The sequence below is a fragment of the Sciurus vulgaris genome (genome assembly GCF_902686455.1).
Source record: "Sciurus vulgaris genome assembly, chromosome: 6".
Classification (NCBI taxonomy): domain Eukaryota; kingdom Metazoa; phylum Chordata; class Mammalia; order Rodentia; family Sciuridae; genus Sciurus; species Sciurus vulgaris.
The window spans coordinates 136,961,054-137,033,142 of record NC_136466.1 but is presented as its reverse complement, the minus strand read 5'-3'; the positions used below and the strand labels follow the sequence as shown (position 1 = coordinate 137,033,142).

Genomic DNA, 72,089 nt, shown 5'->3' with positions numbered 1-72,089 from the left:
CTGCTGCCATCTTCTGGATCTTTAGAATCCTACACGTTTAACATCCATCTAGATACTGCACACCAGATCTCTTTCTAACCTGGGGTGGACATATTCAACTTTGTGCTTAATGTTTTTCTTTAAAGGGAAAATACAGTGAAAATATTTCATTAGTCAACTGGAAAAGTTCTTTTCAATATATCAGACTTGGAGGCTAAAAGTAAGTATATTTGGCAGTTGGTTATTTTTGTTTGTAAAGGGTGGAGAAAAACATGGTGTTAAGCTTTATAAGTTATTCAGTAGTCTTAATTTCAACCTCTTGCAATTCATTTTTAAGATTAATAATGAAGGTGTTGGGTAAAAATGCACTTGTACTGCTGGTAAGGTTATAAACTATTATAGCTCTTTTGTAAGGCCATTGGTTGCATCTATTAAAAAATTAAAAATAAAATGCATGTAACTTTTGGCCTAGCAAATTTATTCTATGAATTTGTCTTACATATATTATTATTAGTGTTTACATAGGTAAAGGATGTACATTCTTACATTTTTTATAAAATACTAGAAAAACCCAGAATACTTAAGTAAATGATATTACCACCTATGCAATATAATTCTACACAATTAGTTAAAAAATATGCTAGTAATAATAACTCTGATTTTAAGATGTTTGTAATATGTTTAAAATATTTTCACCTAGAAATTGAATTATTATTGAATTATTATGCAAAGTAAGTGCTAAAACTACTTATTAAAATACATATATGTATGAAAAAATATATACAGTGTGTGTGAGTGTGTGTGGTGTTACTGGGCATCAAACTCAGGAACTTGCAAATACCAGGCAAGTACTCTATCCCTGAGCCACACCCTCAGCCTCACAATATTTTTTCATAGCTGATATTTATGCAGCAAAAAACAGCATTTGAGTTTTTGCCAGTTAAAAGTGTGATACACTCAGATTTAAAAAAATGAGGGAATAGAATATAACCTTAGCTTTATAATCTATGATATAGTGAATGGTTTTAAAATAATTTAAATACAAGTGGTTGAGTAATTTCTACTCAAGAATAATGTCAACTATCAGAAATAAATACTTAGTGCTCTGCGAAATCCACACCATTTGACTAAATTTATAATGCAATGTCTTTTTGCTTACATCTAATATTTAATTTTAGCAATAGTTATAATAATGATGACTGTTATTTCACGAGTCTTTTCCATTTGCCAAGCGTTGCCCTATATGCTGAACTCGTAGTAAGTTGTTTGATCCTGTCTGTGATTCTGGAAAACCATGCTGAGAGGGTATTTTCAGTTAACAGAATTGAAAGTGAGAGAAATTCCTTGAATTGCACAGCCAGCAAATGGTCATGTCAGGACTTAAGCCCAAATATTCTAAATTCATACACAACATGCATTCTGATGTACCTAAAGGAGTGAAAAGGGAACAAATCCTGGTGTGAATGCCTATATCAGAATATCAGGTAATGTTTATGAAAGTGCTTGGCATGTCTCTAGCACTCATTAAATGCTGACCGTAACTCTTGTTATTATTGAGAGTGAATAAGGGTTGGTTAATTTCTTCTTTTTTTTCCTGATTGACACTGACAAGTACCTTATGTTTCAACTCTTCCACTGAAAGCTCTGAAGTGCATTTTCATGCTTTCACACTAATATGAAGCCTAATCCCTATGAGGGCAAAGCTTTGTTCAGTTCACTGCTATATTCCTGAGGGACCTTGCTCATATCAGGTACTCAGCAAATATTTAGCAGCTAGATTGAGAAACCAGAAGATTTTCTTGCTCCTTTTTTTTTTTTCTTTTTGATCATGATGTTGTTCCACTATTGCTGTATGATTTGTTTGCTTTGATTACTGCCTCTCAAGTTTCAGTGATACAAGCCTCCTGGATACTTGTTAAATATGTAGATTCCAGAAGAAAAATAGATACCTTGGAAGTTTCATCATGTATTTCTATAGCTGCTTGCATGAACCTTCACACAAAATTTGATTTGGGAAAGACTGGTGATGCCACACACTCATCAAAGGGTATTAAAGTACATAATGAAGCTTTCTGGGGGTGGAATACCCTTTGAACATGCTTCCCAGATGGTCCAAAAACAGCTTGAGAGAGCAGAGAACGAGACCGACTTGTGGTTTAGGGGTATGACTGGGGTGAAATCCCTTCCAGAAAGCTTAATGCACCACTTTTGCTAAAGTTCCTTGAACAAGAAGTTAGCATTATGGCCACACCTAAATCCAAGGAAGTTATAAAATATTGTTTTTATTTCAAGTCTTCTTGTGCCCAGCTTAGTAGGGGAGTTCTGTTACTATATAACAAGAGGAAAATGAACATTAGAACATATAAAATAGTCTCTGATAGAGTTATGAAATAGTAATTGGATAGAATAATGTCAATTAGTTCAGGTCATTTGTGTATGGTTTATTATTCTTATAATTTCTAGTCCAATATTCCAAAGATTGCTAATTTTATAATTCATTTATGAGTCTTAATATGTTCCATAGCACCCTAGGGGGCACAGGGAGGTGAAACTTAATGGGAAAGAAAAGAAAGCTCACACTTATTTCTGGCTATGTTTCACTTATATTTCCTCATTTGCAAGAGGCAAGAGAGATAAGAGTTCTCTTAAACAAGGTCAAACAAAGACCAGAGGGTAAAGAAGGTAGATTTTCATTTGTAACTTCTGATTTTTCATTTCAATTGATCTTTTCTAAAGTGTTACATGTATTTATTGTTTTACATGGGAATGTCCAACATAAAACATAACCTGCAAATATTCAGGATGTAAAGGAGATGTAAGACTTAAAGACAAGTGAAATAGTCAATATATAGGCCAAAAGTCAAGCGTTGTTACAATTGATTCCTTTTTTTAGAGTTCATCCTTAGTATCCTACAACAAAAACCTGCTTTGAATAAAAAAGTCACCCGAAATTACTCAAAGGCCACTGGTTCTTATATGAAGGATGGTAAGTATTCTACATGATTCTCTTGTTTCCCGTTTTTAGATAGACCATATCTAGATGATTTTCTTCAATGTCTCATTCAAAAACAAAACAAAACAAAGACTCCACTAAACCTCTGACAATTTTGGATCACACACCCAGAAAAAAGTTTTTCTACCTGCATCTTTGCTATGGTATGAATATGGTCTGTCCCCATCAAAACTCATGTTGAGCTGGGTGTGCTGGTACGCACATATAATCCCAGATACTTGGGGGACTGAGACAGGAGGATAGTAAGTTTGAAACCAGCTTGGGCAACTTAGCAAGACCCTCTCTTAAAACAAAAGTGATAGGGATGAAGCTTTCTAGTAGAGGGCTTGCCTAGCACACACAAGACCCTGGGTTCAATCCCCGGTAATGCAGAGACACACATACACACACAAACAAAAAACAAACAAAAAGGTCACCTCATCTTGAAGTTAAATTCCTTGGTGAAATGGTGTTAGAGGTGGTGTGATCTTTAAGAGGTAGTTAGGTCATGGGGGGGATCCAACCTCATTAAGGCTTTTTTTTATGGGATCGGGTTATTTATCATAGGAATTCAGTCCCTTTTTCTTCCATGTGCTCCTTCTGCTTCTTTCTGCTTTTCTACCATGTATGGAGCAGCATACAGTCCTCACTGGAAGTTGAACAGATAGTAACACAATGATCTTGGACTTCCAGAATTGTGAGATAAATCTCTCTCTCTCTCTCTTTCTCTCTCTCTCTCTCCCTCTCTCTCTGTCTCTTTAATAAATTACCCAGTCTCAGGTGTTCTATTTCCACCTCAGATGGAATAAGACAATTTAAAAGATTTTCCTTCCTTATTTAAGGGTTCTAGTGTACACAGCATCAGCTCCTTTGTGTCCATATTGTAACATAGACCACTTGCTCACAGTTTCAGGGGGACCACTCCAGTCATGTCCTTAGCCATGGTCATAACTCTGTGGGAGTTCATCTAGTCCTCTTTAGTCTGAGAACTTATTTGCTGTTTCTTACAGTAGGTAACTTACCAATAATAATATCTGGGACTCAAATACTGCCACTTCTGGTGATCTTTCACCAAACAGTCTTCTAGGCTTTTAAGTTCTATTAATTTGGCAGATTTGTCAACATCAGATGGCCAATAGGCTGTGGGAAAACCTGATTGGTAGATGAGGAGAGAAAAGTTGCTACTGCAGCTCCATAGAACAGATTGCCAGCAAGATGATTCTGGAACTGCGTATGCTTGCCTAGTCCTCTTAAGAACAGTTTCTTATCCCTGAAGTCAAAGTGAAGGGCCGAAGCAGGGAAATTTCTCTTGACACATGTCACAGTGTTCCTCCAGGAGAACATCCCTTGTGTCTTGGGAAAACAGACTGTATGCCTTTGGACAAGGGGCAAGCAGCAATCTGTTTGCTCCTATGTTGTATCTGCACTGCAGCTTAACCCAGGTGCCTGAGCCACTGCGATCTTGGAGATAGTAGTGGTGATGTTGTAGCCAAGAGCCCCTCTGTAAAGTTGGATGATCTGTTCAGTGATGGCAGCAGAGTGGCCTACAGGAGAGGGGAGGCCAGAATGGGAGTCTTGAGCAGTAGTGTCGGCATCACTAGTTTAGCCCTGCCGTGGCTCACACGGAAAGGCTAATATACTGCTTAATTTCTTTCTTATACTTTTCCCTTACCTCTCTTTTCTCTTTTATTACACATAATAAATACTCTTTTCAAGTGAAATACCTTTATGTTTCCTAGCTTGGAGATAGATTGTTTGAAGCAAAGAATAAATTTTTAAGGCTACAATTTCAAGTCTCATGAGAGAAATAGCTGGGTTAGGAGTATCTGGAAAATTGCATGAAAATTGGTATGGGAGAATTTTTGTTTGTTTTGAAAAAGAATTGAAAAAAGAAAAGGCAGAAGACAGAGGCTGGGGCACATGAAAAACTCTTAACAATAAATTAGTGTTGCCACTAACTCACGAGGACTGCTTCAATGTATCCTGAAAGAACCAGGCTCAATAGCACCTTTCAGTGTCTGGCAGCTTAATTCATCTGTGGCATTTTGTCCATACATATTTTTTGAAAGCTTCTCTCAGATGGAACATAAAATATTTTAGAGCCCCAATTTTAGTTATGCGTAGCATAATTTTTTATATTCCTGCTGAAAGGATTTAGGGTGAAGAGAGGGTCAATTTTATCTTTTTGTATTAGAAAGGCACATAGGCAATCACTCACTGGAGTATTTACTGGTTATGAGAGTGAAAAAAACTTCCCCATAAGAAAGTATGGGAAACCTATTGGATTAGAAAGTATACTAAGTGCTTTTCTTGGAATGGGGCTCATCAATATACTTTATATGTATATATTTATTTTTTTTTACTGGGAACATTCATCAGTAATGGATTGAACACTAGGGAAGATTTTTCTGAGTTAGACACTCTCTAGCTGGAGTTTTAGCCCTGAGATGTGGGATTGTGTCTACAGATATTAGTCATTCTACAAAAATGCTCTGAGCATCTACTATGGGCCCAAATGCAGAGCAGCATTAAGTGTTGGAAATGCAGCCTGTTTAGAGAAACATTTACGTATATGTGCTAGAACAAGGGCCACATAATCTTTTATCAGACAAAGTGTAATTGCAAAACAAGTCGGGATGTGATCTCAGTGAGTGCAAGGTTCCTTGTAAGCAGACTTAATGAGGGTGGGCTTCCCAGGCTACAACTGTGTGTGGACAAGATGGGATTTAGTAGATGAAGGGAGGAATTTGCACCATCTAGGCACATGCAGCATGTCCCCGTGGTAACAAAAGTTAAGGCCAAGTTTCTAGGCACAGATGCTGGAGGGTGGGTGGGGGATAGGAGTGCACACAAATGCAGTGGGTTCCATTTCATTGATGAAATGAGGTCACTGGTAGAGAAAAATATGAGACAGAAGATACTAGGTATATGAATGGAAAAGCAAACTATGTAATAGTTATCCACTGTCTTTCAGTGTAAGAATTCTTGGATTCTTTCAGTCTAAGTTACACTCACTAACTTTTCCCTGTTTCACTGGTACCATCCTCAGCATCACAATTATCAATATTAAAGAGAAACCAGTGAAGAAAGGTTCATGGCAAGATGAATGAGAGAAGTGTCACCGGGGCAGATGCCCAGTACTGACTCTACTATGCCCCATGGAGCTGAAAGAGGGCTCTGCTCCTTCACTTAAAGTCTTGGAAGCATCAGCTCACCCATCTTCACGTCCATTCCAGTGCCTGGATTTTTGTAGGGGGTGGGTGTAGGGCAGAGGCTCCTGCCCTGTCTGAAATGCCTGGCTGAGAGTATTCTGAACAAATTTGCTTTGATAGGTATCCCAGGGATACTGGAAATAAAAAAAAACCCTCACTGCATCCAGAGTTATCTTCCTTCTCTTCAGGACCTCTATCTGAGAAATGTGAGGTAGAAGTTCTAGCGACCGAGTTAGGAGCACAAAACAGTAATCCACTGTCACAGGAGGGAAAGGGAAGTGCAGGAGTTCAGGGGCAGCGTGTGAAAGTTCTCAGTTTGCTTTGCCTAGTGAATGGAGGGGAAAGGTTATTACCAGAGAGAACTTGTGGGAAGAGAGTGAGAAAAGGAAGTGTGAAATAGTCATAGTTGATGACTGCATGGATTAGGCAATGCAGTGTGATTGTCATTTAAAGGCCCACTTGAGGTTCATGGTCATGAGTTTCAAGTAAGACCAGTTATAGGGTACAGGCAAAGAATAGGTGGGTTGGGTTTAACATGCATGCTAGAGATAAGGGGTGGGATGAGGATAATTATCAAGGATGGAAAGAATCCAATCATTCTTAAGCCAAAATACTTGTGGATACTATTTAATACTTCTCTTCTCATACCTCCAATCTCTCTCTTCTCAGGTCCCCCACCCAAGAAAGTTTGCATATGTAAATTATGTGTAAGAGGAAAGATAAGAACATGTATTTGTGTTTTATTACATTTTCAGAAAAGAAATGTTTGAATGGTAGCCCAAAACTAACACAAATGGTTATAACTGGAGTTTGGGGAGAAGTAGACAGAGATGGAGTCCTTCTGATTATTCAAAATCTTCAAAACAAACAAACAGACAAAGGGAGGAGACATATTCCAACTCATCATATGAGGTAGTATTATCTTGATAGCAAAACTAGAGACAGACGTCACAAGAAATATATAGACTAATATCCTCTGTTAGTATAAACACAAAATTCCTCAAGACCATTTTAGAAAATTGAATCTAATAGCATGGCCAAATGAGCACTTATCCTAGGAATGCAAGGCTTTTTCAACATGAACATCAATCAATGTCATGCACCATGATAGAAGAATAAAGGACAAAAAGCATGTAATTTATCTTCATAGATAAAGAAAAAGTTTGGATAAAAAACCAACTGCCTTTCATGGCATGAACACACAACAAAAGAGAAATAGAAGGATAAAGGACATCTATAAACCTATGAAAAATATACATAACATACTTAATGTAGGTTCCCCCTCACTGTAGTCCATTCAGCTATCAGTGGATTAATCTACTGACAAGGTCAGAGCCCTCATGATATAACCATTGCCCTCAAACCCCACCTCTGAATCCTGTTATATTGGGGACCATGATTTCAACACATGAGCTTTTGGGAGGACATTACAAGTCCAAACTGTAACAACTCCCCATTTTGATGTTTCTGCATTTTAGACCTGATGAGAGAACCTCTAATCCATATTGACTCTCTGTGAAGTATTAAATGTTTGTAGAGTTCTTCCCGACTTTTTTTTCCAATAAATGTGGTACTCTTCTCTTCGCCTTGCATTTGACTATATGTTTCACAGATTTATTTGATGATTAATGTACTTATTAATATAATTAGTCTCACTTGTTGCTTAATCAAAATTAATAATATATGCAATTGTCCCTGGGCCTTCAGATTAGCCCCACAATGATAGTTGATAGAATTTCAATATAAAGAAAATAATCTTGACTTTTTTTCTTTTCTTCCCTTGTTTCTTTTTCTCCTTTTTATAAGATGACATCAGGCTAGTCCTGAACTGGTGGTCCTTCTACCTCAGCTTCCCAAGTAGCTGTGATTACATTCATGAACCAGCGTACTCAGCAAGGATCTTCATACTTTAATAAATAGATCATTCAAATTTTGAGGTAGCCCTGGGTACCCAATGACTCTCTTCATATACCCACAAGAATCAAATTGCATATAATTGGTGGTCATTTTGTTAACTATTAAACAGATTCCCTCTGGACTTCTGGATTGAGGGTTTGCAAGTTGATTTGATTGTTCTCAGGGAGTCTGGAACTCAAACTGTGTAGGAATATCTTTATTTTTTTCAATTCCAATTTTCATTTTTCAACAATTTTATTGTTTTTTATTTGTTATTTTTAGATATACATGACAGTAGAGTGTATTATGACATATTATACATACATGGAGTACAACTTTCTTTAATTAGTATTCTATTCTTGTAGTTGTGCATGTTGTGGAGTTTCATTAGTCATGGAAGGAATATCTTCAGATAAATTACTTTCTTAAAAATTTTTCTTTGGCTCACATTTGCTTATGCATATTTTAAAAAAAATGCTTGTATTTTTAATAGATGTAGTTACTATGTGCTTAGGACACAGCAATGTACATATTATATATCTTGAATCTCATCATTTCTATACATAAGGTTTTATCATTTTTATGTAAGAAAATTGATGCTTAAGAGGATAATATAGATAGAAATAATAAAGCCTAAATTTGAGACAAGATTTGTCTGATCCTCTTTCTTGTTTTCTTCCAAAAAACAAGCCCATACCAGAAGAAGTTGAAGAAAGAGCAAGATTGAAACTAATCCCCTGTGAATCTGGTTAAAGTATTGCAACTCCATGTATGTTTAAATCTATAGTTACAGTGGCATTTGCTCATATACTGTGAAAGAGCACAGCTTTGGAAATAAAATCAAGGGAATATATCTTACGTGCACTAAAGACCCATATGGATTCCTAGATCTACCTTCCAAACCATTTTGGCTCTGGCACTCCTAAAGCATTTCAATAAGTTTTTGGTTTCTGTTAGCAATATGTGTGTCCTTACAGGGCACCACAGTCTCTCCAAACAATGGGGGGCGGGGGGAACAAGCAAATGATAAAAGGAAAAATCTATCAGGATGCCTGTTCTATTACACTATGAATAATATAATAACAGCTAACAAAATAAAACTAAAGAATTTAAAAATTTTTTGGGTAATACATGAATACGTTAAAAATACAAAATTGTACAAAGTAAAAAGTCTTAGCATTATTGCTTTTTCTATTCATCCTGTTCCCGTTTATTCACTTAGTTCCAGTCCCATGTGTACTCCCAGTTAATAATTTCAATTGTTCCTTATGCATCCTTCCAGAATTTCTTCATGAAAATACAATATATGTATACATATATGTATATTTCTCCCTCCTTTTAACCCCCAAATGGTACACTGTATGTATCTTTCTTTTTTCTCCCTTAACAGTATTTTTATAGAACTTTTCATATCAATGTGCAGAGAGCTTTTTTTAGCTCCATAACATTCCATTTAATGTCTGTACAATTTAAGTAATTCACTATCAATGAATATTTGGATTGTGTCCAATCTTTTGCATACTAGTTCACATTTTTTTTAGATAAAATTTGCTATATTCCAGGAAAGATGATTATTGCTTTACTTTGATTATTTCACTTAATATAACAACCCTGTGAATTATATTATATTATTACCACTTTTCAGATAAGGAAATAGGACCAGAAAGGCTCAGCAACTTGCCCAAGATTTAAATACTTTGGTGTTTGTCTTCAGAGCACACACTTGCAGTAATGAAATACAAATTATTTAGCCCCCACCTTCACTTTTTTTTTTTTTTTTGCCTTCAGGAAAATTCCTATTGTTAAGGAGAAATTTCTAGGTATGTGTTTATTATTGTTCTTCACTGGTTTTACAGTTTTTTTTTTTAAACAAACATTTAAAGACGTTGCATAATTCAGTATTTCACTCCTTTCTACTATTTTCTTTCTTTCTTTTCTTATGGTACTAGATGCTTTACCACTGAACTACATTCCAGTCCTTTACAATTTTATTTTGAGACAGCATCTCACTAAGTTGCTGAGGCTGGCCTCAAATGTACAGTCCTGCCTCAGCATCTCCAGTTGCTGGAATTACAGGCATGTGCCACCATGCCCAGCTATATTCATTCTTTATTCTTTCTTGGCCTGTGGAATATATAATATAATGTGGAATAATATAATGGTGAATCTCACATTAAAACATGCTTGTTTGAAGACAGTTTAAAGATATATACCTTAATATTTTGGGGCAGTCTGACATTTTCTGAAAGTTGATGATTTTTATTTTATGGACATTGCATGCTGAACTTTTGGTTGGGGAAAAAAAAGCAAAAGTTTCTCTTAAGCAGCACAAGTTTGAAGTGTAGATCAAATAAATGACCTTGTCCTTTGATCTTCACCCTTCCTTTTACAGGACTTTATATAGTACGGTGACAGAACTACTGAAATCTTTGCATTTTACATCTTCCTTCTCAGAGCTGCTTGGCAATTCAAATTTAAACCAAATGAAATGTATCTTGGACTTGCAGGCTACTGCCACAATGTACAGTGCAGATAACTGAAAAACCCAAATGACAGTCAGAAACCCAAACAAATCCAGACCTTCTCCTAAATTTAGCAAGTGCCTGCCACTGTGAAAAATCCTAATGACAAAACATTATCACCTACTGATTGTAATTTGATCTGTTCCATCTGCAGCCATCAGGGCAACCAGGGTAAAGGTTGGTCTAGTGTTGTAAAGGGGAATGACATCTATCAAAAAGGCAAGTGTGAAACCCTGTGAATTTTTCTTAAAACATTTAAACCTTAAACAATATTTTTATAAAAAACAGGAAGTATTCATCCAGTGACCTCAATTTAAGTTATTGCACAGATCATAGTGTTTAGTGCAGTGCTATCAGCAGCGAAGGACAGCATCTTATTAGGCATAATGATAAAGCATTTTACAACCATCATTCCTTTGGATAAAGCATTATCTGGCAGCCATTTTTCATTCTCAAACTATTCAGACTGTGACACTTTAATGGAAAAAAGATACCACCTGGAGTACTTATTAGTTTAAAAGCACTGGCCTGGGAGCCTAGGAAGAGTCACTGTGTCTCTTGAGCTCCTGCGTGATTTAACTCCAGAGCCTAATGCTGTTCTTTTTCTTGAGGGCCTGGAGTAGCCTGCCACTAGGGGATGCTGTTGCTTCTTTGCTCCAATCCCTGACAGGTTCAATTCTGACCATATCTGTCTCAAGCAAGAGAGAAAAGAGGCTTTACCCTTCCTAAGTGAGTTTGTTTCTCTTAAATCTCCAGGGTCAGCTGAATCTGTTGGAATAATTCAGAACAAAATGAAATAACTAGGAAATAAAATAGCCTTGTAAAAATGTTTTTGAATATCTTCTGTGATGGACCAGAACAGCATCCTGATAGCATAAAAGTTTCATTAGGGGCTGTGGATGTTAGCAGTTTTTGAGGTGCTCCTGAGGGAAGCGAGTTCAAGTGGGGAAAAGTCGATGGGTTATAGAGATGAGGAGAAGTTTGTGCCCACACTGACCCGTCCCCCAGTCTGGCAGAGGTCTGCTTTGCCCCTTTGCTGATTCAGTTTTGACTCAGACACCATTTGCCAAGGCATGTCAGTGTATGCATTTTGTCAGATATGCAAGTCCTGGGGTTGTATGAACTTGGAAAATTCTGGGTTGGAAAGTTAAAAAGAGCTACTTGGTGTGAAACATTTGGAACATTTACTTTTTACTGTGCACTGTGAATTTAGGCTGGGCATTCACTAGGGGTAGACTCTATTAACAGTGACTGTCCATTGAGAGTGGGGTGATTTGCCTCCATTTGGCAAAGTCTGGAGACAGTTTTGATTTTCCTATTGTCATCTTGTGGGTAGAAACCAAGGAGGATTGAACCTAGCGGTGCTTAACCACTGAGCTACATCCCCAGCTCTTTGTCAAAGGGCTGTGTGTGTTTAATTACACACAGGATCTCGCCGAGTTGCTTATGGCCTTATTGAGTTGCTTAAGGCCTTGCTAAGTTGTTGAGGTTGGCTTCGAACTTGCAAATTCTCTTTCCTCAGTCTCCTGAGTTGCTGGGATTACAGGTGTGTGCCACCATGCCTGGTGAGACCAATGATTCTGAGCATCCTCCAAAGCATAGGATGGCCCCTCTACCCAAAAAAAGAATCATCAGACTCTAAAGGTCAGCTGTTTACAAGTTGAAAAACCCTACTCTGTTTTACACACATTCCCTTACTTAACCACACACATTTTTTTTTTTTTTTTTTTTTTTTGGCACTGTCTTGCAGTACTAGAATCCTGTGGAAGATAAATTGGAAAACTGCCCTAAGCTTACTCACAAAGGTCTAATTGCAGAGTGGTGTGGTCTTCTTTTCATACTAATTTTCTTTGACTTCCATTTGTCATTGTTGCCTGGTGTCTCTTTGAAATTCTCCTGGATTGACTTGATGCTGCATGGTTTCTTTTGTAATCTCTTTTTCTCTTTTTTTGACTTTTCTTCTTATTCCCTGAATGGGGCGTTTCTTGTAGTTTCATGCTTCATTGTGATCCATCTCTGGAAGACTCATCTAGTTCCATGATTTCTGTTATGTGAATCTGGGCCAGTGACTCCATCTACATCCTGTGGAACCTACATCTTTCCAAAGAGGTCACATTTTCAATGATATGTTGGATGATTTCCCCAAGGGAAAAAAATGTTCCTACTCCAAAACTTTCTTTTCCTCCTTGACCTTCAGTTTTCTTTCTCCTTTGACTTGTTCTTAAATTTTTCCAATCTTATTAGTTACTGAGATCTGAAAATCAGACTTGAAACCATGTTTAATCACTAAGCCTTGTGAATTCTTCTGACTTTTTAAAAAAAATTTTTGCTGTCAGGTCAGAGGTTGAATCCAGGGACACTTAACAACTGAGCAACACCCCCCTGCCTTTTTTTTTTTTTTTTTTTTTTTGAGACAGAATCTCACTAAGTTGTTTAGGGCCTCAATTAGTTGCTAAGGCTGTCTCTGAACTTGTGATCCTCCTGACTCCCAGATCCACTGGGATTATAGGGGTACACCACCATGCCTGGCCCCTTCTGGTCTTTTTGTCTATCTATTCTTAAGTGAGCTTTGATTGCTCCTTCTCTGAATTATTGAAATGAATTCCAAGCCACATATCCTGTTGCCTCTCTTGACTCCTCCCTTGCACCTGCATATTACCACTGTTTCAATCATTCTAAAACACAGCTTTGATTCTTTTTTAAAAATGTACAGTGGGCGAGTTCCCATTGACCATTGAATAAAGTCCATATCTCTTATGCTGAAAATCAATCCAGAACATTTCAGTTTAATTTCCCACAGTGTGGCCCCCACCTAGATTTAAAACCCCTGTTCTAATGGCTCCTTGGTTGGAGTTCCAGACAGGAGAATTGCTCATGTAAGGTCAAAGCTGTAGAGAATGGAATGCGCAAGGTGCAGGAAGAAAGGAAGTTTTTACAAACCTTTTAGAATTAAATAATCTCTGATATACCAGAGGTGAATAATTGAAGTCCTAAATTATCACAGATATATCTGAATCATTCTCTAGATTAAGCATAATCTATACATGGGAGGATATGATCCTTTATAGCAAATAAAGAATGAAAGTAAAGAAGGATATAGCCCAAGGCTTCGATTGTTCAAAGCTCATAGCCTATCACACAACTTCAGTAAACACTTGTTGAACTGAGAATGAACAAATTAATGTATAAGTGCATGGATGAATGAAAAGCAACTGTAGCAGATGCTGGTAGTGTCCTGCCTATCCCTCAGACTCACTTCTACATGACAAAGGCAAAATGCAAATCCTTGCAGCTCTCTACTTCAGGGTCTTTTTTTGGTTTGTTTTGAGTTGCGTGCTAGACTCGGCCCTGGGTCAAGCTGGAAGTGCCAGAGAGCCTATGAGTTGAGAAGTAGAGAAGCCACCTTCACCAATAATAGACAAAATATTGGTGGACAAATGTCCCAGGTTCCTTATCCTTTAATTAGGCTAACTCTGTGACATACTCTGCAACTTCTCCCAGAACTCCTCATTGGGACTGAGCTCCAGTTGACCTCACTGGTCTCTTGCTTGAGGAAGTACACTTTATTGACTTCCTTTCTTTTCCAGTCTCACTTCCCCAGCCCCAGCAGTGCTTTCTAGGATCACCTTTCAAAACGAAAACAAAAAAACCCACTGGCTATTGACTTCTTGTCTCTGAATTTACTTTTGGTGAAACCTAAACTAAAACAGTCACTGAATGTGGAATTGGACACTGAGGAGTCCATAGCTTTTGACATAGTGGAATAAAAATTGCAGTTGAATAAAAGATATTTCTTTCAGAAGTCAGGGACTATCTTCTCTGTGGCAAAATTTCCTCCACACTAATCATTAACTTGAGATTATTCCATACAAGATGAAAAAGTCATTAAAACTGGAAAATATTCATTAATGGAATGTTATTATGATATAACATTTTAGTGAATATTTTAATACTTATGATATTGCTCAACTCAAATTTTCTTTTCTACTTAAGTCTATCTTACCTATAATGCTCACGTGGTTTGCATATTTGGCCACATATATTTGGCTAAGCAATACAAAGCTACAGTTTAATAAAAATCTGAAATAAGAAATCTGAAATCTTGCAAAAAGTCTTTCATAAAATTTACGAAAGGAAACTTGGAGAAAGCTAGAATCAATGCAACAACAAGATGAAGAAGATCTTCATGAAGAAATGAAGATCTTGCAAGAAGACCGGGCACCAACCAAAGAGGAGAAAATGGCCAAGGATGACAACCTTGATAAGAACCTTCACATCGAGGGAATCTGAATGCCAAAAAATTGAGAGTAGTTCTTGAGAAGTGACAACTTCAAATATGTTTACAAAAACTTATCCTCTTTGTGATTATTCCATGAACGTTAAACATGAAAGGATGAAAGGATGGATATTGTGCAATGTTAAGCTACATTGTATTTTGGGAAAAATATTATTCCAGAGCATTTCATTTACTTTTTTTTTTTTTTTTTTTTTTTTTTTTTATTGCAGTGCTGGGGATTGAACCCAGGGCCTTGTGCTTGCAAGGTGAGCACTCTACCAACTGAGCTATCTCCCCAGCCTTCACTTACATTTTGAGTGACAGGAATACATCTAAATTTACTGTAGTTTGCATGTGTTCCCAGAAGTTCATATGTTGGATACTCAATTCCCAAAAGTATATGTCAATGATATTTGGAGGTGAGGCCTTGGGGAGGTAATTAGGATTAGATGAGGTCTTGAGGGTGAGGCCCTCATGATAGCATTCACGGTTTTATGAGATGAGGAAGAAAGACTAGCTAGCATGATTGTTTTGTTTTACTGTATGATGCCCTCTGTCAAGTTATCATACTGGTGCCATGCTCTTGGTCTTCTCAGCCTCCAGAACTGTAGGCCAAATAAACTTCTATTTTTCACAAATGACCCAATCTCAGGTATTGTGTTATAGTAACAGAAAATGAACTAAGACCTGATATTTTCTCTTACAACGTGTTTAATCTCAAAGTCTGATTTATAACACCCTTTGAGAGAATCATGAAAACATCTGCTCAGTTCAGTAGATTGAAACAGAAAGGAGGCTTATCCCTTGCCTTATTTAGAATCTCCTTTGGTTGAAATTCATTTAAATATTTAACTGAGAACATTTACTATCTTTCCTGATTTACAGATATGTTTCTCAGAAACTTATCTCTAACTTCCAAATAGTCCCAGCTGGCTGTAGCTAAGGTCATGAAACTGATGCATCTGGCTTCAAGTCACAGATTAAGTACAGAAGCAGGCTCTTCATGTCCCTGGAGAATCCAGCTGGAGTAGGAACTATGTCTAAGAAGCACTTGGTTTATAAATAAGTGCCAAGATGATCCAGAACAGGGAGAAACAGAGGGAGGACTGTCTGCTGGGCTCTTCCTGCTGTTGAAAACTCATTCGACCCTTAGAGAGGAAAACTTCCTCCTCTCTTCTGCTTTGAATGTTTTCCCAAACATGAAGGTAAGATAATAACTTTATTACTTTTACAAATGAAGCTATCTCAAAAGAAAGGTAATCCTTAACTTAAAGAAACCAAAGTTAGAGAAAGACATGGAAAAATACAGAAGAAAAAGATCTGAGAGTGACTTAAAATCCTCATTTAAATATGTTTTTAATAGTTTGGCTAAAATGAATTAATTTCCTTCTTTTGCAGTTAATTATGGGTTCAGAGGGCTGATAAGAGGGAATTGGAGACACTGTTTATGAAAGACCTGCAAAAGTCAACATGTAATACAATAGTACTATTGTATAGGGAAAATTTTTCTGCAGTTTATCTGCCTGTTTTAATTTGGAGTCATGTAATGGGGACCTGATTTGACTTATCTAAGAGGTTTATAGAAAAGTGAATTTGCATATTTGGAACATTAGAATTTGGAATCCTGGATGAAAGGGTCAGGATTGTGAGAGTAGAAGACATGAATGGAAGATGGAATGAAACTTAAGGTTTGTCAAATACACATGTTGGACCAATGAGGAATAGACCAAAGATAGAAATGTCTATTATAGACTGAATTTCTGGGATGCAAAATAAGTTGAAATTGTTAGTTCATTTTTTTAAAAAATATTTTTTAGTTGTCAATGAATATTTATTTATTTATATGAGAATTGAACCCAGTTCCTTACACATGTAAGGCAAGCACTCTACCACTGAGCTACAACACCAGCCCAGCTAGTTCAATTTGATTAGTGCAAATTTGGCATTTAAACTTGTGATAAGTTGTTGCCTTATCACACTGGAGAAGTACTTTTGCATTCCTGGATTGCTTCTGTGATAACTATGCTGTCCTCTGTACTGAATCCATGCTCACTAAAACATACAGGTCTTTTACAACCTTTGCCTCATGTACAATTAAATAATTAAAAATTAAACACAAATCACAAAGTGAATTTGTTTAATGTTTTGATGCTACAACACCAAGTAATCTAACAAACTTCGAATTGTGATATAATTTAATCTCTATTACTGCCTTGTATTTTTACTTAAAATTAGAGCATCTGTTAGCTCGAAAAAATATCATGCTTTTGCTAAAGTCATCTTTTGCTAAAGTTTTTTCCTATTTGTATTAATTATCAATCAATTCCCTTATTTTTCCTATGATGAGACATCTTAATGATTGTTTTATGCTAAAAATGCATTTCACAGTCATTGATTATTCCAGCATTTTAATGTTGTGATAATAAACATTCTATTTTTTAATTGGTTGATAGAATGTCAATAATTAATGCAATGGTTTTACTCCAAGTTGCATGCAAAGTTTCTATCTGTATTTGAAAGCAAATATTCCTATTTTTATAGTAAACCTGAAGGGAAACTTGGGAGAGTCTAAACTATTAAGACATTAGAAATGGTTTCCATGTCTGACCTTTTAATAAAGAGTAATCTTTTATCTCCTTCCCCATTTATGTGAACTAAATTCAGAGAGATGGTCCCAGAATCCCCTTTTGTTCTCTTGGTGTCTCTTGGATGGAGACAACTGGGTCTATCTGAGATGTTTGAGGTCTTTAGAGCCAAAAGGGCATCTCTCTAAGCTGGCACCCATGATGAAAGGATATTCCCTGAAACTTGGTAGAAATTCTTTTAAAACCCATCTAACGGGGTATTAATTTTTTTTTTTTTAATTAAGCCTGTTGTGGCTGAGAGTCAAAAGCCAAGAACAATAAGTATTCAGGGCTCCCACATTTTAAAATGAGATGTTGAACATTCTATGCAGTATTGTGAAAGGAGTAACCCCAAATCTGTCTGGCGACCCTCAGGCCATCTCCATCTGCAATAGCATGCAGCATTGTGTTCCTTGAAGTGTGGCAGATATAGGAATGGTATTCTATACACATTTGGGAAATTTAAGGACTAAGGTCTGTGTTTAGCAGAGTCTATCACTGCATTCCTAGAGGCTGCAGCCTGGGTTGGGTATTCAGAGTTTGGCCAGACAAGGATATGAGCAGGTATCCCCTGGATCAGAGGTGATCTTGGGAAGGGAGTCAAGTGTGGATTGTTAGGGACTCAGCTTGAGAGTTTGACCACCTGCAGGGTGAAGCAACCCCAACAATGGCATAGTGTGGAAAGGACTCTAGGAGGCAGGCTATGGTGAGAGTCAGAAACCAGGAACAAAGGGAGTATCAGTCAGGGAAGTGGTTATTAGATGCCTGGCAGGGAGTCCAAAGTGAAGAGGAAGAATCAACATTTAAACATCTGACGCCCGATGATTTACCATCCTGGACTCTAACTGGATCAGTTGAACAAGATCCTTTCTGACTCTTGTCTCTTTCCCTCCTGCTGCTCTGGGCTTGTAGAAGACAGGGGCACCTTGGCAAGTGGGGACGGGGAGGAAGAGGTAGGAATTTTGAAGTGCACCCCACTGTTTCCCCATATGTGCACCTAGGACATGGGAAGGAGTGATAAGTTTTAAACTAATGATAAATTGAAGTTAGAATTTTTAATTTCTGAAAATATGACTATTTGTGAATGCGTAAGAGTGATGAGTAAAACACCAGATCTGCTTTCTTGGGGACAGGAAAGTATAAGTTGACAGCACAGAGAAAAGGCACATTGTTGAAAAAGAAAACAAAACCACATGTAGGTCATAAATTTCCAAAAATTTGTAAACAATTATATGCCTCACATATTTGTTGAAAAATCAGAAAAGTATTCATGACCTCCCCCATCATTGATCACTCTTTCCCAGATTACGCACAGCTCCTTGGTACCTTTCCACCTTCCCGAAGGTGCTCACTGGGATAATAGGCTGAAAGATTTGTAAAGCTATAAAAGCTACAAATAGGCAAGTAGGATTTTTACAACTGAAACGAAGATAGTTAATTAGAGGATGGAAGATCTAGGAAGACTGATGGAAGGTTCTGGAAAATATCTTGGGAAGACACTCTATAGATACAGTGATGAAAAAGAGGTTCTCAGGAAGAACACAAAGGATCTTGACCTCTTGAAATGTGGGATAATTTCAAACTTTTACACTGAGTTATGAGGTGAATGTATTTGATATTCTTAGAGAATCATTAGTAAAAAAAAAATTGAATTATACTTACCACCCCCACCTTTAAATTGTCAGTAAACGGAGGAAAACACATACAAGTGAAAATAAGATAATGGAAATTACCTGTAATTTACAACCAGAAATAAACTTTAGTCATTTGTTCTATTTCTTTCTAGATTAGTTTTTTTTAACGTGCTTGATTTTTCAAATGAAATGTAATCCCATTTTACATATGTTTTTGTAACTGTCAGAGCCTCAATATTTAGGTTTGTAATATCACATGAAGATGATGATAACAGGCCTCAAGGGTATTTTAAACACAGAGGGAGCCACCCACAGAACTAAGGAGTGAAATGAGAGTCACCGCCCCCTGCCTGAGGCTGCACCTCAACTTTTGATTACTCATTCCCAGAGCTCATTTCCCTTTTAACTCCACAGCCATCATCACTGATACTTCTTCCAGATTTTCTCCCCTCGGTGTCCTCAGGGTGCTGAAGTTAGACATGTGGAAGTGGAGAGAGGAATTAGAAAAGGATGGGCCTACGGCAATGCTGGAGGCCCTGTAACTCTTTTCAGTTTATTTTCCTGTGGTAATGGCCCAGGCCCTGACAGTGGGAGGTGTGGCCCTGAGAATGACATCAATTTTTACCCTAAAATGATGTATGTATTTTTAAAATTAACTAACAATTGTATCTATCTGTGCTCATCATCTTTTAAAATATGTACACATTGTGGAATGGCTCAGTTGAGTTAATGAACATCTTAGTATCATCTCACATGCTTAACATTTTGGTGAGAACACTTGAAATCTGTCTAAGCAATTATCAAGAATGCAACACATTGCTATTAACTATAGTCACTGTGTTGTTCACTAGATCTCTTGAACTTTTCCTATCTAACCAAAATTTCATATCCTTTTACCACAGTCTCCCCAACAACTCTTCCCACTCCTACCTTCTCAACCCCGATGATTCTATTTCCATGAGTTCAATATTTTAGGTGCTAATTGTAAGTGTGGCATTTGCCTTATTGTGTTGGCTTATTTCATTTAACATAATGCCCTTAGGATCATCCGTTATCGCAAATGGCAGGTTTTCCTTCTTTTTTTTTTTTTAAGGCTTAATAGTATTCCATTGAGCATTGTTTGAGAGCATCATGTATATATATATGCCACATTTTTTCCCTTTTCTCTCTTTTTTCTCTCTCTCTCTTTTTTCTTTGGGTGCCAGGGATTAAACTCAAGGGGCACTTAGCCATTGAGCCACATCCCCAGCCCTATTTTGGATTTTATTTAGAGACAGGGTCTCACTGAGGTGCTTAGCGCCTTGTTTTTGCTGAGACTGGCTTTGAATTCTCGAACCTCCTGCCTCAGCTTCCTGAGCCCCTGCAATTACAGGTGTGCACCACCGAGCCAGGCTTCCTCTCCTTTCTCTCCCTTCCTTTCTTCCTTCTTTCCTTCCTCCTCTCTCTCTCTTTCTTTCTTTTTCTCTGTAGTGCTGGATAAGGAACCCAGGGCCTCACACTATGAGATAAGTGCTCTACCACTGAGCTATACTCCTACCCCCTCATATCACATTTTCTTTATCCATTCATCCAGTGATGGACCTTAGGTTGCTTTCATCTCTTGTCTATTGTGAATAATGCTGCAGTGAACATGGGAGTACAGGTATCTCTTTGGACATACTGATTTCATTTCTTTCGATATATATCCAACAATGAGATTACTGGATCATATGGTAGTTCTGTTTTTAATTTTTTTTGAAGAAATTACAAATTTCTATTTAAAATGGAACCTTAAAGGAAAAGCAGAGGTGTGGGGAGAGGGTGAAGGGAAGGAAGGATAATAGAATGAGACAAACATCATTACCTTATGTACATGTATGCTTACGTAAATGGTGTGACTCTACTTCGTGTACAACCAGAGAAACAAAAAGTTGTACCCCATTTGTGTACAATGAATAAAAATAAAAATAAAATAAAATAAAATATAAGAAGAAAAAAAAAAAGCAAAAGTAGTTATTAAGCTTTTTACATGTTTCTTTCACTCTTTGTACTCTAAACCCAGAGATCTGGTCTTGTATGAATATCTTGGTTTTAAAGTCATTAATAAAATGAAAGTTAAAGTAATGCTTTATTCTTTTTCTTCTCCAGGCAATAATCTTATTCATTTTTGTGGGATTTATAGGAGAGCTCCAAATTTCTTCAAGGTAAGAATTTTTTGGACCATGTGTGAAAAATCATTAAAAAATATTTTGGAAAATTTTTTAGTGTGGTCTAATTCTTTTCTTGCAGCTTGAGAGTATCTATTCCTACAACATGTTTTTTTCTTGTTCTCTATATTTTTAGAAAAATTGATGATAACAACTGTGCATTTTATTCTTCTTTTACTTTATTTTTTTCCTTGTAAGGAAGAAACTGAAAGACTAAAACACATCAAAAGTTTTGTCCTGGTACCATTTTACCTGTGATTCAGGGAATCACAGAAGATTCATGCATCCTAGAACACTCCTTGAGCTTTACGTTCAATCCTTGCAAAACATTCTATGTGTTTTAAAGGTTGAGAGTTTTCTAAGAAAACAGTTTTATCAGCTCTTAGGACCTGGAAAAAAGTAAACATCATTCACCTCTGACTTCTTATTTTTATTTATTTTTTTACTGTCAGGGTGATGGGAACAGGTCAGGTCATTTATGGAACTATTAGAATATATGTCAGGGTTGTGCAAAGACCTGGGGATACAGAGAGGTGAGAAGGCATCAAATGTCTGCTGGATGACTCAGATCCTGTGACAGTTCTTTGTAATGTGAGTGTACAAAGGGCCCTGCACAGGGTGATGTAGGGAAGTCCAAGGCAGCTTCCGGTCCTAAGTCTCTGTATTTGGGGGAAGTCTCTGCTTTTCACTGGAACATAAAGTATACAAAAGTAAGTTCAGATTGCTTAAGGTAGAAAACATTCAAGTATTAGTGCCATATGAAAACTTATCAAGGTTGGTTCCATAAAAGAACCTGAGAGCACACACTAGAGAATGGGGTTCATTATTTTCAGGGTCATCTAACAGTCTTAAGATATGTAAACATCACCTTGACTCAAGATGTTTCCCAGTCTGGAAATGTGCTAAGAATTCAGAAGTCAAAAATCTGGGTCCCTTTATCTTCTGGCAAGTCTTAATTTTTTAGGACTAATCCAGCATCCTTCCTCCACAGAGTTGAGAGTCAATTCTCCATTTCCCACATGTATTTTATTTGAGTGCAATTGTTTAAGCTCAAATTGCTGCACTTGGGTGTGTGCTTGAGAAGTAGCCTAAATGAGTATGGGTAATGTTTAAATATAAATCATTGTCACTTTAACCTCTGCTAGCTTTTATGGGACTGTTTCTCAAAGGGTCTTATTAGACCTTGTCTCCCAGTGAAGTTTCTGGATAACTTTTCAACTCATTATGCAGAATCCTCTCAAAAGCATGATCACTTCGTCCTGTGTGTTCTAACCTACCCTCTCAATTCTGAGCACTCTTCTATCTATATATCTGTAACATGTTATTATAACATCTCTGCTATAATATCTACTAGATTAGATATGTTGTCCTGTGATTGTTTGCACATCTGTGTCTCTATCCATCCCTCTATCAATAATGAGCTCCTTTTATTATTTCTACAACTCTGGGGTCTTAATAGTGCCTCATACATAGTAGATGTTCAATAAATGTCAGTCTCTAATAAACAAATTCCTCTCTACCTATTTTTATATGCTTTAGAATACTTCTAATTTCCCTTAGGAAAAAAGTTTTTGAAGCATTATTGCCTGTTTTTGACTGTCCTTGCCTCTTCTTTTTGTCCCCTGCTTATCTTCTTATGTTTTGTCATGGACATTTTGAAATTACCACAGTGCCTCTTCTCCAGTCAACTGCCAGTGGGATTCCTATGGCCCTTGGTCAGAATGCAGTGGCTGTACCAAGACTCAGGTAGGACAGCACCAGACTTTGTATTTGGTCACTTACATGCAGAAGCAGCTGAAGTATGACCAAAATGGCATGAACTTTTAAATCTTCATAAATTAGTACTGATTTTTTTTTTGATAATTATTTTAGTAATTTTGAAGGGAAAAAAGTATGATTTGTTTAACAACATTATAATAAAGTGATTTCTACATTCATTTTTCATGAAGAAATTTTCTAAATCTTGTCTTTGACTAGAAAGTATATAGGCTAAAAGTTAAAAGCAACTCACTAACTCCATTAGGGAAATCAAAATAGTATGAAATGAAATTGGCAGATAATTCAAAATGTTTCATTTCCTTCATTTCAACTTTTCTTCTCCTTTCAAACAAACACTAGCAAATAGCAAAATGGTTGCTTTGTTTTACTTCACAAATAATGACCAACTATAAACAAATCAAAATGTTTTGCAATGTTTTAAAGTTTAATTCCTAAGGAATACAAATAAAATACTAGAATTGACCTGGAAATTATATAATCACTCTGAAGATATGGCTTTTCTTTTTCTTTCTTTCTTTCTTTCTTTCTTTCTTTCTTTCTTTCTTTCTTTTTTTTTTTTTTAATAAAACATTCATTGAAGAAAATACAGGGCTGGGGTTGTGACTCAGTGGTGGAATGCTCGCTTAATGCATGAGGCCCTGGGTTCGATCTTCAGCACCACATAAATATAAAATAAAGGTATTGTGTCTGCCTACAACTACAAAATATATTTAAAAAATACAGAGAAGTAAGAAGAAAGAAAACAGTACTCATAATTGTACTATTTAGGAGAAACATATATCAGCATTTGGGTATTTATTCTTTGGTTTAATTTCCATGTGTTTATAATTTAAAAAAATAGGATTATTTCATTGGAATTTTGTATTATACCATTTTAATCTAACATACTGTCAACAAAGTACAAGAATAATGGGGCAAAAGTCAAGGAAACACCCAGAACATAAAATGTATTTATAATTTAAAAACAAGAAAGAACTCTAAGGAGACAGAGAGTACTTTCTCTTTGAGTGAAGGTCATCATGCAATGAATACATCCCTAGATCATAAAGCAACGTTTTTTTAATTCATAAAGAGACAAGTGAAAATGAAAAAGGGGTCTTAAGATCAGAACTTGGCAGGTGAGAATGAGCCTGTTCAGAGTGGGTGGCCCTTTGGGTCACCCTTATGACGTGGAGAGGGCCAACATTCCTTTCACAAACAATGTGATCCATGCTTTGGAAACTCAGAAAAGGACCCTTTGAAAAATCATATATGAGTTGTTTCTTCATCAATTAAAAAGGGGACCTAAAAAATGTATTCAGATGCTTTACTAGGTTACATTCCTCTCTAATGGTTCCTCTGCTTAGTTCACTGAAAGAAGCCAGAATCAGCTCCAACTAATGAAAACTTCTTCAGAACTCAAATTAAAGTTCTATGATGCTCGTACCAAGGAATCCCCACTTCTACCCTAATTTGGGAGGATGGATAAATTCAAAGTTGCTTTGTAGATCCACTATTCCCTGTTGGTCTTTGCTCAAGGTGTAAGTATTCTGGAAGTGATGTTTGGTTTGTTTTTATTAACGGAGGAAGGGTAAAGAAGAGAGGAAGTCTAAAAGATGCACCTCTGCTGGTGGAAGGGAAATGATTTTGTAGATCTTAGTTTTTGTTTAACATTAGATACATGTCTTCATATGAATAAGTAGTAGTGAATTTTAGGACAAATTAGTTGTAAGTTTTTCATTTAGCTTGATCATTCCCTCGATTTACCTTTAGAGGTGTGTTTTCCACATATTTCCCATTTTATAGTTAATGATTTTGATTGTCTAGTAAAATTCCATTGTAATCCTTTGGACCACTTAAACTGTCTTGTAAACTTGGCCTCCACGTTAGTATATTTCTTTCTGGGTTTTTTTCCTTGCCTAGCCTTCATTAAGAAGGCCTAAGTTTCAGCTTAAATCACCTGCCACCATTTTTCTGAGGGACGAACCTAACTCCACTTTAATTTCCCTTTCTGGGAACCCTTACCTCCCTCCAGTAAAATTTACTTCCCCATTTCTAATTTAATTAGCTCTTGTTAGATAGCTTGATCAAAGCATTATTTTACATTGCAGTCTATTTACCTATGTGTCTACCCAGTTAAGCTTCACTCTTTCAGGTTTACTTTCTCAAAGATTCATTAAAAATTTTGTTCTTTACTCAACCCTGAAAATATAAGACTGGGAGCACTCTATAAATAGTAATCCAAGTGTCACTCAGCTCAAGGACAATAAGGTCTATGCATTCATTAATTTTTGTAGGTTTTACTTCTGTAGAACACCAGGACAATTTCCTGGACATTGTTTTTCAAATTGTGTTAATTCTTCCCAGATATATAAAAATAGATGTGCATATTTTTGCAGTGCTGGACATTGAACCCAAGGTCTCATGAATGCTAGGCGAGCACTATACCACTAAGCCACTTACTCAGCTCTCCTCTCAGATTTTAGTACTCAGAAAAAGGAAATTAGAGATAACTAAAAAAGACACTCCCTGTTTTGTGTTTAGACTCGCAGGCGCTCAATCGCTGTTTATGGGCAGTATGGGGGTCAACCTTGTGTCGGAAGTGCTTTTGAAACACAGTCGTGTGAGCCTACACAGGGGTGTCCTACAGAAGAGGGCTGTGGAGAACGTTTCAGGTGTTTTTCAGGTAATTCATTTTCCATAGGCTCATCATGTAGACCATAAGTTGAAATGCTATTCGTTTTCCTTGCTTAATATGTTTTTGTTGTTTTTTTACTGTGTTTATGTTGGTTGACAAATTAATTTTCCCCAAATATTGGAAAGATATTATTGATATATTAATCACATAGTCAACTGTCACTCCTCCAAAGACAAGGGAGGCATTTGGTTATAAAGGTAGGAATATTATTTGAAGAGAAGTACGCCTATCAATAGACCCAAACAGTTCTTGACATTGCATTTTTGTTAAGAGGCAGAGGGAGTGTGGTATGTACATGAGATTGGGCAAAAGCAATGTTCCTGCCAAAATTATTATGTTTACAAGAAAAATGACTCCAAGGAGCTAATCAAGGAGTGATATAGCTCACACCATGCATGGTTTGTTAGAAACATAGTTTGGCATTGAATATTATTTAACTTATTGTCTCTGTTGCATTCATGTAATTAGATTAATTCTATAACTTTTAGTAAAAATGTATTACTGTTTTTATGTTCCTACGGTGATGGGTGTGGATATAGAAATGAAACACATAACCTCTTCTCAAAAGTGTTAAAGTTTTATGGGAAGGATAGTATATAAAGAATCTCTGTGTCAGAATGTATTCTTTGGTAATACCTGTCAAACTCCTATTTTGGTTTCAAAATTCAAACCAATGATAGCTGCTTTGGGATGTATTCCCTAAACCCTCAACTGATGGAAGTAATAAGCAAATCACTTCTGTGTTCTCTATGCATCTCATACAATGTGTAATCTGGGTATTTGTTGACCTGGGTATTTCTCTTGGTAGACTCTGAACTCCTTGAAGACACAGATGGTATTTCTTTTATTTTGGTACCTGGAGTGCCTGGCACATAGCAGACTCTCAATGAATGTTTGCTGCATTGCATTGAGTAGCAGGAAAGTGGGATACATGCTACACTCTGAGGACACTTGTGCACAAAGCACCCTATGAGGACACAGAAAGACCATCCATCATAATTTGTGGGGTAGGGATGGTGTTCAGAAGGAAAACGCATTTTACTTGATTCTTAAAGGACAAAAAAAAAAAAAAAAAAAAAAAAAAAAAATCCTCCCAGGCAAAGAGAAAGGTAAATGTAGGAATATTGGAGATGAGAGGAAACCTGGCTTTTTATTCACGCAAATGGCCCAGTATGACTAGGATACAGGAAAGTATTAAGAGAAGAGGTAGAAATGATACAGGAACTCCATCATCTGGTACCTTATTTCGCTTCCCTAGTATCTGGGGCTTATGGCTATCATTACAATTAATGCCACTGAATTACAGCAATTCATGTCTTCATAGCCTTCCCTATTGGATTTTAAAGCATCTGAACAGTCTGACAAAGGCCATTTTTATTCACATTTGTACCCCAACACCAGAAAGGGGGTTTTGCCCAGGGTAAATGCTAAAGATTGTAATTCAGAATCACCAAGAAGAACACAAATTTGGCATCTCAGTTAATGGTTTCAGAAAAGAAATCAAAAGTTGAGGGGCAGAGTGTCAATCTATATTCTAAGTCATTAGATTTGTATGTAGGATGTAGACAAAACTGCTTGCTGATTACATGTGAGAGCCTGGGATTTTGAGCTCAGGTCCTATTTTTAATTTTGTGTCTGGCTAGCATGAGAGGTAATTCAGTGTTCTGCAACATGGAGACCGAAACTGTGGCTAGTCCTTCACTAGCCACCCTAAGGATTTATCTGAAATTTGCATTAGTACAGTGCTGGAGGTGAGGGACAAAACAGTTTTGATCCAGGTAGTGTTGCCTCTTTTCCCTCTTTTGTATTTGCATGGGAGCTTTTCTTTTGTTCAGGTCAGTGTATCAGCAAATCGTTGGTTTGCAATGGGGATTCTGACTGTGAAGAGGATGGTGCTGATGAAGACAGATGTGAGGACTCAGAAAGCAGAACTTCCTGTGACATCGATAAACCTCCTCCCAACATAGAACTTACTGGCAATGGGTAAGGTGCTGAGACACCTCTGGAGTATATCAATGGGTTGTAGCTTTTAATTTCGTGGTATGGTGAGTCTAATCACAAAGCACTAAATAACCAAGTCTTTTCATTGACTCAAAGCTCTTTGCCACATCCTGAAACAATTTAAAAATCATACCTATATATCTATAGATATTTGTAGTAAGATGCAGAGTGACCCACTGTTTTGGGACTGTCCTGATTTTAGAAATACAACTCCTGAAACCAGGGAAACCTCTCAGTCCTAGGGAAATCTGGGCATTTGGTCACCCTGTGGGAGGTGGAGCAGGAAGGGAGAGAGAACTCATTTGGTAATGTAGGGTCAATACTCGAGAATGGAGAGCCTTCAGAATGAGAGCAGGGAGAGAAGAGAGGTATGTTACAATAAATACCCAGACTGAAAAGATATGTCTAAATTAGCTGGGAACCTAGCTTTCCATGAGAGGCTAGCAAAATCCTGTGTTTACCCTTTTAAAAAATAATTCTGTGGAACTTTTAGAAGTCATCTTACCTGAGTTAAGATTTTCAGGCTTTAATCTATTTTAGAATATAGATATGATTTTCCTATAATATTTTAAAATTTATTAACAGAGAAACAGGGTAAAGTGAGTTTAAGACAGATACTATTCAGCATACTAAGAGGCAATCAGTTGAAAATTCATTGAATAAAGCTCTTTCTTCTCCAGAATAAACTTAATTGCATTGGTTTTATCTATAGATCCAATTCAAAACTAGCTGTTGCCATAGATACAACAGACTTGTGTATTTCCCAAATATGTTCTTTTTTTTTTTTTTTTGTTCTTAGATTTAAAAAAGTTGGGTTTTCCCAGCTATTAGCGTTGGCTATTATAGTAAGCAGGGGAAGTTGGATAATGCATGGTGTGCATTAAAATGCTGTTCTCTTTATTTGCACTCTCTCAAAGAAGTGCTTAATCATAAAGTATCATAAAAATTTGTAGAGTTCTCTAATGATGTTTTTTTTTCCAGCAAGTACTATTTCTGTTTAAGTGCCTTTTCTCCCCTCCTCCTTTTCTAACTCTTCCACCTCCTTTCCCTCTTCCTCTTTCTTTCTTCTTCTTCTTTTTTCTTTCTTTTTTTTTTTTTTTTTCTTTTGACAGTTACAATGCACTCACTGGGCAGTTTAGGAATAGAGTCATTAACACTAAGAGTTTCGGTGGTCAATGCAGAAAAGTGTTCAGTGGGGATGGAAGAGATTTCTACAGGCTGAGTGGAAACATCCTCTCCTATACATTCCAGGTACTTAAAAAAAAATTATGTCACTTTTATTGATTTCTAATCTGTGAATTGTCAGAGATTGTTTTATATGTGAAACTAACTTTTTAGTATTTGTTGAAGATTTACTTATGGTCCATTATGTGGGCAATTTTTTTCCTTTGCAAAACAATTTAGGTTTTTTCTTTTTCATATTTATATTGGTGCATTATAGTTATATATAATGGTAGGATTTGTGGTTACATATTCATGCTGTGGTCAATTTTTATAAATGTTTTATGTGGGCTTAAAAAGAATCCATATTGTTTAACTCTTGGGTACAGGGCAGTAATACTTCTAAATTGTGTCATTCATGCTGATGTATTCTTTTTGTTGTTGTTGTTGATTTTGTGATGCTGGAAATCAAACCCAGGGTCTTGCATGTGCTAGGCAAGAAGCTGACATCTCCTTACACATCATTTCAACTCCTCATCCTGTGTGGGCTAAGGGTCCTGGTTGCCTGTCCCTGTGTGAGTGTTAATACTGAAGGCCTCAGCACAAATGGTATGATAGTCTCCTTCTACTGCCACAGTGACAGCTCATTTTAAAAAGTTTTCATTTTTAAATTGTGAGATATTTTATATATGCAAAATGTGCAAGTTGAAGAACAAATTGCAAATACCCATATGTATCCATAATCCATCATAAGAAATAGGATAGCCAGTGACTTACAAACTCTTATGTATCCCTCTCTGAGCACATTTCTCCCAACTCCCAGGCAACCATTATCATATATTTGTATTAATATCTTTCTTATTTTTCTGTTAATGTTAATTCTATATATGTCTTTGTCCCTAAATAAAAATTTAGTTTTGCCTGTTTTTGCCATTTATATAAGTAGAATTATATATTTTTCTATGACTTCTTTTTGCTCAAAATCATGATTTTGAGATATCTTTATGCTAATGCAGATGGCTTTTTTTTTTAATCCTTAATTTTCTCTCATGAAATGCATTGAACACTTGTGCATGAGTCCCACACAAATGAACACAAATTTCTTTAGGACCCACACCTGGAACTCAAATTGCTGCTTTATAACTAGCTTTACTGGGTAACGTTTCCCAAATGACTGTATCAGTTTATACCCTCCTCCCCCGTGTGGAAGACTGACCTCAGCTCTATGTTCTTGACAATGTTGGTGTTGCCTGACTTTTTAAACTCTGCTTAAGATCTAGAGGTTTTTTTTTTGGTTCCACACTTCTGCTTTTTTGAATGCTTTTTCTGTTATGTGCACCTAGACTCTTTGTGTTCTTTTATATCAACAAAAAATCTACTCACTCAAAACAGTTTGGCTTTAGGAACTTTCCTGAAGATTTGGGGGGAAGATAGAGGAGAGATTTTCTGGTGTAGTAGTGCAAATGCATTCAGGCTATCTCGGTTGGCACCTTCCATCTCAAAACATCCTTCTACAGACTGAGTGCAGTGAAGTTTCTGGTCTTATTCTGTTTTTGCCTCTTGCTCTCCTCTTCCAAGACCCCCTCCCTTGTTCCTTTATTCCTTTTTTGGAGAACTCACACAATTTCCAACTCAGCCCTTCTTATCTATTACTCTCAAATTTGTAAAACAAAACCACTGGTGTGGGAAACCGTCCTTATTTAGCAGAATCAGACTAGGTTGAGCCATGGGATGCAGAGGCCTGGGTTCTACAAACTGCTCGGAAGCATGTGGTGCTGTGTGGGAGTGGTTCCCTGTCCCCTTCTGGAATTTTCCCTTAAGAGAATGGCTCCCCTAACTCTACCCTATCCTGTCCATCACAGAAGCTCCTCCGGGTCCTTGCTCCCTTTACCCGTGTGTCTATAAATAAAAGAGCATTGGGTTACTCCAGTTTGAATGTTGAAAACAGGACAGAGCTGGTATGACCAGACCCGTCACATCCCTTCTCTCATAAAAAGAGCATTGGCTCTCATGTGTTTATTGAGTAGATAAGTTTTTTTGGGTAGTAAATAGAAAATCCGCCAACATCCTTCTCGGGCAGTTAATCCTTTCCTTCTCCACGTGGGATGTGGCAGAGAGGACCCCAACACACTAGGATGTTCAGACAGAAGTGCCCTATGTTTACACAGATCAGCCTTCTCTAGAAAGCAGCTTTGATTATAAATGGCACACTCCCCACCCCCCAACTTACCTGTACAATGAGTGACTTACACTTGAGTTGTTGAATTATGAAAATGAAATAAAGCTGATCAGAAAAATAACTGTATCTACTACTTTTGAATATCTGCTGTGGCATCTGGTCTATTTTAGGCAATTGGTATAGATTTTAATCTTTGCAATATCCTTGAAGAGAAGTAATATTTTATTATTTACCTAAGTAGAAATTGGGGTTCAGAGAACTTCAGCCAATTTTCTACACATCATCAAATTTATAAGTAGTAGAACTTGGATCTGTGATGTTTCACAAACCTTTATTTTTTGATTACATTTCACTCTCTTCATGTATTGCATTTAATTTCTTTTTCTATTCTAAATTCTATTTGGGGAACAATATGTATTGTAACTTCATCTTTGACCAGAAGAGAGAATGTGAGATACATATGTGCTGATAATTTTTTCTTCCTCTATTCTTGGGGGCATGTGCTGCTAATTCTTTCATAATTATAAAGGGAAAGAAATTGCATGTACATTTTCTCAAGGGTCAAATTTAGAAAATTACAAAGCAGAGGAAATGAGGAGCAGGAGCATTTCTTAGTTGTGAGGTAGATAGGCTAGGAGTCTGCAGCTTCTGAAGAAGATGAATAATTTAATAACGGCCTGATCTTGACATTCATTTTCCTCAGCAGGGCTTGATTTTTGGATTGACATCTGAAATGTCTTTCCAGTCACTGAATGTGAAGATGTTTGTCAGAAGTAGACAAAATTATAGCCTGTTATTGAGTGAGGAATAACAATGTTTTGAGGATCCAGCCTGAGGGAAGTGAGGTAGAAGCAACAGGACGTGAGCCAGTTATCCGAGTACTAAACCCCAATGTGGACACGGAGGTGTGAATATCCTCCATAGCTCACATAAGCTGACCTAAGCTCATTGCCTGTTCAGCTCTCTGTAAGGTAGAGTTGACTTTTGACTTATTGCAACATAAATGTTGGCGGATAAACGTAATGCAGAACAAGTTGATCTCTCTTATAATCTCTGGGTGATTAGCATTGTAGTCCCCTTACAGTATACCTGGTTTCCTCTTGAGTAAGACACAGAGTTTGATGCCATGCATATTCTCTGCTTATTCACACTTTCCATGCAACAAGACAGAACTTTGAAACCTAAGCTCCATGGTTGCTTGGGAAGGTGCCACTCTGCTCAGTTAGTCTGGGAGACAGGTGAAAGGTTGTGGTGTTCATTGCAGGTGGAAGTGCATTAAAGAACAAGCTGGACACTCTTCATGGATTCGCCTGTATTTGGTCATGAATGTACTTTGTGATATTTTTTGAAAAGGGATCCCAGTTGCATAACAAATGAATAACAAAAACATATTATAAAGGCAATTTTAATTAATGCTTAAATTATTGGAGTTTCTGCTTCTATAGGTAGGCGGTCTTCATATCTGAGATTTATAAATCTACCTTTTGACTGGGAATAATTTGGGTGATGATAAAAATAGCTCATATTTAAGAACCTTTGCACACTTAGCCCTGTTCTGAGAGCTTCACATCTTTTCTTCTTATTCAGATTGAGCATCCCTAATCTGAAAATTCAGATTTGAAATGCTCTAAAATCTGAAACTTTTTGAGCAATGACATGAAACCACAAATGGAAAATTCTACACCAAAAAACTTTGTTTCATGCTTGAAATTATTAAAAATATTATATAAATTTACCTTCAGGGCACATGTACAAGGTACATGTAAGTATAAAAGAACTTTGTGTTCAGACTTGTCCCATCCCCAAGTATCTCATTATGTATATGCCAACATTCCAAAATTAAAAAAAAATTGAAATCCAAAACACATTGGGTCCCAAACATTTTGGAAAAAGGGTTCTCAGTCGATAATAACTCAAGAAGGTGGTATTGCTGTTTCTCATTTCACAGATGAAGAAATTGAGGCAAATCAATGTTAAATAATTTATCCATGATCTTAGGAATAGTAGATGATAAACATCAGAGTTGAATTCTACAAGTCTGGTTCCAATACTACATTTATAGAACATATATCTCTATGTATCTATCTCTATATATACATACATATACTATAAATTCCTATAGTGTACCTACATGTCTGTGTATTATCTCTATTTAGAAAGGAGAAAGAGAAAGAAAGAAAAATGAAAGAACAAGAGAGCAGGAAGAGCACTTCTGAGTAACTGAAAGAAATAAAGAAGTTCAAACTGGCGACATTGCAGAGTGAAGTTGTCAGAAATGAGGTTATGAGTGAAAAAAAAAAAAGGAAAATTAAAAAAAAAAGGACTTTTGTTTTCAGGTCAGGTAAGCAGTTTGGATTACAAAATAGCCATTGGGGAGTTTAAGAAGGGAATTCTATGATGCCACTCTTAAGGAGAGTGTAGAATGGATTGGAAGGTGGCAGACCTGAAGAAAGAAACCTGGTCATTAAACTGTAGGGCTAACCCTGAAGGGAAGCAATAGGGGCCTGTGGAAGTCTGTGAATGACCGAGGGTGATGGAGAGCCACCAGCCAGGGATATAAATGGTGTTTCACATGAGCCGGTGGCTAAGGAAGCACACAATTCAATGAGATGGATCAGAGCAGGTTTGGAGGGAGAAGACCATGATGGGGAAAGAACAATGAAGACTAAGCTGAAACAGGAAGAAAGTAAAAAATAGAAAATGTCAACAGAGAGAAGGGAGAAGGAGTAGAAGAACACGTCTCTAAGAAGTTGAATAGTAGATGTGGCAATAATAAAATGAGAGTGAAAAGACTAAGGAATGCATTGTCGGCTGTGTCCAGCACAGCAGATGGAGTGAATAACGGACGCAGGCGCCTCCAAGAGGAAGGTCAGAGTACTGGATGCTTGAACTGGTGATTTCAGAGAACAGATCAGTCTGGGAGAATAGAGGATCTAAGCTGGAAGAAGAGTATTAATTAAAGAAAACTTAGTAAGATCACACTACCTTGAAAAAATGGTCCCCGATGCTATACACAGGGTAGATGGGAGTCAGAAGATGCTGCACTAAAGTAGCCAAGAGGCTTATTTGAATAAACCAGAAATCAAATCTTTTTTTGCTTTGCGTTAGAGTATTGGGGATTGAACCGAGGGCCTTACACAAGCTAGGCAAGTGCACATCCACTGAATTGTACCCAGTCGACAGGAATCAAATATTTGAATTTTGGGTCTAAAGATAGGGAGAAATAGGCTTTTTTTTTTTTTTTTTTTTCCTTCAAAAGGGATGTAGATGATATGTCTCTCTCAAAAGGTATAAAAAGTTAAGTTTTATGACTCTCCAGAACCAAATAGTGCTGAGATACTATCTAGGGAGTGTAAATATCTCTAATAAAACTTTGAATAATGCTTTCTTTTTATCAATAAAAATAGACTGTAAAAAGTCGCCATTTCAGCCTGAGTAGAATTTTTGCAACTTTTAAACAAACCAGTTTCATATGGTAATGAAAATAATGCTATAAAAATTCTGATTAGATCCATCTATTTTTCAGCATTTTGGTATATGTGTATGATTTTCTATATGCAGTAAGAGTCATAAAATATTTTATTGTATTTTGGTCTTTTTTCTTTTGGTCTATATTTTGACTGGGAATGTACTTGCATGGTTAGAGTTAACAGGGTTTTTACATTTACATTTCCTGTCTCATTTAATGCAACAATAGGAGTATTTTGTAATCACATGTATTATTTAGGATGACTGCATCCTATTCTGTAATTTTCTTTCCTTTTAGTTGTTTTTGAAAATGGTATCATTTCCATCTTTTCTATTTTCTCTGTGCTTACTTATGGTTTGATCTCAAACAAAGATATGTGGGGACATATAATAAAAATGCAAGTGGGTGTGGAAGGACTGTTCCTAATCTGAATATTAGTAAAGAATAGACATTGTGAGAGGGAGTCTCCTTGCATGTTTTGTTTTATTCCCATGGAGGTTGATATTTTTAGCAAATTTGTTGCTTATAATTTAAAAAAATAAGAGCTACTCTGTTAGTACTAGAGCTAGTTGTCACATAGTGTGATCATCCGGGTTCAATTGCTGGATGTCCCTTTTAGGTAGGACATGTGCTCAGTTTTTTTACCACCAAACCCTCCAACTGGAAGTGTCCAGTAACTATAATACTTGCCAGCCCTTGTAGACATTTCTTTTTTTTTTTTTTTTTTTTTTCCGTGCTGGGGATTGAACCCAGGGCCTTGTGCTTGCAAGGCAAGCACTCTACCAACTGAGCTATCTCCCCAGCCCGACATTTCATTTTGACACTTGATGTAAAGTGAGACACAGGATGAATGAATGATTGTCACCTCTATGAAAGCTGGAACTGTCATTTATCAGTCGAGTGTGATTAAGCTATGATCTGCTTTAAAATTCTTTGGTGATGTCCTTTTCTTACATCATTTAGCACAGGAAAAATAATTGAATTTTAGCATTCTTTTAAGTCAAATAGAAAGTTAAATCCACTATCATTTCACATAGAACATTCCGAAACAAAGTCTCTATGATCTAATTGTTTATTTCACCTATTTGCATCTCTGTTCCTATTAGATGAAAAATCAAGAGCCAAATGCCTGTGATTCTCTGCTAGGGTAGTTGAGGTAATTTACTTACTTCTGGGAATGCTGACATTCATGGAAAATGAAATATGTGTGTACACAAATGTGTTTTGTGAATTGCCTGGGTTTGTCACCATTGATGCCATATCTCTTTCTTCACAAAGTGTAACTGTAGAATGATCTCTTGCCTTTTTACTCATAGAGGCCTGATCTTAGTGAGAATCACAGTTGGTTTGGATCAATGCAGGGCTTGTTCTTTTCAGAAGATTGTATGAAGAAAGCATTCATGTTAAAGTTTTCATGACAAAAGTATCATGGGTATATCCAAGACCTTAATTTGGTTATAGCATTTTTTTCTTCATTTTCTTTGTAGGTAAAAGTAGATAATGATTTTAATTATGAATTTTACAATAGCAGTTGGTCTTATGTAAAACATACATCGACAGAACGTACATCATCCAGTAAGAGCAGCTCCTTTTTCAGTTCTTCGTCATCTGCTTCACACAGTTATACCTCAAGTTTCAATGAAATCTCTAAGAAAAAGGTTAGTACAAAACATCATCTAACTTTTCCATATTTTTCTGGTGTTAGGTATTGCTGGCATTAGCAAAGTGCATTTATGAAATGATCAGTTTTCCTATTTAATTAAGGCAATAGCATCTCTTTAAGAGACAATACAACAAATTTCTTTAAAGGTATGTCTTATTAATTCTCTTTGACAATATATGCATTTGTATTTTTGTTTGCTCATTAAAGTATTTGTTCTTATTTGGAAATCTTATAAAGCTTATCTCAAAATCTTCTATTTTAAACTACCCTAAATTTCTCATTTATGGTTATTGATGTTACTATTTTAAGTGTTACATACAGTGTAAAAAATCCAATAAATGCTTATGCTTATGCTATTGACAGAGACTTTTTAGAAGGTATGTGAAGCTAAAAGATTCTTAAAATACTTTATTACTTTTGAGATACCAAAATTCTTATGTGAGGAATTTACTTTTAAGTACTTCATTGTTTTGAGATACAAAATCTTTCATATTGGTAAACCTGAGCAGTTGAGATGAACTGCACTAACTGATAAGTACTGTAGAAGAATTTATCAGGTTGTTCACTTTCACAATCCACATATTTCATCTCACACTTAGGGCCAGTAGTTTGGTTAATAAATCATGCAAGGAAGGTGATAGGGATAGTGATTTTATTTGTTTTGTAATTAAGAAGCTGTGGGAATATGAGCCTTTAAAAATATTTACCATCTCCAAATTATTTTGTTCACATAGTGGGACTTTGATATACGGTATCCAACATCTTGGATATTGTTAAAAAATGCTTAGGAAGTATTTGAAAGCTCTTGTAAAGTAACTTTACTTGTCAATACTTTGGGAGATAAATTATATAGTCATCTTACCTGTAAGTCATAAGTCATGGTCAAGTTGTGGACCCTAGGAACACATTATTTTAATACTTATTTATTAGATTGTTCAGCAGTTGATGAACTTGATCCTTTTTTCCTAGTTGAGGAGGGCATAGCAGCCTGGTCTTGGGGTTTTGGAGATCACGATGAAAAATGAGTTATCATGGTGTCAGCCAGATATTATTCTTATTTGGGACTCCAAAATTACTTAAATGCTTCATGAGGGTGGGTCCAAAAGAGACTTCATCACGTATCATGTAGAAAAATTCATGTTCTCGGTTGATTGGAAGTTGCAGTTGATAGAGGCATTGGATAGGGAATGATTTTTTTATCTTCCACCTAAAACTCCTTTTACTCTTTCCTCTCCTTATAGAGTTATCAATTATTGGTTGTTCAGAACACTGTTGAAGTGGCTCAGTTCATTAATAACAATCCAGAATTTTTACAACTTGCTGAGCCATTCTGGAAGGAACTCTCCCACCTTCCCTCTCTCTATGACTACAGTGCCTACCGAAGATTAATTGACCGGTATGGGACACATTATCTGCAGTCTGGATCCTTAGGAGGAGAATACAGAGTTCTATTTTATGTGGACTCAGGAAAAGTCAAACAGAGTGGTACGTTATTAAAAAAATGTTATCTAAAAGCATTTCAGGGATTTTAATGGAGAAATAACATGCAGTAAACCTAAATTTTTGAGCTTTAAAATTTAATTGCAGGAGAGAGAGAGAGAGAGAGAGAGAGAGAGAGAGAGAGAGAGAGAGAGAGGTGTTTCATTATCTTCTATTCAAAATCTAATGTGGTTTAAGAAATGCCTACCTATATCTTTTAAGTAATACCCTGAGCCAACAGTTATCATTATAGATTGTCTCCAGAGAGTGTAAGTTTAGAATACTTTATTACCTTTCCTATTTCTCAGATTAAATCATATTTCTTGAGGAAAAATAAATGAGGAATTCACTGATATTCCAGAAATCAAAGTTATTTAAAGAAGAATTTTACCTACCTCTGTTCTTTATATAATACTTATAACAGTATCTTAAATTTATTGGCTGCCTTCTCAGCATAGTTGAGTTACTGGTTACCAATAATCACTACTATTCAGTGAGATGGGTACTCTGATGCTTGTTCCATAGAGATTCAGTGCTATGATGTGACTCATCCAAGGGTATGAATAAGAAGGGTATTTAAATCCAGTCGGCTTAGCTTTCTTCCTAGTTGAGTTGCTACCACATTGCCTGATTTTGTTAGAAGCAGGACCTGCCACTGAATTCATGCTTTATGGACTCACATTGATAGGACAATCCCTGCCACCTGCCCACATGTGGGATTGGTGTCTTCACATCTTCCATTCTTCTCCAAAGACCTTGTGATCTTGGCTTACTAATGTTCCAAGTCGAACCTCCTTGCAGACTTTGTCCTTTAGCTGATGCCCGCACTTCCTTCTTGATTCCAAAATGCTTCTTCAGGGTCTTTCTCTAAATAAAGATTCTGTTACAACCTTGGAGAAGGATAAGACTTCTTACATGAGACTCAAAGGAAGTTTTGTAGCTTTTTTCTTATGAATGAAGCATAATATAATTTTTCTGTTTTCATTGGATTTTTTTGTACTTCTCTGTCTGATAAAATTTAACTAGAATTTGTACTTTTCTGATTTCACAGGTTGAAAGTGAATGCACAACCATGGGTTTTATAGCAAAGACAGAAGTATCATTTCTTTGAAGAATCAGTCTAGCAAGGGCTTGACCTAAATTGTTTCTCTATTTTGGTTTTATAATGCTTAAAAGAAATGGATATTTTTAAATAAGAACTTTCCAAATTGGTCAAGTTTTTTGAATACAATTTTTTCCAAAGCAGTTTATTTTCTTCTTAAAGTTCTAATTTAAATATGATAAAAACTTGTGGGATATAATTCATGCTCCTAATTGTTCTTTAAGAAACATTTATGCCTATAATTCCAACCACTTAGGAGGCAGAGGCAGGAGTATGGAAAATTTGAAACCAGCCTAGGAAACTTAGTGAGACCCTGTCTCAAAATAAAATAAGGGCTGGAGATGTAGCTAAGTGGTAGAGTGCCCCTGAGTTTAATCCCTAATACCACTAATAAACAAATTAAAAATAGAATAAAATAAATAAAAAATTGAGGTTTGGCTGGGGCTGTAGCAGTGGTACAGCATTTGTCTCGCAAGCAGAAATAAAAAAGACAGAAATAAAGAAAAGAAAAATATTGAGGCTCGTCTAATATAGTTATTAAAATTATATCAAGATTATATGAGGAAAACATATTTCCAAACTTTATAATTTTTTGTCCTACTTTAAAAAATTAATAAACAAAAACCTATTTGATCTATTTGATAATGAGTTGAAATTATCACATTCTAAGGTTATGAGCTATAGAAAGAAGTTAGGAACCACAAAGGATAAAGATGAAGAAGCTGAGTCAGTAGAAATAAGGTACTAGAAATTAATTAGTGCAGAACCATAATCCAGACTTTGAAGTCTCTGGTAGGTGGACTGGAAGCCACCATACTCCTGTGTTTATCAATTTGTTTTATGTCTAAGAAGCTGAATGTGAAAGGGCAGAAGATATCATTCCTTTGGGGTGTTCCATTTCTGTTGCCTCCACTGTTTATTGTAGAGATTACTTCCCACTTCCTCCTCTCTCTGGCCAAAGCTCATAGAAGGAAAATAACAAAACATAAGTATTCCCTTTTCTGAACTTTGACCTTTTAGAGTAATTAAAAAAATTTTTTTAGATGTTAATGGACCTTTATTTTATTCATTTATTTATATGTGGTGCTGAGAATTGAACCCAGTGCCTCACACATGGCTAGGCAAGTGCTCTACCACTGAGCCACAACTCCAGCCCCTAGAGTAATTGAAAATGTACATGTCATGTCACTCTTGATTAAATGGAAATGGGTACAGTAGCAGGAAACAACCCATACCTTGACCCACAAAGAAGGTCTTCAGTGAGGGCACAAACTGAACACATCCTTTTTTTTTTTTTTTTTTTTTTTGCATTCCTCCTGCCCAGATTCTGATTCAGTAGATGAGAAGACATGTACTTCCTCAGATTTCCATTTTCTTTATAAATCATCAGAACAAAAATGCAAGGAACTGGAAGAGGCTATAAAATCGGCTTCAGGTAAATAAGAAGGGAGCAATTTGCATTGTAGGCTTGCTGGCTTGCCACTGTCTTCTCTCTGTTAATTCTTGGTCTACATGGGCTTTTGAAGTGTGAGCACCTCACACCTGTTCGACTTTTTGTTTTTCATCTATTTGGTTATTTTTGCTTCTGCTCTCCCTTTCATATGTCATGAAAGTGAGATGTCATGCAAGGTGGGGATCTACTCTGTGTTGTAAATGTTCCCAGTGTACATCACTTTGTTTTCCTACAATGGCTGGTAAACAAGTCTAGGAAAGTGATAGTACCAGGGGAAGAGTCATTTCCACTTTATGATAAGGATATGCAGTACAGTTAAGGTTTTGGTGTGTGCTGGTAGTGGTGGAGAGGGTGCAGAAAGTGGTGTGCCGATCTTTGGGTTATTGCAGAAGGAACTGGGAAGGTAAATTGATGAAGACTGTTTAGGTACCATGTTAAAGGTGTATGGATTTCATCCTACTGGCTATTGGGTACTATTAAAAGATTTAACACAGGGAGTAAGTGAAGGATTACATAGGAAAAGTTGAGAAAGAAGAGGGAGGGAGAAATAAACAATCTGTTAGGAAAAGAAATAGAAGAGATCGAAAGTGGAGGAGAGAGAGAGAGAGAGAGAGAGAGAGAGAGAGAGAGAGAGAGAGAGAGAGAGAGAGAGAGAGAGAGTGCTTCTAAGAGAAGTCAAGTAAGGCAAGAACCGAAGCTTGACCATTGGATTTGGAGATGAATACTTTGTTGCTATAAAAGGAAGTGATTCTGTAGGGTTGTAGGAATAAAAGTGAGACAGCAGTGCATTGTGTGAAGCCATGGACCCAGCAGCATTAGGTCTTAAATGCTTCTTGGGTGATGGTAGAAATTGGGGGGAAGGTGAAGACTGACCCAAGTACCATGATTGTCACCAGGAAGCAAGGTGATGACTGCAAGAAGGAGGAAGGGGAAGATAGTAGTAAAACCAGGTTTATGTACACACTTACTTCATTCCCCAGCTATTTATGGAGTCTCTAGGATGTGCCAGAAATTGTTCTAGGCACTGGGGATACAGTAGTGAACTCACCAGAAGAAGTGCTCATCTTTAGGGAGCTGATGTGACACAAGGGGACATTTTTGAACAAGATGGAAAAATAATGTTATGGACATAGAAAAAATGAAAGTTGAAGCTTTGGAAAGATGTTGACATTGGTTATCAGCTGGGTGAAAATTGATTTCACTTTATTATTTTTTATTTAACAAACAAATAGTACTTACAGTAAGCTCAGCACAATTTTAAATAATCTTCACATAGTAACCAAAATCATTGTCCTATCTAAGTAGTAAGTCTTAATGATATTCCCATTTTATAGTCAGAGACACTGTGATTTAGAAAAGTTGCTCAAGATCACAGCTAAGAAGAATCAGTTGCACTCTGCTGCCTTTTCTAGGGGAAAAGAGCCAGAGTTTAGGGCTCCCTGGGGTGTGAAGAAGGTGACCATAAAAATTGTATTCTTAGGATCTGTAGTTTTTAAATACGTGTGCCTATTAAGGCAATGATTATCAAACTTTAGTATGCATGAGGACCACCAGGGGAAGCCTGCTGAAATGCTGATTCCAGATCTTATTCTCTCAGACATTCTTTTATAGGTCTTTGTTGGGTTTGGATATTTCCAGTCATCTTAGTGGTTTTGACTCAGTAACTCCGGGCCTGAACTTTGTGATATATTGCATAAAAGGGTGCCTATTTACATATCAAAAACATAACTAACAATGAAGCTGAGGAAGCACTCTGATAATTTATTAAAAATATCAGGTTTTAGTAATTTCTCATTTTAAAGGTACAATATACTTATTTTATGAAATTGCAAAATTTGAACAGCTACAAGAGAGAAAGTGGAAACCACTCAAAATCCGATTTGTAAGATTAAGAATTTCTGGTGATGACCTGTATAAAAATCAATTACAAACAGATAAAAATATTTTTGAAATTATGAAGCACATAAATGGAAAACATTTAATTAGTATTCAAACTTTTCAGAACACTTTTCACGTGTTAGGTAATGTATTCCTGTTAAATAAAATGTTTTTTTTTTGTTTGTTTCATTGTTAACATATGAGATGCAAGAACTATTTTGCCCCTTACATTTTATTACACAAATTTTCAAACATAGGAAAGTTCGAATAACAAAGTAATTAATATCTATATACATCTCCTATACGGAACAATTATTATTTTGACATTTCCTATATATACGTATCTTATGTGTATATATATACCTGTATATTATTATAATCTTGACTGATTATTTGGCAGTATATAAATGTCATATATTTGAAATGTTTCTAATATTTGATGAACCATATGAAGGTAAGTTTCAGAAACCATTATACTTAAATCCTTAAATACACATGTGTGTCTTCTAAGAAGGACCTTCTCCTGCAAAACATGATATACACCTATTACGCTAAGAACGTTGAAAAAGTTAATAATTTTCTAATTTCATCTACTTAGGGCAATGGAATTTTTATCATTTTTTTCTTTAAAATATCTCATTTTTTAGAACAGTTTTGTGTTCACAGCACAACTGAGAGAAAAGTACAGATTTGCCATATACTCCCTGCCCACCTACACACACAGTCTCCTTCACCATTCACATCCCCAGGTGGAGCATTTGTTAAAACTGATGAATCTGCATCGACACAGCATTACCACTCAACCCTAGGTAACACTAGGATTTTGCTCTTGGTGTTGTACATTGTAAGGGTTTGGACAAAGGCACAATGCACGTATTACTGTTGCAGTATCGTGTAGGATAGTTTCATTGCCCTAAAAACCTGTTCTCTGTCTGATCTTCACTCCTTCACTCCTGGATACCACTTGTTTTTTAACCGTCATCATGATGTTTTTCCTCAGAATGATATACAGCTGGATTGATTTTGAAAAATATTGGATGGATTTTTCACTTTAATATTGTCGTTTTCATTTTTTTTTGTGCACTCAGACTTACTTCACTTGATTTCTCCTGTGTAGGAAACGAGAAAAATGTGTTGCGAGGAGTCCCATTTGTTAGAGGGGGCGGTTCAGGCTTCATAGCTGGCCTTAGTTTCCTACAGCTGGACAATCCTGCTGGAAACAGAAGGCGGTACTCTGCCTGGGCAGAGTCTGTGAGTCGTCTTCCCCAAGTCATAAAACAGAAGGTATGTGAGGCTCTCTTTTAAGCCTAGGAAGTACTCATGTTTATTTGCACTGGGAAAATGAGATTAAATCAAGGTGATTAAACAGCTGGTGGTAATTAGCATTTTTCTGTATTCCAATTATGTTTTATGCAGCAAAATCAATGCATACATAGAAACAAGAAACAGAAGGTATGTTACCTGGTATGTTCATATTTCAGTTGTAAAGGTTAAATGTCTTGTAAATCCCAAGAGAAATTAATGATGAAAGTTGCATTTTTAACTTTTGACCTGAATCAGATTATCTCTTTTTTGATTCCTGATTCAGAAGAGTTACAGATTCTTACAAGAGGAAGGCATGTAGACTTGCCAGCTATTACGTCTGTCAGATTGCCTTTCTTTCTGTGACCATGGTTCATGGCCTATTGAAATCCCGTAAATTAGGATAGCACTAAATTGACTGAAAAATTTAGGGCGTTTTCTTGATATGGTCAGTTCTTTTATAATATATGTTTTCCTAAAAATCACAGAGCTATATTATATAGCACCAAAAAGACCAAAGGGCTATGGGAAAATGAGGTGAGGGACACAGCAACACCATACACATCATTTGTGACTCTCATTAAAAAAAAAAAAAGATACTTATAAAAATAGTAAAACATTTTTATATGTGCTATGTTATTTTTTAAATTTTTTAAAACTTTGTTTTAATTAGTTATATATGACAGTAGAATGCACTTTGATACATCATATATAATGGAATATAATTTCTCATTCCTCTGGTTATACATGATGTAGAATCTCACTGGTTATATAGTTATATATATACATGGGGTAATAATGTCCGATTCATTCTACTATTCTTCCTACCTCCATATCCCCTCCCCTCCCTTCACTCCCCTCTACCTAATCTAAAGTAACTCTATTCTTTCCTTACCCACACCCATTGTAAATTAGCATCTGCTTATCAGAGAAAATATTCAGCTTTTGTTTTTTTGGGATTGGCTTATATTATTAAGAAATGCATATGTGCTGCAATAAATGTGGCATATTTCCTGTAAAAACATCTGAAGCTGGATGGGTGCAGGAAGGTTGATAGCTAAGGAGTAGTAGAAAGAAAACTATAAGGAATCTGACAGTTGTAACACTGGATGGACAGGTGTAGTTTCTAATACAGGCAGTGAATTGTTTGAGGTGTTTTTGTGTATGGACATTTCAGGTATGTCTATCAGGGTTATTTGTGCTACATGCGATTTTCTGTGTACACCCTGTGTTTCTTGTGGATAAAATTATACATAGGAAAATGCAAAATTTGCCATATGCTCATGTTGTTCCCTAATATATCAATCTTTTTTAAACTTTCACTTTATTTATTTTGTATGTGGTGCTACTGAGGATTGAACCCAGTGCCTCACATGTGCTAAGCAAGTGCTCTGGCACTGAGCTACAGTCCCAACCCCTAATATATCAATCTTAATGGACCAAATCAACATTTTCAAAACAACCTAATAGCATAACTGATTTTATAATTTATTCCCCATCATAGAAGTCAATGTCCCAGACAAAGCCTCATTCTGAGAGATTGACACTTGGACGTATTTTATATTAATCGCTCTTCAAGTATTCTCCTAACACCATATTATACCCAGTTGCTTCTAAGTAAGCTGAGGACCTGAGAGTTTTTCCTGGAAACTCTTAAAGTGCCATTTGTTAATATTCAAAACAACCAATATTCCTTATCTGTGTCCCAAACATTCTTTAGAAATCCTAAATTGTTGATTAGGGAAAAACAAACATTCATTCACAGACCCAACTATGTGCTTTCCCACAAAAGACTGTAAACTGTCATAGTTGTGCTAACTTATTAGCAGGATAGGAATGGAGTAATGAAAAAAGATAATATATGACCATACAAGGCCAACCTGCTCATAAAACCCTGGCCCCAAAGCCTATGGTGCTTATCTCTTTCCAGTTCTGTGGTTAGTGACATCATGATGTTAGTCTGAAATTGGCTATGGTAAGAGTACTCTGAAAAATTGGCAAGAGCTAAAAAGCAGAGCCTTTTTGCTCCTGAGAGAGCAGACTGTTAAAGTTTAGCCAGCATATCTGCAATTTTGAAGTTGCTTTTCTTCTGAAATATGCTGCACGGAGTAATAATGTCTACCTGTTTTAAATGTCTCCAGGAGTTCATGGTCTCCACTAAAGAGACTTGTTAAATTTCTCAGAGTCAAGAAACTTAATTCTAAACTTAATTGTACTTGCTTCTTTGCTGTAATTTAAGTGCTTTTCCTTTTCTTTTGTCCCCTAAGGGGGTGGTGATGTATTGTCTTCAAAATCATCTTCCATTAGCTAGAAAATGAATGTTCTGTTTTTTTAATTTTATGAATGCATACAAGATATAAAATATCCCTTCCCTATCTTATTCTAATTTTCCCTAGGTTTATCTTGATTTAGTTGCAAAGAGAGTGAATTGCTTTCTTTTCTTATTTGAACAAGAAAATAGTGTGCTGTGGTCCCTCTTGTCTGCAGTTTCACTCTTCTTGGTTTTAGCTTCAGATCAATGTTGGTTTGAAAATATTAGATGAAAAATTTCAGAAATAAACAATTTGCAAATTTTAAGTAACTTTGACTACAAGATAGTATTATAATTGCTCTATTTTCTTATTAATTATTGTTGTCAATCTTTTACTGTGCCTAATTTATAAATTAAATTAAATAAGATAAAATGAATTTATAAATTAAATTAAAATAAATAGGTGTGTACATATAGGAAAAAACGGGTATATGTGGTATTTGATACTATATGTGATTTCTGGCATCCTGGTGGGGAGGGGGAGTGACACAGCCCCTGTGGATAAGGGGAACTATAGTAATGGACATAAGGGTGACTTTTTATTTTGTTTCAGTGGTGATTGTGCCTGCATGTTAAAAGGAAAACATTCTCACTTAAAGTTCTGAGCACTGACTAGGATGTCTTTATTTGTATAGCTGACACCTTTATATGAGCTGGTAAAGGAGGTTCCTTGTGCCTCTGTGAAAAGACTATACTTGAAACGGGCTCTTGAGGAGTATCTGGATGAATTCGACCCCTGCCATTGCCGGCCTTGCCAAAATGGCGGCTTGGCTACTGTTGGGGATACCCAGTGTCAGTGCCATTGCAAACCATATACATTTGGTGTGGCTTGTGAACAAGGAGTCCTCGTGGGGAACCAAGCAGGTCAGTGTGCTGAATTTTCTCTAGTTAGGATGGACACGTTGAAAATGGAATTACTCTTTCTCTCTGGCCCCTGAGATGTGTTTCATTGCCTATAAAAAAGGGAAGTCACATTTGAATCTACAAACTCCCTTCGGCAGTTAAGACCTTCTGCTATCTCTCTTTTTGCCCATCTGAATTAACAATGCCACTATGCCTTCTACTCTCCATTCTCTACTAGAATAAAATTATGGATAAAATACCTCCCATCTTCCCATAATTATCTCAATAAGGTTTTGTTGTAACATAGGTCTGTGGAGCCTGAGTTTGCATTGCCTGACCTTTCTGACAGTAAGTTCTTTGAAACATCTCTACTTCTATTTTGTATTATGTACCATCAATCAATTGCTCACAAATTCTGTTGAAAATCTGCTGTGTACTCAGTAGCATGGTGCTTCAAGTACTTAGAACAGAGCTATGTGAAGTTGACTTAATGAGTAGTCAAAGTATGACTACAATTTATATATGCTTATTTTTATTCTTCTGTGTATTTGTATGTCTTTCTCCTCTAGAAAACTCATTCCTAGGGCTGTTTGATTCCTTTCTATATTCCTGACATAAGGCTTGATTCCTAGAAGTCACTAAATAGATGTCTAATAAGCAAATAAATACATGACTAAACAATGGTTACTTATAGAAAAGCACCAGGAAGGCATCCTTGTCCCCAAATATCTTTCCAAGAGCCTGTCCTGGTGTATTAAAATTCCACCATTGTGATGATTTCCTCTGTGGCTTTGATTTCCAGTGTCTGTAGAAATGGGAGCACCCCCTGCTGGTAAGGACTGGGGTAGCAATCACAACATTTTGAGCAATTGTTACCCTCTATTGACATACCCAGGGGGCTGCTTTATTAAATAAATTCTAATTAGGACAATGCAAGAAAAGTCACTGGAAAATATCATGCAAATTGGTTTAGTTTTGGTGTGTGTGTGATACTGAGGAGTAGATATGGAGTTGGGGCAAGAGGAATGTGGTCACCCAGAGAAGTAGCTTAAGAGTAGCAAACACACACATCTATTGTCAGGATCCAGTATTCAGGGGAGTGATTTCTGAGGTCATGTCTAAGTAGGAAATCAGGGCTCTTAGAATATGGTGCAAGTTACCTCTTGCCTGTCCTAGAGGATACTCTAGGGGAAAGTGCTAGAAGAACTCTGATTCTTAAATGGGCTCTGAGGCAGCAGGTGGCCAGGGTGGTTGAGGAAGTGCCTGTAGATTGGAGAAGAATGCTGATGGGAGGCATACCTTGAGATTTAAAAGCATTTCTTCTGTTTGATGCATTTCCTCATCTTGTACAGTGTCAGCCCTGGGGTTGGCAGACTGGGAGGACCATTAGGTTGTGTTCTCTTCATTCCAAGCCAAAGCTTTAACTGTAGGAACATACTTGCCTTATGGAGAGACTGTGGGGGTGAGGAAGAATCCCGCACTCAGGCAGAAGACCAGGGTACAGTCTGGATGTGGCTCTTGACAGCCATTACAACACTGAGCATGGCATATAACCACTTTGCCTTAGATTGCATGTCAGTATAATGGAATAATAACAGACCTCCTGCCTGCCTTCATTTGTTTTTGTGAGAAGTATATAAATGATACATCATCCATGAAAGTACTCTAGAACAGTTGTAATATATTCAATAGATTTAAAATATAATTACAAAAAGCTCACTAATGCAGCCTTAATATGGACATTCTGAGTCTGTGTAGGGCCATTCTGGAAAATGAAAATAAATAGAAAAACTTTACTGAACAGAGCAGAAGTAATCAATGACCAGAACTGACCATACCCCAGGCAAATATGGCAAGGAGCATAGCATTAATTTCTGAAGTCCTCCTCTCCAAGAACTTAATGAAGAACTTTTCCCTTTTCATACAGGAGGGGTTGATGGAGGTTGGAGTTGCTGGTCCTCTTGGGGCCCCTGTGTTCAAGGGAAGAAAACAAGGAGCCGGGAATGCAATAACCCACCTCCCAGTAGGGGTGGGAAGTCCTGTGTTGGAGAAACTTCTGAGAGCAGGCAATGTGAAGATGAGGAGCTGGAGCATTTACGGTAATGGAGATCAGATCTCTGGGAGTTGTGTAGAATAGTGTCCTCTGCAGTAAGTATGAAGTACATGATGGCTGCCAGCAAAAGATTTGCACATTAGGTGGTGATTCTTATCAGTGATTACTTAGCCTCTTGGCTCTGGGGTTAGTGAAAGAGAGAAATGGCCAACTTGTGCTTGTATGCTTCAGGTTTTCTTGACATCAGGGTTAGCAGAGGGCTGGGAGCAGCCTGGCTGAGTGGATATGAGCAGCAACCTTGGCATCATGCAGATTTGCCATCTACACACTACACTTGCTATGTGACCTTGGCAAGTTACTTACACACCTCTAAATTTAGAATAATAGTAGTAGATAAATCTACAATAGGATGTTGTCAGAATTGAAGGAGATTAAGCATGTAAAGCAATTAGTATGCCTGGAACATAATAAACATTCAATAAATATTGTTTCACTTTAAAAATCTACTACTCCTTCTTGTTTTCCTATTCTTTGGGTTAAACATATACCCAGATGTCAGAGATGAATATTTTGACTGATTAGCCCAGTGGTCATCTGACACTTAGTCTGCATTTGTAAGATCATTGTACATGCCATCTCAAAAATGCTTAGTTGACCCAATCGTGTACCTGGGTCAGAATTCTTTATGCCATATCCCACTGTTTTATTGCCATCTTGAGTAAACTCTTCTGATTAGGGAGTTGGAAGAAAGTTCTAGTAAGATAATTTGAAGGTCATGTGAATTAAAGAGGCAAGGTGCTTGTGGAAGGATATCTTATTCCTAGGTCTTCCATGCCTCGTAATCCAACAATCACCAGTATCTCTTGACTGGGGAAGCTGGGAAGCATAATATGGTTATGGTGGGAAGAGAATGCTGGCTTCATCCTCTGGGAGGATGAAGGTCTGAGAGGAGGTCTCTGCCTGAGTAGACCTGTTTCTCCTGCCTTTCGACCTAAAGCTGGAGGGAAGGGAATATCCTAAGGGAGGCCCTGAAGGAATGGTCACTTGTCTTTGTGGTCAGGGAAGTATCCTCCTCCTCAGACCAAACAGGAAAGCTTTGATCAATACTTCTCATTTCTGGGTTTCTTCAGAGTGCTACTAAAGGATAGGCGTTGAGCTGAGAAGGAGGTAATGCCCTCAGGCTGTCTGCAGTGCACAGATTTCATGCCTCTGCAGTGGTCTGTTGACCTCATAGGCACTGTTGAAAACCACTGTTTAATGATGGATGTCATCATTATTCCTATTACACCCTTCCCTTAGAGATGACCCTGGTGATGGTAAATTGTCAGGATGGGCATTGGTGAGAGCACAGTAGGACTTTTGTTCCTCCATCTTCCTTTTAGGCTTAGAATTCCTGCCTCAAATCTTAACAAAACTTACTTTTGCCAAAGAATGTCCTGAGTTACATATGGTTCATAAAAAAATGTGAACACCGTGACTCCCCATTGTCCTTTATTCATGTCCTTTTATTAAGAGGAAGAGGGAGCATGATTGCAGTAGTCCCACTGACTGGACATGAATGAACTGGACCCTGGCATTTATTAGTTTATAACCTTAGACGAGTTATTCAAATGTTCTGTGCCTTTGTTTTTCTCCACGTGTATGAGTTGAGCTAATACAGATGTGTAAAGCAACTGCCATTGTGTCTGCCACATAATAAATGGTCAATAAGAGGAGTTGTTATAGTTCTGTGTTACCTTTCCCTTGGGCTCACTAACTCTAATTACCTTTTTCCAATACAGTATCAATTCTATGTTAAAGGAATCTCAGAACCCAAAACTAGGAGAAAAGATAGGTGATTTCATAGGCGACCTCTAGAAATCCTGTGAAGTAGGTGTGTTGTCCAAGGACTTGTCTTCCTTACTGCTTTTTATTTTTTTTTTTTCGTACTGCTCATCTTGTAGCTATTTAAATCACTGTCTTTTGTTAGACTGAGTTAATGCTTGAATTTTCCACCGTAGGATGTGATCAGATGTTTGGTTCTGAGAATGACAAAAATATCACATGAATATACTTGTGCTTTCTTCTTACAGACCTTCAGATATAAAGGACAAATTCAATGTAATTAAAAATATTCATTAACCTCTGGGAATCAATCACATTAATGACTTTTTGTTTCTTTTTTTTTCTTTCAGATTGCTTGAACCACATTGCTTTCCTTTGTCTTTGGTTCCTAAAGAATTCTGTCCATCACCTCCTGCCTTAAAAGATGGATTTGTTCAAGTTGGTTATGAAAGATACTTTTTTTCCTTTATAATATTCCAAGTTCTATCTTGCTTTGGGCCATAAATTTTTTCTTTCTTCCATGGTAAAATAATGTATTGATTGCTCCCAAAATACCAAGTGCTGTGCCAAGCATTTCACTGAAATCCCTTGAGAAGACACTGTTCAAGTAACTTCTTTCCCTTACATATTTAGGAAAAGATCGTTACTGAATTTTGGAAGTGTGTTTATATGTGTTTTAGTTTTAGTGGTGAAGGTTTTAGTTTATGACTTTTCTTCTCTGGACCAAGATGATTCAGACTGCAGAAGGCAGTGCACTTGCTGTGGTGTGGGAAATCAACAGGGCCACCCACTAAATTCGAAACACAATCAATCATGCCAGAGGGCTACTACATATTGCCGCTCTGAACATTAAGAATCTACAAGACAGTTCTTCAACTTATAGAACTTTTAATATTCTTGCTACTGGGAAATATTTTAAAAAATGTGGGACCTGGATGAAATACTAGTTTTTTTCTTTAAAAAAATTATGTATATATTTTTGGTGCTGGGGATCAAACTGAGGACTTTGTGTATGCCAGGCATACATTCTGCCTCTGAGCTACATTTTCAGTCCACAAAGTATTAGGTTTATTCCAGGAGTCAGTAAGACATTTAACTAGTGTCTGGTGAGATATGTATCATTTTACTTTGAGCAGTTTTCTTTTTCAGAAAGGAACACTAGTCATCTTGCATTTGTCTGCCTATGGACTTTACTTGGATTTGGAACCACATTGACTGATGCTGTTCTCAGTCTTTCTTTACTTTCTTTCTTTTTTTTTTTTTCTTTTTGGGTACCGGGGATTGAACTCAGGGTCACTCGACCATTGAGCCACATCCCCAGCCCTATTTTGCATTTTATTTAGAGACAGGGTCTCACTGAGTTGCTTAGCACCTCACTTTTGCTGAGGCTGGCTTTGAACTTGTGATCCTCCTGTCTCAGCCTCCCGAGCTGCTGGGATTATAGGCCTGCGCCACCACACCCAGCCTCAGTCTTTCTTATGGTGAGACCTCGCCCGAATCCCAGCGGTGTCTCTGCATGACTCACCCAGGAGCTGAGTTCACTAGGATGCTGTCAATGCCATCAATTTTGCTTTCTTCACGAAGGATTCTGTTTCTCAAATTTGAAGCCCTTGAGCCGAGAGTTTACTGAAGTTTGCTCAAATTTAGGTACTGTTGAGAAGAGAGAGAGTGAGAGAGAATATTTACTTAGCATCTCGAATGCCCCTTTTGTCTCCCTATGGCCACCACATCCACGGAGTTCCTGAATGACGCACTCTCAGAGGAGGCCAAGCAAAGTCATATGCTCATGCTCTAGAACCATGAAGGCAGCATCCCACATGCCAGTGTGTGGAATACAGAAGGAGCCATGGTGTCCAAACGCTGCTCTACAGACTGGCCACAAAGAATCCTCTAGGGAACTTAAAGATGGGGTTTGCCACTTGCCCCAGTCCCCTACCTTTTTTGATTTCATAGGGTAGAGCCTGAGAGTCTATTTTTTCTTTTTATTGTTGCAAGTGATTCTGATATAAAGCCAGGTTTTAACAGTGTTGACTTAGACTTTCTCATATATAAGTCCTGTTTATAAGGCAAAAGAATAAAACGTGAGCTAGAATAAAATGTGAGCATGTCCCTTGCCTCTTTTCCTCAACCTCAGTATCGTCCTAGGCCCTCTCTTTAGCTACCAACTTCCATGATGGAGCTGGCCTGGGCCAGGAAGAGAAAAGCTGACAATGAGAAGGAGGAGGCACCAGGACATTTTGTTCTGATCCCTGGGGCAGAGCTGGTCTAGCACCAACTCCAAGCCGTCCCCTAGACCTCAGTTTCTCCATGGTTCTCCTGGGTGGCCGAACGTGAGAGAGTAAGGAAAGGAACAAAGAGGAACCCGAATGAGCATAATTATTCCCTCAAGGTTCAGATTTTAAATGCTTCACTTCACCATGAAAAAAAAACTCACTTTCTGGCATTTAGGCTTGCAAAACATCCTTGAATCTGACCCAGCCACAGAGGCATTTCTGTACTTATGGGTGGAGTAATAGAACAGGCGGGCGGGGAGAAGAACACCATTATGCTTTGCTTAAAAGTCATCAGTGAGAAACATAAACCTTCGTGAAGATGCTGCTAGGATTTGAACATTTAAGAAACAGAATCCTTCGTGAAGAAAGGATTAAAGATGGGGTTTGCCGCTTGCCCCAGTCTCCTACCTTTTTTAATTTCATAGGGTAGAGCCTGAGAGTCTAGTCCCCAGGCCTTCTTTTGCCTTATAAACAGGACTTATATATGAGAAAGTCTAAGTCAACACTGTTAAAACCTGGCTTTATATCAGAATCACTTGCAACAATAAAAAGAAAATAGACTTAGGCTGTCGTTTATTAGGTAGCATGGTCAAGAAATAACCTGTAATACCTTAACAAGAAGAGCTGATGGACAAAGGCACTTCCCAAATTCAGTGACAAACTATCTTTTCCTAAGCACATAAGGGAAAGAAGTTACTGGAACAGTGTCCTCTCAAGTGATTTTAGTGAAATGCTTAGATCAGCACTTGGTATTTTGGGAGCAATCAATACATTATAGAACATTGGCCTTTATGGTTTTATTTCAATTATGGTGGTCCTATTTTAGTTGATTCTGGGGGAAATGCTTTATGGACAATTTTCTAAATCAATTATTTGAATGTAGGTTCTGATGATTAAAAGGGGCTATGATTTACAGGACAAATAAACAACAGAAACATTTTGTTAATGCAAAATAGAAAAATTCTACCTCTCTCAATCTTTTTTGTTTAGGGTGAAGGTACCGTATTTCCTGTTGGAAAAAACATAGTCTACACTTGCAATGAAGGATATTCTCTTATTGGAGACCCTGTTGCCAGATGTGGAGAAAATTTACAGTGGCTTGTTGGGGAAATGTATTGTCAGAGTGAGTGACCTGGATTGTAGTACATAACTCAAGATGAGAGAATAATGTGGGAGAAAATGAATCAAGATAAATAATTACTCAACATACGCCCCATGTCTTGACCTCTTTTTCCTGAAAGGCTGATATGATTCTGTTCAATTTTCATAAGTAACTTGATTAAGCCCTCAGTCTTCTCCAACTGGAAATGTTCCTGTTCAGTGAGGTCAATTTTATTACAATTTTGAAATTTCTGGTGTAAATTAGTATTTGGGAGCTTTCAGGCTAAGATCATCAGCACAAGCTTTAGAGTTCAATTGCTGTCAATCTATTTCTTTACATGCTTTGGATCCTATTTGGTTTAGATACAGGCATGTGAATAAGAGCATCTGCATATTGTACACCTCTCCCCAACATCTGCCCCCTGGGCTCCCATCTTGGTTGGAGCCAAAGGGGAGGTGTTTCTTCAGCAGATAGACAGAGTTGTAGGGTCGTGTTTTCCTAACTGTTAGTGGTATTCCATATGAAGAAAGCCCTAGTGCACACATGCAAATTTTCTACTTAGAAGTGTACCTATTAGTGGCATTTCAGAGTCAATGGATAAGAATACACGGGGTAAAAGTGTGCTGAGATTTAGTCGATGCTATCAGTCTTTCAAGTGCTTATACCCTCGTACATTTCTATCAGAGTCTGAGGAATTATATCTATTCTTTTTTGTTTGTTTGTTTTTCATCTTTTTCTCTGCTTCATTATAAATATTTTCTATTGACTTATTTTTCAGTTTATGAATTCTCTGTATAATTGTGTATGATTTACTTTTAAATACTGTTGGATTATTTTCATTTTTCAATTCTGATTTAATGTTTGTCTAGTTTTTAAACTATTTAATTCTTTGTTGAAGTTCTCTATTTTGCCATTTACTATTTTCAACATATTAGTTTCACTTGTTTAAAGACTCATATCTGCTAATTTTATTATCTAGAATTCCTGTGGGTTTGTTTCTATTGTCTTTTTGTTGTTATTGTTGTTGGAGTTTGGTCAAATTTTGTTGTTTAAAATGTTATGTTAGCTTTGATTAAATATCAGACTTTACACACAAGAAATTAGAGAAATAATTTGAGGATCTGAAGGATGTTATCTTCCTTTAGAAAAGATTAATTTTGTTTCTGGCTGGTGAACCAGTGAGACTAGTGTATGTCTGGCTTACCTTTATCCAAGGGTAAAGTCATTAAGAAATATCAATCTAAAGTATGAACTTTTTACCTGGACCTCTCCTTTTTTTTTTTTTGTGGGGGGAGTACCAGGGATTGAACTCAGGGACACAGGACCACTGAGCCACATTCCCAGCCCTATTTGTATTTTATTTAGAGACAGGGTCTCACTGAGTTGCTTAGTGCCTCACTTTTGCTGAGGCTGGCTTTGAACTCTCAATCTTCCTGTCTCAACTTCCTGAGCTGCTGGGTATGTGACGCTTTGCCTTGCTGGACCTCTCCTTTTTGATGGGACAGTATACCAAATTTTGGTCCCCTAGCACAGTGACATGCTTAAAACTCTACCAGATTTTCATCCTCTGAGCTGCAGCCTTCTCCTCAACTTAGCAGCCTCTTAGTGTGTGTGTGTGTGTGTGTGTGTGTGTACACCTCTCCCTCAAGTTACAAACTCCTCAAGGAGAAAACTATTACTAAATGCTGTAATCACCATCTTAGACTTCTCTTTTCTCTGGAATCTTAAACTTTCAAACTTGCATTGCTTTGATAGCTCTCTGATTCTCTCAGAAGTATTTATTCTTTTAATTTTATATAGCTTTCCTATTTGTCTTGATAAAAGAAGGATTGTGAAACCAGCAAATCTATCATGCCAGAGATAAATCTAATGTGAGATTATTAGCTTCTTGAAAATCCAATATATGACTTACACCTTCCTGTCTTTCATAAATATTCAACATATTTGACAAAATTCAGGTACTCAATAAATGCCAGTTTTGAATAAATGAATGGGTTTTCTGATGAAAACGGTGCAGAAGCAGAGCACTATTTTATAGAATATTGTCTAAAATCCCTTAGGGAGATTGCAAAACTTTTAAAAAATCATTATTTCTGATCTGCTTTCTGTAACTATGCATATTTCTCATTTTTCTTTGCTCTTTTTAAAAGTAGAAGATTTGAGCCAGTGTGTGTAATTGAGTAAGAAAAAACAGAGATGGGAAACCAAAGAGTACTGAATTCTTTCATGGTCATAGGGTTAAAGGTGGTGCTTTAAAAATTTCAGATAGTAATATGTCTAATTGGAACTGATGATATTCAAAAGAATATGACTTTTGAGAAAAATTCTAGTGGGACATCACCACACGAGAGAGGTAGGTGCCAGCTATAAAAAGACTAGTTTTTGCAGCAGGCTGTGCTTGAAGACTGTATTTGTAGACTAATTCATACATTGCTTTGAGGGCAAGGTGGAGAGATGATAGATGTTTTGGTTTTCTGTCATTCACTGGTCAGTTACATGGCAGGCACCATGGGGCAAATCTTTCAGAGCACAGTAACAGTCAGCTCACTTCTTCCTCTTTGTCCTCTTATATGAAAAAGCATAACATTAGCACCATTTAAGATCATTTTTAAAACAGTAGCTGACGAAAGCAATGACCCCTGTATGCTGCTCTCTTTTATCTTTAGGGATTGCCTGTGTCCTATCGGAACTGGCAAATGGCATACAGAGTCAACCTCACAAACCGTTCTACTCAGTTGGTGAGAAGGTGACCCTCTCCTGTTCAGGTGGCATGTCCTTAGAAGGTCCTTCGTCATTTCTTTGTGGTTCCAGCCTTAAGTGGAGTCCTGAGATGAAGAATGTCCAGTGTGTGCAAAAAGGTATGTGGTTTCTGTGTCTACTCAAGGATTCCTGCTCTCAGGCGAGTGGGGGTCTTTGTGGTGATCTTCATGGCTCTGTACCTCCATCCCAGTGAATTGTTCCCTTTCTCCTGCCCACTAGGAGAAGAGGGTCAGTTTGCAGACTGTGTAGTGGTTATTCAGATGGCACACACAGACTTGGGAAGTGCAGGGACAGGCAAGCATAGCCCAGGAGATCCTAAGCATTTAACTTAAATCCTCCATATGAAGGTTTAACTTTGTATCTGTTAGGGTGTGAAGAAAATGAAATATTTTTAAAATGTTAATATTTGGTTTCCTTCTGATTTTTATCCTGTACTTTTATTAAGTACAGATTTAAAATACTAACATAAAATTCCATATATTTTATTTCTGAGCACTCAGAGAGCATATTGATATTATCGAAATTGAAAATTTATTTATTTATTTTTAATTATTTTTTATTTGTTCTAATTGGTTATACATTTACGTTTAACTCTGTAAGGCAAACATTATTGAAGGGAAAATATTGTGATTTGCAAAATTGTTCTTACTAGTGGAAATTTAAAAAATCCAGTAGTTTGAACACTAGCCAAATTAAAATGTTCTTTTGAGAACCTAAGGTAGAAAAGGATTTAGAAGCAAACTATTTTTTCAGATATATATAAGATGAAATGGATTTATTTTAAAATAATTTCCTCTCCTTTGTTTACATTTTAATAAAAAATATTTGTAACAGTTCAAAACAGGAAAGAGAGACAACTCATTTGCAGTAGTTCACTTTTATTCTACAAAATATTTGGGTTCATTTTGACATAATTCTACAAGCATGGAATATCTCTCCTATTCAGTTCTTAGTACTTCCCTGTCCTTGCCCTCCTCCATTCCCTGTTCCCTTTTCCCTACTAATCTTTTTTCTATTTATTTATGGCATTTTAAAATGAGTGCTTTGTAGGTATAGGTAACAGTGAGATTCACTGTGGCATATTTGTATGTGTACGTAGGCAAGTTTGGTCACATTCATTCCACCATTCCTCCCTTTTCCTGTCCCTCTTAGTTCTGTTTCTACTCCACTGATTTCTTCTATTTGCACAGATTTCCACCCTCTCTTTTTTTCCCCTTATTTTTTGCAATTTGTGTTTTTTAGTGAGGAAGAGTATTAGATGCCATAGTGATACTGTAGGATGAATTGGATGTTTGCAACTAAAAAGAGCACAGGCTGCAGGGAGCACTCTGCTCCACGGGGAGATGGGTGGTAGAAATAGGCTGTGATGACAGACAGACGGCAGACAGGAGGATGGGAGCAGAGCAGGTCCAATGCAGTGCCCTTCATGACAGTCCTGACATGCTCATTAGCTGTCAGAGCTTCACATCAGAGGACAGTTGCTTTGTTTTCCACATAAGCATAAATATGAGTTCATTTGGGATATGTAAAGCAATGCACCTGTAACCATGATTCTAAAATGAAAGAGAACAATATACAGTTGATGAGGTTGCACTTTTGTTTCAAAGGAGATTATATAGTTGTCTTTCTGAAGTGTATGCTTCAGTCATTTCATAGCACCATTTAGTATGAATTTTCTCCCATCAGGAAAAAATTCTATTAAAGTTGGTTTAATTAAGGATGTTTTTCGGGCCTGTGTGTTTTTCTGAAAATGTGGATAGCAATAATAACTACCCTTAAAATAAACCTATAACAAACAAAAAAAAAATCCCAGGTTTGTCATCCTCTAAAGTTGGTATTTTAAAATATCATCTAAAAATAAATAAATAAAATATCAGCTGTTTTAATAGTCTTTTTATCGTGGTAAAACATGCATAAGTCTTAACCATTTAAAGCATTTTTTAAAGGTGTAGACCAGAGGCATTAAATACACTTCTTCTGTTCAGGAATCATCACCACTCTCCACCCCAGTATCTTTACATCTTCCTCAGCTGAAACTCTGTGAGCACGAAATAATAACTCCCCATTTCCCCATCCCTCACTGAGGGCAGCTCGATGTGAGCAAAGGCACATGTTCCAGGTAGGCTTTAAGAGTATTTATTTGGTTAGCCAAGCTATGAAGATAAAATTAGGTTCTTCTTAAATGCAAAAAGTCTGGTCTAGGTGATTCTATCAGTGATTTTTTTTTTTCACAAAGAAATTATAAAATCTTTTAGCAAACATGTGATACTTAAATTTTAAAATTTATTATAAAATAAATTTCTGGTCAAAATGAAGAGCTAATTCCTATGGCTTTATCATGAACTTTAGTTCTGGTACATGTCTGGTGAGATTTTTCAGCCTCAGTCCTATTGTGCTTTGGGGTCTGGTGATTCTCTGTTTTGGGAGCCTGTCCTGTGTCCTGCATCCCTGTCTTTATCCCCCAGATGCAAGTAGCATCTCCTCCTCAGTGTAACAATGGGAAGTGTCTCTAGACATTGTCAATGTGCCTTTGGGCCAAAAACTTCCCTGCTTGAGAGGCATAGATCTAGAAAATATCATTTTAAAAAACATTTTTTGGGGGGTATAATTTCAGATTTCAAAAAAGTTTGCAAGGGCAATTTCTATATACCCTTTGCTTATCTTCCCTTCTTTATAACTTGACATAAGAGCTGACTAAAAGTGAGAAGTTAATATTTGTACAGTACCGTTTGATAAACTACATACATTACTTAGAAATAACCAATTTTCCTCTAATGTCCTTTTTATGTTCTGGGATCCAATGCAGGATACTATATTGTATTTAGGATAATACCATTTAGAATTGATGTGTTTAAAGAATGAGTACTTATAATTGAGATTTCTGGCCATGGTGGGATTGCTTCCTATTACTACCATTTTTCCAAATTTATGAATTATTCACACAAGATTGTATTGTCATGTCTAAATCTCTTAAAATTTCAAAAGGAAATATTCCATAGTTTTTGTATTCATAAAGGCATGATTTTTCTGATAAACTTCCTTTAAGATATATAAAATGAGTATCTAGTTTTATGGTCAAAAGTACATACTAGTGACTTCCATTGCAATGAAACTGGTAGTAAGTGGGAAAATCAGGTTGTTTTGGATTATTCACATTGCCATTGGCTATAGCCAAGGTGATGGCAGTCAACTTAGGCTCTTGTAAACCGGACCAAGGTATTTTTCTGTCAAAATCAGAATGATAGTTGACTATCAGTTTCTAGAAGACACAAAATTATGGAGAGAATCTTATTAATGTAAGCACCTCCAAACATTTACTCACTGTTGAGCAGATACTCCCTGGATGTTTATATGTGAGAGGTTATTGTGGGTCTTTTTTGGATACCAGGGAATTTGCCATGGATACATCATGGTGCTGCTTTCTGCCTCTTTATAGGCTCACTGGGAAAAATACAATCCAACTAACTGTAAACACCAACTTCTTCAAAGGCAGCCTGCTTTATTAGTCTTGGATCAAGACAAATGTGTACTTAAACCCTGAATTGGTTGATTTGTTAACTGTGTAAAATAGCACTAATTTCTTAACTTTTCTGATCCTTAGTCTTCTATCAGCTAAAAGGGTTTTTGTTAGGTAGGATTAAATATCACAATGTATAAAAAGTGCATGACCAAGTATAAACGCTCAAGAAGTGGTAGTGAGGGGGCGATCCAAGATGGCAAACTAGAGGGTAACTGCATCTCCTGTTGCTCCAGAACCCAGGATTCAAGAAGGGGAGGCATTGAGAGATTTGGACTAACATAGAGCCATGGGGTGAGTCTCCCCCACTGGGTGAAGCTTGGCCCGGGCAGCAGGCCTGGTCAGGGGTGGCTTCTCAGAGCAGGGCAGGGCAGCTAGAGTCTTCCTAAGGCAGCCCTGCTTCCTCCGGCAGCGGGCTCCTTCCACAGCCAGCTTCTTGGAGCAGACCCCCCAGTGAGAGCCTTTCTGCACAGAGCCAGCTCCAAGTCCTGGAGCCAGCGGTAAGTTTCGGCCCGCAGGCAGCCTCTGGGACCAGGGCAGGGCAGCCAGAGACTTCTTGAGCAGCCCTGCTCACTCTGGCAGCAGACTCCTTCCATGGGGTGATCCAAGATGGCGGACTAGAGGGTGACTGCATCTCCTGTTGCTCCAGAACCCAGGATTCAAGAAGGGGAGGTATTGAGAGACTTGGACTAACACAAAGCCACGGGGTGAGTCTCCCTCACTGGGTGAAGCTCAGCCCGGGCGGCAGGCAGGATTGGTCAGGGGCGGCATCTCAGAGCAGGGCAGGGCAGCTAGAGTCTTCCCAAGGCAGCCCTGCTCACGCTGGCGGCAGGCTCCTTCCACAGCCAGCTTCTTGGAACAGGCCGCCCAGTGAGAAGCTTTCTTCACAGAGCCAGCTCCAAGAGTCCTGGAGCCAGCGGCGAGCTCTGGCCTGCAGGCAGCCTCTGGGACCAGGGCAGGGCAGCCAGGGACTTCTCCAAGCAGCCCTGCTCCCTCCAGTGGCAGGCTCCTCCCACACAGCCAGCTTCTCGGAGCAGGCCCCCAGTGAGAGCCTTTCCACACAGAGCCAGCTCCAAGCCCTGGAACCAGTAGCGGGCTAGGGGCAGCTTTCTTCGGAAGCACTGCATTATCAAGTTCCTCCAAGACTTCAGGCTACTGAAGGCTGGGAGGTGATATACTGGAAATCTACAGGGACACTATAAGTCAATAGAGGAAATCTGCAATATCTCAGAGTCCCACTGATATCTGACCAATATGAGAAAACAAGGGAAGAAAATGTCCCAAACAAACCTAGATGCTATATCAATAAAACCCAATGACAGCACAGCAGAAGAAATGTCAGAAGGGAAGTTCAGAATGTACATAATTAAAACAATCAGGGAAGCAAACGAGGAGATGAAAGAGAAAATTCAGGCATTGAAGGAGGAGATGAAAGATCAAATGCAGACATTAAATGATCGCACCAATCAACAGTTAAAAGAGCAAATGCGGGAAGCAAGAGATCATTTCAATAAAGAGTTAGAGATGCTGAAAAAAAAAAAAACCGAACAGAAATCCTTGAATGAAGGAAACAATAAACCAAATTAAAAACTCCATAGAAAGCATATCCAGTAGGATAGAACACCTGGAAGACAGAACCTCAGACATTAAAGACAAAATATTTAATCTTGAAAACAAAGTTGACCAAACAGAGAAGATGGTAAGAAATCATGAACAGAATCAACAAGAATTATGGGATATCATGAAAAGGCCAAATTTAAGAATTATTGGGATTGAGGAAGGCTTAGAGAAACAAACCAAAGAAATGAACAATCTATTCAATGAAATAATATCAGAAAATTTCCCAAATCTGAAGAATGAAATGGAAAACCAAGTACAAGAGGTTTATAGGACTCCAAATATATAAAATTACAACAGACCCACACCAAGGCACATTATTATGAAAATACCTAACACACAAAATAAAGACAGAATTTTAAAGGCCGCAAGAGAAAAGAATCAAATTACATTCAGGGGGAAACCAATAAGAATATCAGCAGATTTTTCAATCCAGCCTCTAAAAGACAGAAGGGCCTAGAACAACATTTACCAAGCCCTGAAAGAAAATGGATGCCAACCAAGAATCTTATACCCAGAAAAACTTACTTTCAGATTTGACAACGAAATAAGATCCTTCCATGATAAACAAAAGCTAAAAGAATTTACAAAAAGAAAACCAACATTACAGAACATTCTCAGCAAAATATTCCATGAGGAAGAGATGAAAAACAACGACGCAAATCAGCAACGGGAGGAACTAGCCTAAAGAAATAGCCAAATAAAGGAGAAACCAAATCATGTCAAAAAACAAAAATGAGTCAAATGACTGGGAATACAAATCATATCACAATAATAACCCTGAATGTTAAAGGCCTGAATTCATCAATCAAAAGACATAGACTGGCAGATTGGATTAAAAAGAAAAATCCAACAATATGCTGCCTGCAAGAGACTCATCTCATAGAAAGAGATACCCATAGAGTAAAGGTGAAAGGATGGGAAAAACATACCATGCACATGGACACAGCAAAAAAGCTGGAGTATCCTTCCTCATTTCAGATAATGTGGAATTCCAGCCAAAACTAGTCAGAAGGGATAAAGAAGGACATTACATACTGCTTAAGGGAAGCATAAATCAGCAAGACATAACAATCATAAATATCTATGACCGAACCTTGGCTCATCCATGTACGTCAAACAAATCCTTCTAATTCCAGAAATCAAATAGACCATAACACAAAAATCCTAGGCGATTTTAACACACCTCTCTCACCGCTGGATAGATTGTCCAAACAAAAATTGAATAAAGAAACCATAGATCTCAATAACACAATCAATAATTTAGACTTAATGGACATATATAGAATATACCATCCAACAAAGAACGAATACACTTTTTTCTCAGCAGCACATGGATCCTTCTCTAAAATAGACCATATTTTATGCCACAAAGCTACTGTTAGCAAATACAAGAAGATAGAGATACTACCTTGTACTCTATCAGATCATAATGGATTGAAATTAGAAATAAATGACAGAATAAAAAACAGAAACTTCTCCAATACCTGGATATTAAACAATACACTATTATATGATGAATGGATAACAGAAGACATCAGGAGGGAAATTAAAAAATTCTTGGAAGTAAACGAGAACAAACACACATCATATCAAAATCTCTGGGACACTATGAAAGCAGTACTTAGAGGAATATTTATTTCATGGGGCGCATTCACCAAAAGAAGTAAAAATCAACAAATAAACAACTTAACACTACAGCTCAAAGCCCTAGAAAAAGAAGAGCAGATCAACACCAAAAGTAGTAGAAGACAGGAAATAGTTAAAATCAGAGCTGAAATCAATGAAATTGAAACAAAAGAAACAATTGGAAAAATTAACAAAATAAAGAGTTGGTTCTTTTAAAAAATAAACAAATTGATAAACCCTTAGCCACACTAACGAAGAGAAAGAGGGAGAAAACTCAAATTACTAAAATTTGGAATGAACAAAGAAATATCACAACAGACACAAGTGAAATACAAAACATAATTAGATGCTATTTTGAAAATCTATATTCCAACAAAACAGAAAACCTCGAAGACATCAACAAGTTTCTAGAGACATATGAATTACCTAAACTGAAAGAGGAGGACATACACAACTTAAATAAATCAGTTTCAAGCAATGAAATAGAAGAGGTCATCAGAAGCCTACCAACAAAGAAAAGTCCGGGACCAAATGTGTTCTCAGCCAAGTTCTACAAAACTTTTAAAGAAGAGCTCATTCCAATACTCCTCAAAGTATTCCATAAAATAGAAGAGGAGGGAACCCTCCCAAACTCATTCTATGAAGCCAATCTCACCCTGATACCTAAACCATACAGAGACACATCGAGGAAAGAAAATTTCAGACCAATATCCTTAATGAACATTGATGCAAAAATTCTCAACAAAATATTAGCAAATTGCATACAAAAATATATTAAAAAGATAGTGCACCATGATCAAGTGGGTTTTATCCCAGGGATGCAACGTTGGTTCAATATCCAGAAATCAATAAATGTCATTCACCATATTAATAGACTTAAAGTCAAGAATCACATGATTATTTCTATAGATGCAGAAAAAGCATTTGATAAAATACTGCATCCCTTCATGCTCAAAACACTGGAAAAAATAGGGATAGTGGGAACATTCCTTAACATTGTAAAGGCCATCTACGCTAAGCCCATGACCAATATTATTCTGAATGGTGAAAAACTGAAAGCGTTCCCCCTAAAAACTGGAACAAGGCAGGGATGCCCTCTTTCACCACTTCTATTCAACATTGTCCTTGAAACTCTAGCCATAGCAATTAGGCAGACCAAAGAAATTAAAGGGGTACAAATAAGAAAAGAAGAACTCAAACTATCCCTGTTCACCGATGACATGATTATATATTTAGAGGAACCAGGAAATTCCACCAGAAAACTTTTAGAACTCATAAGTGAATTCAGTAAAGTAGCAGGTTACAAGATCAATGCTCATAAATCCAATGCATTTTTATACATAAGTGATGAATCTTCAGAAAGTGAAGTTTGGAAAACTACCCCATTCACAATAGCATTGAAAAAAATAAAATCCTTGGGAATCAATCTCACAAAAGAGGTGAAAGACCTCTACAATGAGAACTACAGAACACTAAGGAAAGAAATTAAAGAAAACCTTAGAAGATGGAAAGATCTCCCATGTTCTTGGATAGGCAGAATTAATATTGTCAAAATGGCCATACTACCAAAAGTGCTATACAGATTCAATGCAATTCCAATTAAAATCCTAATGTTGTACCTTACAGAAATAGAGCAGGCAATTATGAAATTCATGTGGAAGAATAAGAAACCTAGAATAGCTAAAGCAATCCTCAGTAGAAAGAGTGAAGCAGGGAGTATCGCAATACCAGATCTTCAACTGTACTACAAAGCAATAGGAACAAAAATGGCATGGTATTGGTACCTAAATAGACAGGTAGATCAATGGTACAGAATAGAGGACATGGACACAAACCCAAATAAATACAGTTTTCTCATATTAGATAAAGGGGCCAAAAATATGCAATGGAGAAAAGATAGCCTGTTCAACAAATGGTGCTGGGAAAACTGGAAATCCATAAGCAGCAGAATGAAACTAAACCCCTATCTCTCACCCTGCACAAAACTCAACTCAAAATGGATCAAGGACCTTGGAATCAGACCAGAGACCCTGCATCTTATAGAAGAAAAAGTAGGTCCAAACTTTCAACTTGTTGAAAGGACTCCCATGTCCCAAGAAATAAAAGCAAGAATCAACAACTGGGATAGATTCAAACTAAAAAGCTTTCTCTCAGCAAAGGAAACTATCAGCAATGTGAAGAGAGAGCCTACAGAGTGGGAGAATATCTTTGCCACTCATACTTCAGATAGAACGCTAAACTCCAGAATCTATAAAGAACTCAAAAAACTCTACTCCAAGAATACAAATAACCCATTCAACAAATGGGCTAAGGAAATGAACAGACACTTCACAGAAGAAGATCTACAACAATCAACAGATATATGAAAAAATGTTCCACATCTCTAGTAATAAGAGAAATGCAAATCAAAACTACCCTAAGATTCCATCTCACCCCAATTAGAATGGCGATTATCAAGAACACAAGCAACAATAGGTGTTGGTGAGGATGTGGGGAAAAAGGTGCACTCATACATTGCTGGTGGGGTTGCAAATTAGTGCAGCCACTCTGGAAAGCAGTATGGAGATTCCTCAGAAAGCTTGGAATGGAACCACCATTTGACCCAGCTATCCCACTCCTTGGCCTATACCCAACGACTTAAAATCAGCATACTACGAGGTACAGCCACATCAAGGTTCATTGCTGCTCAATTCACCATAGCCAGATTGTGGAACCAACCTAGATGTCCTTCAATTGATGAATGGATAAAGAAACTGTGGTATATATATACAATGGAATATTACTCTGCCATAAAGATAAAATATGGCATTTGCAGGCAAATGGATGAAATTGAAGAATATCATGCTAAGTGAGATAAGCCAATCTCAAAAACCAAAGGACGAATGATCTCGCTGATAAGTGGCTGATGACATATAATGGAGGGTGGGAGGGGTTAGCTTAAGGGTTAGGGTTAGGTTTAGGGTTAGGGTTAAGGAGGGGGGCAAGAATGGAGGAAGGAAGGACTGTATAGAGGGAAAAGAGGTGTGGGAGTGGTGGGGGTAAAGAAAATAAAAAAGAATGAATCAAACAACATTGCCTTATGTAAATTTATGATTACACAAATGGTATGCCTTGACTCCATGTACAAACAGAGAAACAACATGTATCCCATTTGTTCACAGTTAAAAAAAATAAAGTAAAAAAATAATTAAAAAAATAAAAAAAATTAGAAATGAAAAAAGAAAAAAAAAAAAAAAAAAAAACTAGTATGTGAGGTGCTTTGTGACCTGTATTTATCATCCCTCCACTGCTACCCACTGTTGTGCTCCAGTCACACCAGACTCTTCACTGTTACCCAGTACATGTCTGGATGTCTTGTCTCCTGTCTTCCTTCCACCTGGAAAACTTTCCATGAAACAAATGCATGCAGAATAAACGAATGAGTGAATGAGTGAATGAGAGAATGAATGAATGAATAATGGAAACAAAAGCAAAACATTAGTCCATCAATTTTACATATGTATATGAACTTTATATAACAGATGGTTGATTTAATATATATCTGTATGGTGTATATAGACAGAACTAAGGGATAAAATACCAAAAAAAACAAAAAAACAAAAAACAAAAAACAACAAAAAAAACAAACAAAAAGAAATGGTAGTGATTATTACCAATGCAATTATTTGTAAAGCATTCTCCTTATAAAAGGCTCTACAGTTTTATTATTAATGTATACTGTAGAACCCCTTTGCAGTTGAGAATAGTACAGACTCTTGTTTAACAACAACAATAAAAATAACCTTGCTTACTGTGAAGAAGTTTTTCTCCCTTGATAATTGCATCTCCCTTATGTTTTTCTTTCAGACACCCCTTTAACACAGGCGATGCCTAAATGTCAGCGCTGGGAGAAACTGCAGAATTCAAGATGTGTTTGTAAAATGCCCTATGAATGTGGGTAAGCTCTGTCCCTGCTCACATTTGTTTTATTTCATCCAAGATAAACAGGGTGATTTCTTAGATGCTAGTGTCTGTTGGATTGAAGGTGCAGTTTACCAAGGGTTAAGGGTCTTTGTTTGCATTTTAATCTGGTTGTCTGCTACCTGGTCCTCACCAGGGTCACCAGACTGACAGCTGTGGTGTTAAGCAGTGTTCTAATCTGTCTAGTTGAGAAAGGCTGAAGGACTTCTTGAGCACCGCTTGCTTTATACATAGAATGGAGCAAAAGATGAAACGGTCACCTGAGGATTTAGAGCTTTAGAGGATTAGGCTAAAATTCCCTAGGGATATGAACTCTTAAAGGAGTACTGGTGGAGAAAGAGCAGCTACTTTTCTGATTCTTGAAGCTTCGTCTCTAGATTTGCATTATGAGAATGCGGCCAGCTTGAAATCTTGCCGTTGTAGGAGGGCATCTGCTAGTGGATGCCTGTGTCATGGTCCCAGTAGGATACGGAAGCACAATTAGATTAGGACAAGAAGAGGTTTATTAGCAGGTTGATTTACAAAATCGTGGACAGAGTAAAGGAAACTACAAGCCACAGGGCAGTGCTCTCGGATTGGTAAAAGTTTGGCCATATATTTACTCCAGGCCTGACAAGGCAAGAGGAGCGGAGCACTTATGAAACCTGGAGACAGAGAGGACTAGGTGGAGATGGCTGCCAAGGAGAAGCTGACTCTCTTTTTAGGGATCTCAGAGATTTTATAGGAGTGAGCCAGAGGAATAAATACCCCAACTGCACTTTCTTCCCTGCCTCTACCAGGACTCTCCATTGATTAAACCCACTTGAAGCTACAGGACAAACAAGTCCCTGATGTAACCATTACATGCCAGCCTCTTAGCAGATGGGGAGGAGTGGAGGGTCTAGGAGGAAATGAGATATCTAACCCCTGAGCTCATGGGCCATCTTTAAGGTTGACAATTGAAACACTAATTTACCAACTAATTAGTTGGCTTTCAATTACTATGATCATCAGCAACCATATAGAACTTCCTGAACCTACAGTGGGTGATTCATATAGTGATTGTATGTAGTAACCTCTGGTGTGCAGAAGAATGTAAACAAATGTAAAAATGGAAATGGTGGTCAGCCTGGATACATTCTGACTCTTGCTGTTGCTGTTAGTCACTGTTTACAATGAGTCACTTTCCTCTCTTTCCAACTTTACCAATTCCTTTAGTTAATCAGCACCCAGTCATTTATAGACTCGATATGAGTTTTTGTATCATTTCACAGTATCAGATACTGATAACAAGGTCTCTGCCTTTTTAGATGTTCTGAGTAGTTCTATTTAAAGTTTAAATAAACAGAGAAAAAGATATATACAAAACAGAAAAATGTTTTGTTATATAAGCAACTCCAAATAAATTGAACAACAAAAAAAAAAAATCAGAGCTAAATAAAATATGTGAATGTAGAGTATTTCTGACCCCATATGATATATGAAAAACGCTTTGTTATCTAAGTTTTCACAAAATAATGTTTTTCTTAACCGCTGGCACTTAGAATGTAGTTGTTTTCATTGGTGACTTTTCTAAATAGCTGTATCTTACCATTTTAGCACCAATGCTTAAGAAAAAAGGTAGCACACTTTATGAAATATTTCTAAAGCACTTAGTAAACATGGACACTTTAGAAAATAGCATTGAAAAATACAGTTTTACCTTTCCTTGATGATTCAGGGTTGTTAGTTATTGGACCATGCTGTATTATGAACATGAACTCTCAGGGCTCCTGGGCTGGGAGGAGCTAATGTCTCTTGCAGTCAATGGTTTCATTTAGTTATGATCTCTCTGAGTGATCTTTGCTGATTTTCTGTCTCCTTGGTTATCAATTCATCGTAAGTTGCTGGTATAGCTCACCTTCTCATCTAATTTGCTGTATCTGATCTGTCCTAGATGAAAACAAATCAACCCATGGTATCTATGCTTGGAAAAACTAAACGTGTAGAGAAAATACACATTCATTTTGAAGCTCTGAGGGGGTTGGGCCCTAGGAATGAAAAGAATTTGAGTTGATGTTCCATCTTTCGCTGTGCATGATCATCTGTGGGGCAATGAGCTCAAAGTTTTACTTTTTACTTCTTTTCCTCAGTTTTTTAGAAAAAAAAAATCTTGTAAATAATGTAATCAAAAAAATTCTTTTCAGATCTTCCTTGGATGTATGTGCTCGAGATGAGAGAAGCCAAAGGGTACTGCCTCTGACAGTTTGCAAGCTGCATGTTCTTCACTGTCAGGGTAGAAATTACACGCTTACTGGTAGGGACAGTTGTACGCTGCCCGCCTCAGTCGAGAAAGCTTGTGGTGCGTGTCCACTGTGGGGAAAATGTGATGGTAAGGAGCATTTTGTATTTGTAACATAAGAAGGCTAAAGTAATAGAACCAAGCTTTTAAACAACATGGTTTCTAGTTTAGCAGGTGATCAAAGTAGATACCTGAGCATGTCAAGGATTCAGACTGGTTTGACCTTGAACTTCCACCTGACTTCTCTCCCTGGAGAGGGGTATGGATCAGCTACTTAGGAGGACAAGAATCCATTCCTAAACTTTCTCCCAACTTTGGTGATTCCCATTCCACTTTTTGACTTTTTCTCTGTCCTTGTATTATTTATATCATGTCTTTATTTTTAAAAGGGCTCACATTAAAATTTCTTTTTTAAAATTAGATATTTTATCAATTACATCTTTATGAGGAAGTATCACTTACCTTAAGTATTTGGTAATTATAAAAGTATAAATAGTTGACCAAAATGAAGTTGTAGATTCTGGCTACATTCTGCTCTGGTATTGACAATGTTCTCTCTTTTGTGATAAGGGAGTCTAGCTAAAGTGTTAGAGGGGTGTTAGAAACATACTGGCACCAAGTTGGCACTTCTAGAAGTAATCAGAAGGATTTGAAGAGAATAGAAAAAGAAATTACTTTCTTGCATTCTGATGCAATATTTGCTGAGGCTATGTCCATGTAGCATACTTCCAATGATCCTGAACACCACCAAGAGCGTGGCACACCTGCCCAGGTTTGGGGAATACTGTGAAAGCGGAAAGTCTGGGTGACGGGAGCTAAGTCTCTGACCCAGGTTTCTGTATCTGTAAATTTGACAGCTGAACTGTATTGTGCATAAAGTCTCTGCCGGCTTTTTGCTCCCTCCCAGTCCTGGACTGCACCCACTGAACACCTCTCCCCCCACTCCCTCACAGTTTGCATCACAAACGATGAGTTACGTAACTGTAGCCATGATGAGGTCACTTTGGGTTTGACTCTCACCACCATCCCCTGGCTGACCTTGCTACCCTCCTTCTGGAGACACCTGACTGGGGTATTCCATCATACCCCTTTGCCACATCAACTCCTTTCCTCCTAACTCAATTCTCTCTCTCTCTCTGTATTTTATAGGATATATAGCCTTTTGTGTGCCATGCCATTTAATTCTTTTCTCTTGTCTCTGAGCCTCTACTCTCTGCTCTTTGCTGAGGTCTTTCCATTTGGTCTCGGGGGATGAAGCATTGCACTTGTCCACTGGGTCACATGGATGGTGACATGTGTGAGGAGAGAGCTAGAGAGCTCTCGACTTGGATAGAGCTGCCTCATGTGGTTCCAACCAATAAAAAGTCTGGCATCATCTTCAAAACCCATTTATTCGGAGTGGAGCAAAATGCCTCAATTTCCTGATCCTGCTGCTCTTCCAGGGGATAGTTTATTGTACTCCTCAAGGCAGGAACTCTCTAATCACCTCTGCTTTGGAGGAATGTGCTGTGACTCTCCCACCTCCACAGTGTGCCTGCCATTAAGCTTCTCTCTTTTATCTTTCCAGCCAGCAGCAGCAAATGTGTCTGCCGAGAAGCATCGGAATGCCAGGAGGAAGGGTTTAGTGTTTGTGTGGAAGTGAGCAGCAAGAAGCAGACGATGTCTGAGTGTGAGGCAGGCATCCTGAGATGCAGAGGGCAGAGCATCTCTGTCACCAGCATGAAGCCCTGTGCTGCAGAAACCCAGTAGGCTCCTGGATACATCGTCAGCTTGCGTGGAATTCAGCTTGCTCAGTGCTGAGTGAAAACATCTGCACACCTGGGCACTTAGACAACTTTTCTAGCATGGAGACATATTCTTTCTTTCTCCTTTTTTTTCCAGTGTACATTTTTCACTACAACTCTCAGCCACCTGTGTAAACAAACGCTTTGTGTCCCAGACCTGAGTCCAGATACTGACCTCTATCCCTATTTCTTTTTAAAATGACAGAATGAAGAATATTCATGAGCCATTGTAGGAGCTAGCTGTGTGTTCTTGGAAAAATTCTCTGTACTTTTTTTGTCTGTAAAATTAGAGGGTTAGACGAGAGACACTTGCATGTTCCATCCATCCCTATGATTCTATTAAGTATGACTGACCCAGCCAGTGGGTCAGAACACATTCTGTGAATTGATTAGGAAAACAGAACACAATTTTCTGATTAGAGAGGTTGGCTTTCCTCAATGAAATCAAATACATAAAGGACCTTGAATGAAAAAAGACAGATATAATTATTTCCATCCTGAGTTGTAATGTCACGCTTCACCCTGTTGAGTCAACCACCACATGTGGGGATCCTTATTCTTGTCAGGAGATTGAACCATTTAAATGTCAGAGTAGAATTCATCATGCTGTGGTCACAGGGCACCTTCTGCCTTATTGTCTGAGAACAAATATGATTCAGTCTTTTCCTGGGGACTTTTCTTTAGTATGTGTG

The 72,089-nt window shown here is 37.3% G+C and overlaps 1 protein-coding gene across 1 annotated transcript; it reads left to right on the top strand.

The window, feature by feature from the left end:
* Positions 1–15,857: 15,857 nt before the first annotated feature.
* Positions 15,858–71,594, top strand: C7 (complement C7). The gene is made up of 18 exons (XM_079145069.1): positions 15,858–16,082; positions 21,263–21,318; positions 22,992–23,067; positions 25,624–25,765; positions 27,613–27,760; positions 28,891–29,029; positions 36,075–36,245; positions 37,492–37,735; positions 40,156–40,266; positions 43,280–43,446; positions 46,411–46,639; positions 48,546–48,717; positions 50,846–50,933; positions 53,759–53,891; positions 56,537–56,728; positions 67,240–67,330; positions 69,519–69,703; positions 71,181–71,594. The coding sequence occupies exons 1-18, from the start codon at positions 16,077–16,079 to the stop codon at positions 71,360–71,362; spliced, it is 2,532 nt and encodes an 843-aa protein (XP_079001195.1). The 5' UTR covers positions 15,858–16,076; the 3' UTR covers positions 71,363–71,594.
* The last annotated feature ends 495 nt before the right edge of the window (positions 71,595–72,089 follow it).

Coding starts and splice junctions, on each gene's coding strand:
- C7 (XM_079145069.1), top strand. Junction 27,761..28,890: donor ATAGAACTTACTGGCAATGG/GTAAGGTGCTGA, acceptor TTCTTTTGACAG/TTACAATGCACTCACTGGGC. Junction 46,640..48,545: donor CCTCGTGGGGAACCAAGCAG/GTCAGTGTGCTG, acceptor CTTTTCATACAG/GAGGGGTTGATGGAGGTTGG.